The 72,089-nt window shown below is 39.4% G+C and overlaps 1 long non-coding RNA gene across 1 annotated transcript; it reads left to right on the top strand.

Annotated features, from left to right (window-relative positions):
- Positions 1-45,227: 45,227 nt before the first annotated feature.
- LOC122175620 lies at positions 45,228-58,857 on the top strand. The gene is made up of 3 exons (XR_006177455.1): positions 45,228-45,433; positions 57,770-57,893; positions 58,633-58,857. It is a non-coding gene; the product is annotated as an uncharacterized LOC122175620 (long non-coding RNA).
- The last annotated feature ends 13,232 nt before the right edge of the window (positions 58,858-72,089 follow it).

Genomic DNA, 72,089 nt, shown 5'->3' with positions numbered 1-72,089 from the left:
AGTTCAGCAAAGTAACCAAGAAAGTCTCTTTCAAGACTGATAATACTGAACAGAGTTCGGCACTTTGTATACTGTAGCATGAAAAAAGTGTCAAGTGATTTCCTGCTTGTAGAACATAACTGAGGTGTTTTTCTCATCCTGTCCTCTTTGAATTTCTGTGTTTCCAGAAATTACAAGAAACACTTGAAACAAGACAATTTGGTACTTTGGATGGATAGTGAGGAGAAAGCATGAGATGGTGCCATACAAAGAAGAGTCAGTGGATTAACAAACCCAACAACCTAAGCTAATAGAGAAACAGTTCTTCACTGAAAGAACTGTTTTCTTTCTGTAAAACACAAGAAACATTAGTGTTGAAGATAAACCTTTTGTGAATATAGATTAAAAAGAATATGACATACTGAGAGGTCTGTTGGGTGCCTTCCCTGCCATATTCCCCACTTGATGTATCTTTCTCTTCACCCATTTTTCAGTTAGATGAGATCTTCCTTCAACATGACCCTCATTTTATGCTTGGATTGTATGTTCGTAAATGCCACACTCACATTAAACAAAGTTTAATGCTATAAATATTTTCTACTTTGCATTCATTTTTCAAAAGTCTTGTAGCTTAAATATTTTAACTTTCAGATGTTGAAAATTCCTCAGGTAGAAGAGTTGAGCTTTTGTTTGCGTTTCTGTCAAAATGGGCCATCTGTCTCTTTCTCAGCCATCTCCCTGTAGAGAGTAGCATATTAAAGTTCCTATGTCTACACTGGCACAGGAGAAAAATAACATTTTCCTTCCTGTGACTTGGTGTTTTCTAAAAATACTGATGTGGTAGAGAGTAGAACTGGCTTCAGAAGAAACATGTTCTAAATATTTAAGGCTTGTGTTATCCAGAGAAGAACTGGAGTTTAATGTTATCTCACACTATGAAATCATACAGAGGTCCATCCTTGGCTAACAGCCTGTGACCCTGTTCCTGACACATGGTTATGTAATGTCAGTAAAAAGGAATATTCCCCAGGGTTTCTTCAGAATTAGGAACGTTTCCTGCCCCAGAAATCTTTCAATTTCTCTCTGAATCTACATGGGATCTTTTTTGTTAATAAAAAGGAAAAGTACAACCCTAGGAAATGAGCCACCCAGAGCATTTCTTGTATTCTTCCATTTGAAACCACCTGCCATTTTCCTGTTAGAAAATGGGATTCTTGTCTAGTGAATTAATTGATCACAGGCTTTCCAGTCTTGATTACTACCTAGAGACCCACTAAAAATATGTGCAGACCCCCAGGAGTCTATGAGCCCACGGTCGAGAAGCTCTGTCCTAGATTTATTTTTGTGATGGGTGGTCATGTAATCTCTTTCAAAATCTTAAAGCAAGACCTTCCACCTTTCTGGACAGACATTCACCACTTGGATTTAATAAGGCTTTCCATTCATATTTAACTTTTTCTCTCTCCTTGGCATAGTCATCACAGAGGCCTACTGTATCATTCTTGTAAGCTTCAAAATATTTTAAGAGGGTTGTAGTCATCTTTAATCTTCTTTTAAAACTGTGATCTTTTTGTCAATAATCATGCTTCTAATCATCTTGCTATAGACAGTCCCTTTGGACTTCCTCCGCTTGGTTTGCAATTTGATGACAGTGTGGTGCTCTGAAAAGGCTTTTCAAGGTTCCAGTAGAGCAAGTAAATAAGTATCCAGCCTTTCTGTTAGTTCATCACAGCCTGAGCTTTGTCTTCCTTAGTATCTTGTTGTTCCCTTGCATTCATTCTGATAATGGTGCAATTGTGGTATCTTTTTTGCGATCCACAGTCTAGCCTTCAATTGTATTTGAGTATTGGTTTCTCTCCTGAGCATGTTAATCTCTTGAGAGTTTTGCTTGTCTGCTTTATTTAAGTTAAATTCATTGTCTTGCTTCTCTGATCTGTGATTTTGAATTCTGTTCCTCCCCCCAGAGTGTTTACAGTCTATCCCAGCTCAAGCAATCCCTAGGTTTTATGAATATGTTCTGCATTCCAGCAGATTGTTGACAATCTGGAACTGAAGTAAAGCACTACTCAATTTGAAAGGCTCTATGAATGCATCTGAATGATGGTGCTTGTCTTGGAACAGGCTGCCCTCCACTTGAAAAAATGTAACTTGAAAGTAACTTGTGATTGAAGGTTGATTGAAAAGTATTAACTCTGTCCCCAAATAAAGTTGGGCAAATGAGCTGGGGTATAAGTCTCCTTTTGCACGTGAGATTTTGTTATGACACGTAAATAACCAATGTGTGCTGTACTGGTGAGACTGAATCTCACTAACAAATGTGTAAGTGACCAGCAAGCCTTGCTGCCAAAGCTGCATGAAATGCTGAACATCAAACTGCCTGTGCTGCTAGCTGAAACCAGCATATCAAACTACATTTCTTTGCTGCTGTCTACTGTGTGCTGTCAGTGAATCACATAGAAAAGAATGCGTACTTTCTTTTCAACATGTAACAGATTATACCTAAGCTGTTGCAGTTGTTGAAGACAATGGCACTAAATTAATTAACATCAGCTAAAGATTGTAGTTGGATTTTTTGCCTCTGTAGTGATTCATGGAATTGATCTTTCTCTACTGGATCAAACTTTGAACTATCGATTTATACATGGAGTAAGTTATGCTTTCAGCATCTTTTGTTGTCTGGCTTTATCTTCACCATCCGATTTTGGTTTTGTTCAGCCAACTGCGAGTTGACCATTCACAGCCACTGAAATTATTTGGATGGCACAAATTCAGCGCTGCTGTTTGCACACAACCCTCGCAAAGAGGAAAGTAATAGGAGAGTGGTGTGTCTGTGGATGCACTGTGCTGCTTTTTTGCACCTGTGCATTGGGACAAATGTATTCACTGCATCTTCTGTGCCAAGCACAGGTGATCTTCATGGCATACTCAGCAAGTCCGAGATGCATCATGAGAATGGTATTTTTACAAAGGCACAAGATTGATTTTGTGTGAAGTGATACAAAATGAAATGACCAAATAGAAACTCTTTTTGGAAAAGAAAATTACTTGAGAATACTGAATTAGTTCTTGCAGCTATACAATAATGAATTATTTTAGAATTTTATGTGATGTTGTAATCAAAGATATGCTGCATATATTTATATAATTCTACTAGACTGAATCTGTTCTACTATTGTTTACTTCAAAACTCTTCTCACAGATGGTTTTTTGTCTTTAATTACAACACTGTCATATTTTGACATTTCCAAGTAAACACCCATCATTTTGTTTTTACTTCTGTTTACAGTGCACAGTTGTGAAATACTTAATTATATGGTTTGTATTACCCAGTTATAACAGAAAGTTTTTTTTTTTGTCCCATCTCTTGTTCAGTACAAGGATGCAGCTTACACGTATTCAAATAACCCTATTCAGTAGAATGAATATGACTAGCAATGGGATAAGAATCTAATTGTAAGAAATATGCTAATGTTAAATTTGTTTTTACTGAGCCACTTTGTGAGTATAAAAAAGCAATTTAAATGCATTAGTAATTGTAATGATGGATTTATGTTCTAGATGTGTCCAGTGGAGGTGAATTGTGCTTGGAGCAGTATGAATGCTCGTGATGCGTTTTCAGAGGACTTGGTGCCAATTACTGAATAAACATCATGCTCAGATCCTCCAAAATAGCTCTATTCCCTTTACAGACTCACCTTTGTCAGAGTGGTGTTTCTGAACTGCTTTCAGCCAGGCTTCCTTTGTGAACAGTAGCACTAATGTGCTCTGGCCTTGAAGCAGAGGCGAGAGAGCGTGGAGAGGAAAGCAGGAGCAGGAGGGGGAAAGCTGCGAATTTAGGAGTAGAGGGTAGATTTAGACTAGATATTAGGAAGAAATTCTTCATGTGAGGGTGGTGAGACCCTGGAACAAGTTGCCCAGCGAGGTTGTGGATGCCCCATCCCTAGAAGCACTCAAGGCCAGGCTGGATGGAGCTCTGAGTTACCTGGTCTGATGAGCGGTGTCCTTGCCTGTAGCAGGGGGTTGGAACAAGATGATCTGAAAGGTCCCTTCCAACACAAACCTTTCTGTGATTCCATGAGTGAGATCTCAGGCTGAGGAGGCAAAGGCAGGTCTTACGAGAACAGGAGAAAGATATGGGCTGGGTGGATGGGGAGGAAGATGGAATCGTGATGCTCAGGCCCCTCATTTTGAGATGAAAGCACAAAGTGCTACTCCTGTTTCAGCAGGCTCCAACATTAATAATATTTATCAGGGGCACTGTCAAAGGCAGCAATAGAAGCCTTGCACTGAGTCATGCAGTATATTTAGTGTCAGACAGCATGGTACCGCATCAACAGAAGTTTCTATTTATTAGGAAAACAGTAACTGTTGAAGTTAGTCTGATTAAGATGAAAGGAATTACTTGGCCCATAAATCCTCAAAACTATTTTCTCCACTCTCATGTTTTTGGTTTTCTGTTTTAATCTCTCTGTGTAATCCTATACTATTAATTCACATGGCACCTTAAACACTTTATCTTGGTTGTAAACACAGAAGTAAATTACTAGTGTAAGTTTTGTTTTATTGGTTAATTCCTTCCCAGTGCCTCCTACAATGACTGATAGAGCAGATATAAATTAAAAATTTATCCAAGGAAACAGAAAAAAAGCACCATGTCAGATGGTCTCAGAACAGTACTTGTTTGAAAGTCTGAAACTTCCTAGTTTATGTCAGAGGTGTATTTTAATGTATATGAATTGATGCAGCTTCAGGTATTCCTTTTGGTGACGTTGGGTAGAGAAGCTATTAACGTCTCTCTCCCCATCTCATTCAACTCAGTGACACGTGTACACGCACATACATGTGCCATGTTGAAGTAGTTTGCATTCTGTTCCTAAAACCTGTATTTGGAACTGAGGCTGTGTGTGAATACCACAAGAGGGGGAGCATGTGTTCAGGGCTGATGGGTTTCTTCATACCCTGGGAATATCAGCGTGCAGATTCACCATAAGCTGAAAGGAACTGAATAACATGATGGCCTCTCTTGCAGTGTTGAGACCAATTAGCTCCTAATGTCTTTTGAAAATTTTGGATGAGGATTGGTAGGCAGCCAGTGGATCTAAGCAATAAGGATTTGACTTTAACACCTGTTTTTTAACACCTCTCAGAGTGTAAGTGCTTATGGTAGGGGTTGAAGCCTGTTTTTAAAAGTGAAGTTGTAACAACTGTTCAGGTAGAAATTGCCTATTTATTTCTGGAAGCGTGGATTGCACTGGTGGTGCGTCTTGCCCAGAAGACGCACAAGTGTTTCTACCCATTTATTCTCAGAAGGGTTCATAAGAAACACAAGTGTAAGCATTCATGCTTTGGTTGGTGCCTAAATGCAAGAAAGGAAGGAGGCAGAAGCAGACAGAGGTACTCATCACTACCGAAGTCATATTTCACTTGCCGATTACTGTGGATGAAAACCTTCCATATTCCACCTTCTGACTCTGTCACCAATGTTTGTTGGCAGATGATGGTTTAGCAGGTTGTTAGCATTTCTCACATGTCTGTGTTAGCAGGCCTGAGACCTGCCTGGAAACTTTCTTCTTGTTTTATTTTTTGTTTGTTTGTTTGTTTTATTTGTCTGTGTTTTATTTTATTTATTTATTTATTTATTTACGATTGATAGTCTGAATCTCTTGAGAGTTTTCTGGATTTTTTAATGCTTTCAAAACTGCTTTTTTCTTCTTGCTCTGGTTGTTGAGCCTGCCTTGCCTCTCAATTGCCTGACACGAGAGAGGCAGCTCAGGATTTTAATACTAGCTGTCAGCGAGAGGTCTGGAGAGAAGCGTGTCTGGAGCACCAAGAAATGTTGGTTCTTCAAATGTCTTTTCATTACAAATTCTTCAAATAGAGTCTCTGACCTTCAGGGAAAAAATCAGTCCAGGGGAAAACAAGGTCAGCTGCCAGCACAGTAATCTCATGGGTATGGAAACTTGCTGAAGGAGCAGCCAGAAATGACACCTGCGAGTCAACTGCCAACTGGCAGTGATAATTAGGGGCAGAATATATACACAGAAGGAGTGGGCTCAGAGTCAACCTCTTTCTGCAGTGCTTTCACATCTTCAAAGCAATACTGAGACAGAAGCACACACAACAGAAGAATACACTTCATATGTGTTTGAACAGATCTGAAATGTAAGCATAAGTCTATCTGAATTAATTAGTGTTCTTTCATTACTGAAGTGGTCAAAGTTCAGATTTTGAAATAGCTCTCTATGTTAAGCTATCCCCAGGTGCCTAGAAGCTGCTAAAGGTGTTGTTCCTGTTGACTCTGCATATAGATCTTGCTGGCTAGGCCTGGTTTGAGCTGTGTCTCTGAGGCCATCAGTCCCTACCTTCATATTATTGTTGTAAAATATGAGAGTTTTAATTGATGAAGGATTGTAAGGTATACAGTGCTCTTGAGCAAACTGTTAACAAACTAATTCAAAACATTGACAATTATAACTTATTCCAAAATAAGTGCAGGAATGGTATGATTTAAATATAAGCAAAGTCCTTCTCTTTGCTTACAAAGACCAACTGGTTAGGAAAGAAACAGGTTTGCAACAGATGACGCAAGACAAAACCTAACAAAACTGACCTCCATCCAGAAGAAATTAATTCAGTTTGAAGGGGGTGGGGCGAAAAAATGGAAAAGAAAAAAACAAAACAAAACAAAAAAAAACCAACCCAATATATATGTTTAGAATTTCACTCTACATTATCTAGGTGAAGAGATGTCACAAAGCTTGTTCTGATGTTTAGCAGCTGAGAATCCTGTTTTGGCTAATAGGACTTCACTGCATTGCTGTGTGCTGTAGTGGGACTGGGGGCAGGATGGGATTTGCTCTGCCCTACCTTGTCACAGGTCCAAGCCAAAATAGACAACTGTATTGTATCTTAACAATGGGACACAAATGCTGCTCCAAAGTTTCAGAGAGACTATGAGGGGCTATTATCAATTACAGAAGTTAGCTTCAATGAGTGTTGGCTTAAAAAAAAAAAAAATAACAAAAGACCTGATTTGTGATTCTGGTTGTATGAATATTTACGTGAGCCATGTTTCTAGAACTCATTCCTCCTCCTTGTTACACCAAGAAAGTCCTTTCAGCTGGTGCTTTGCATCAATTTAGCACCAGAGTGATGATGTTTGTCTCATATAATACACACACTCCAACAGCAGCAGAGTGCTGGTGAGTAGAGGTGCCATGCTTATGATTTAGTAGCTCTACATGGATCATCGCAGTGTCAACACTGGTGCTTGCTAGCATGACCTCTAGCAGGGGAGGATGGAATTAATCTTTTAAGCAAGTTGAAGATGGGATTAAAGGAAAAAGAAATTGAGATGGTCTGTGATTCTCCCACTTCACAGAGTTATTCCTTGAAAATGTGCATAAATGTAGGAGAAACTAGGCTTAAACAGGTTCAGCTGTTCTTGTGTGTGGCTTAAACTTCCTCAATTTTAGGGTGTGAAATAAGGGAGTAAGAAATGTATCTTACTGCTTTTGTGGGAGAAGGTGAAGAACAGGTTTTTTTTTTTTTTGTATGCATTTATGCCGCCTTTTGAGGGTATTGCATTGGTATCATAAAACTAAGGAGAGTCTGAAAGTTAAATAAATTAAGTTGCCAGGCTCCAATGTGACTTGTTTCACACTTTCTCCGTACTGTGTCTTCTGATCCTTTTCCACAGTGCTATACATTTCCCTGACTTTCATTTGCAATTCCTTATTAATGAAAAATGTACATATGACTTCCTCATCTCAGCTTGGGAGGCAGAGCAGGCAGCACCACCTATTTGTTGTTGCATTTCCTTAGCCAAAGCTTTTGTTCCTCTGCCATCAAAATACTTCAGTAGAGCATGACCACTGGTCAGGAGGCAACTGTAGTTCCTGGAAGAGCAATGGAAGGATTTGGGTCAAAGGTGGAGGAGATCCCTTTTTCAGAGATGTGCAGATGGAGTAAGCAGCCCCCACTCTGTCACTTTGTGTTGCAGCTGTGAGCAGAGAATGATCTTCATCTGTCCTGCAGGGCACGAGGCTGAGAGCTCTTCTGAACTCTGATGAACTGTTGCAAACCTTTCCTAAGGGTGTTTGGCAGTGTAGCACACAGTGATTTCAACACCATTTTGTGCCCTTGTGCATATAAAATGAGGAATACACGTAGCGTGTGCAGATATGGGAGCTTGATCTCATTCTGGTTACCAGAGGAGAACCACATCTTCTTGTAGCAAAGCTGAGCTGTGGCAGGTTCATTCCCCACCACCTCACCCTTACCTCATCCATGTAACAAAGCAGGATTTGGGTCGAGTGTTTTTGAAGTCATTTATCCATATGTATTGAATGTTGGGAGAAACATGAATGTTTAATCAGGCATTTGTTAGCAAGCTAAAGAGGCATCATTTTGTCAAGCGCTCGACTGTCAGAAAATCCCTTGCCTACTATTGCTATGGAAACAGCCAACAAATACCTGCTTGTTTTATGTTAGTATCTGAGCAGAAGGAAAGCCTCCCAGCCATAAACCTTGAACATCTATCAGATGGGCTGGAGGAGCAGGAGATGAGACATATCTAGAAGTTCTCCAGTGTTCTAAACCAGTTTGACTGACTGACTGATTGGTTTCTTCTGTCAATCAGCAACTAGCAGAAATGATAGTACATGATCTAACCAGCTCCATAGAGTGGATTTTAATTGCTACTGCTGGGTAAAAATACTCAGCAGTTCTTAAAAAGCTGGCTCGAACATCTTCATTAAAAACTTAATGAAGCATATATATTATATATTTTAAATAGCTAAATATTGTGAGCTAAGTGCTTAATCTAAGGAATATGCTGTTTTCAGTATTAATTTCACCAGTTTGGCTGCTGCTGAGGATAGTGGCCAGGCTACTTGGTTGCTGGTTATCTACATCTGATGGATTACTTGGAATTTCCCTACAGTTTGCTGCTGTTCTCTGCCATATGTTAGCAGGGATGGGTACAGAATCACACTAGACACTTCTCAAGCAGCACCCTGCCTCAGAGCACTTTTTACATCAGCCTTCTGCCACCTCCCAGCTTAAAATCACCCACCTAACTCTAACCATATCCTTGATGCTGCACTTGCATTTCAAGTCAGCTCTGTATTCTTTACAGCAAGCCTTTTTTACTTTCTCTCATCCTTTGTCATCTGTGAAATAGAGTAACTCTTCAGAAGAATCTCAGTATCTTTCAGAAGAGGAATTAACTGAGGAAGATGATTCCCAGTGGCTTATCTATCCTTTTTTTTTTTTTTTTTTTTTTTTTTTCTTCACAAAGGCTGTATGCTAGGTAAGAAGCTACAACACAGTGAAAGTTTATTTCTCTCCGTGCTGCCTCAGTCTGTTCTCTGGCTTTGTCCTTAGGAATATCCTAAGAGAATAGGAGGCTGTCTTTGGGAGCCTTATCTGGCTCGAGGGGATCTGGGATTGAGGATGAGCTGAAGATGCTGCCAAATGGGTAAACCTGGCTGCATCTAATGTAAAATATGCAGGTGAGACACTTGTATGGCCCAGGGAGTGGGGGGGGTTGATGGAGGCCTGTGACTCTTTTATTCTGAACTGTAAGCTTAGCCTATGGAGAAAAGATGTCTGTGTCTGCAGCCAGGCTGCTGTCTGTCACAAAAACACCTTGGCTTGGTGGTGTTGGTCTGATTCACATCAGTTAGAGCGCCACCAAGTGTAGCCGTTGTTGCTGGAAGCTTCTTTTCAGATGTGTGTGGTCTCTGATTAATGAGATGGAAATTTTGTTGAAATACCCAAAGAATGTTAAGTACCCTGTCTTAAACATCTTGAAAGTTTTCCTTCTCTCTGGTCATAGTTTAGTGCATGTCATTCTGTCCCTGGAAGGAACTTCATGGGTTGTGTTTTACTGCTAGGTGCATTGTTTTGAACAATTCTCCATTGTAACCTGCTCTGGCAAGATTCTAAAGTTAAGTGGGGAGTTTCTGTATTACTAGAGGGATACATAGTCACAATTCTTACTGCAATGTTAGAGAAAGGAAAGTGGTGAGAGACTTCCAGAAAGCGTCAGACATTTTACCTTCTCTGTTGGCCAACTTTTGTTTTGCTGAACATTAGCTTTTTTCTTGGGCTGCATGAAACTCTGATTCTTTTTATCAGAACTCCTTCATAGATTTGGGCAGTACTGGACAGTTGGCAAAAGATGAAAATACATGATATTGTGTTTGTTTCAAATTTGCTTGTTTTGAATGCTCTTTTTTTAATTTGTTATGAGGTTGTAGGAAAACTGTAAGGGGATGGCCTGAACTGCTGATTGAGCACCTGGTGAAGGGATGAGGCTGCTCCAGAGAGAACAGGCAGATTACTTACACCTGTGCTCCCCAGGTGACCAGAAGGGAACACACACTCCTCCCCCACTCCCCAGGGCTCATATAAGGGCCAACCACAAAAAGAGAGCATCTCTTGCACCTGTGTTGTTTGCTGAGGAGGAGTAGCTAGAAAGTGCTTTATGGCATCACAAGTGGGGTGAAATCAACTCTTCTTTTTGTGTATGGTTTTTGGCCTATCTGTGAATGCTTCACCTGGTATTGCCAAGAAAATGTCAGAAGTGGTTTGGCTTTTTTGTGAGCAGTATAGAGGTAATGTGTCACTGAGAGAAGATCATATGCTTATTGTGATGCTTATGGGCTGTGTGTAGTGCTATAATCTTGGTGCTTTTAAATGGTCAAGAGGTAGGTGTGGTCTTTGCTTGATTTTAGGCCACTGCATTTGGACTTAAGGTGGTAAATGCATGAGGGGATCTGTGCAGGAATGCTGTGGCTGCTCAGGGAAGAGGTACAGAGGTATGTCAGGAGCATGTAAGTCGTTTTGATACAAGTCAACTGGAAATGTCTGTGCTTAAATTTCTGTATTAAGCAAGTTAAAATGGTCATGATAGAGTATTGCTAATTGGGTAGGTAACACAGCTGCAAAAATAACTGCTTGCATTTTAAAACGCCTATTGAAAAACTGCATTTTATGGAAAATATATTAGAGTTTCAAGAAGGCATTTTCTTAAGTGTTTTCTTTTTTTTCCCATTTCTTTTTTAACATAGCATTCAGATGCCTAAATGCAGGTACCTAACTGAAGGCCTATTGTGTTTCCCTGGAAGTAAACTTGCATTCTTTCACTGATCTGACCTCAAAGGACTACAGTTTTCAAAAAGTAACTTCAGAATGAGCTTTTGAAAAATCAGGCTGATTATTTGATTGCTTGGACTTTGAACACCCATATTGAACACCTCCACTGTATTATTCTAACCATTAAAGACAATCATTCTCAAAGGGCAGTTCTGGAGACTGTTCAGAAGATTGAAAGGCAGTCCACAGAGAAAGCCAATTTCTTGTGCTTTTCATTAAAAGCTTGATGATGAGGGGAGCAAATGGCTTATGAAAAGCGGTCATGAAAAATAGTTCACAGTGCTCCCTCCAAAATTTGGATAATATATCAAGTTTGTACTTCTGTTTGATACGGCAATATGGATTCTCAGGAGAATTTTCCCACTGTCTTTTTTTGTAAGTAGAACTTATTATGTTTGTATCTGCATGTTTATGTGAAATTTTGCATGCTCATAAAGGCAAAACTGAGTCCAGAGTTATGTTTTTGAATATATAACTTATAATTATTTTGTGTTTTTTCAAACAGACAAGGCTTATGTCAGCATGTGACATGAGGCTATTACTCTTTCCTTGCATATAAACAGAAGTGTGTTATTTTTTGCTTATTTTCAGTTTAACACGCCAGTTTGGTTATGAAGGAAAGGTTCTCCAAACCAACAAGAGGTTTTGGGTTGGATGGTTGTGGTTTCAAGAAACTGAGAAAACAACAAAAAAAAAATTTAGAAACCTCTCCCTTTCGAAGTGTCTTGGAAGATTTGAAGCTCTTAGGTGAACTTCTGATCTGCTTGTTGAAAGACTATTCTACTCATTCTCGTGTTAATGGAGCGCACCAGTCAGTGCATGGCCACTGTGTGATTCATTCTGCATTCCACGGTAATGGAATAGGGAGGTTCCTTAGACATTGCAAAGAACTTTGCTTTTAAGGGAAGTTCTTGTAGCTGAAGGCTGGCCATCTTGGCACCCAGAAAGCCTATTTGAAGAGAGAGATGCATTGTCCAATTAAGTCTGACTGAAGGTGTGAAGTATTCAAGGACACTGAAGAGCTGACCCCTTGCAGAAGGGCAGGGGAGTTTTTTGTGTGTGTTTTGCACTCTGGTCATAGACTTCTTCAGCCCAAGTTAAACCTTTAAGGCATCCTGGCTGAGCTGATTTCTTTCAGGCACAGTGCCTTAAAGGAATCTTTGCATTAGCATGTTAGTCAGTCATCACGTGGCCCCTTCTTTGTTCTTCTAGGTCTTCCTATCTCTGTTTCATGACAGCTTGACTACCAGAGCTATTGTTCTCTTTCCAAAGGCGAGGTTGGTTGGATTTATTTCTTTTTATGCCAGGTGTGCTTACTGTTTTCCTATATGGAAGGATGATAATGGCCACATGCAGTAAAATTTTATGCTTATAGACTCATGAGAGCTTCCGAATGTGAAGGAATCATAGTGAAAAGAGAATAGGTGTAGGCAATAAAAGTAATTGTAAATGTGCTTTTCATAAACATGTGAAATGTACATATACCCAATTCATACATGGAAAATACATTTGGTTGTTTGTCTGGAAATGTGCCACCTGTCCATTCTACTGCATGTGACTGATATTTAAGGGCAAGTCCATTAGCTGTTATGCTGTGTCACTGTTGGCAGTGGCTGCATTATTATTCAAAGCCAGAAGATGCATCTGGTTTTGAACTCTTAATTCAACTATTGAGTAAGGAGGGGAAAAAAAGTTGTCTTTTTCTCTGCAGCAAAGTTCTGCTGTGTTTCTCTTTATTGTTCTGCTTCTGTGCTGTGATTCAGCTTGGTATTCCTTCCTGGCTGTGACACATTCTTGAATTGTGTCTCCACTGATTCACTCTTTGCCATACTGCTAATCCAGCAGTCTTGTGGTTGCTTTGCTACTGTCTTAGTGCTTCTGCTTGAGAGGCTGGTTGAGAGGGGGAAAAAACTCATTAGTTGTACAAATAGTCAAGTGAGAACATTTTATGACAGAGACAAAAGATGGAGATGCAACAATCTGTCCAGGGAACAAGTTGTATCACTCCTATTGGGGAGCTGAAAAGCTTACAGAGAAATTTAACCTGAACTTTGTAGAGGGAGGAAGCAAATCAACTACAGTTTTTATTTAAGACTAAAACTTCCAAGGCTGTATGTATTGCATACCTAGGTGTCTGAAATTAAATGTGGTTGTAAATGGAAAATAAGTTGACTAAATAACTGTGACTAGCATAGTTACGGTGTTTTATGGCTCTTGCTCCACTTAAAATGGAAATTTTCAAAGATGTAGCTTTTGTATAAATTATGAGTTCTGCTTTGTAACAGAAGTTAAACATGGTCAAAGTAGAGAGTTGAAGCATGTGTTAAACACGTTTTTACATGCTGTATTTGTCATACTTTGTGATTCCAAATTATTCCTGGCAATATGTAGCATGCAGTTTGCCTTTTCATTCATTAAGCTCTCATTATAACCCACATGGCTGTTGATACTTCTGTTTTACATCTTGCTGCACAGTTAATAGTGATGATTGGAGAGCATTTACAGCTTTTTGTATTTCATCATATTGTTAATCGATTGTATTCAGCTGGCTGACCACTCTATCACAAAAGAACAGTGACATATTCAAAATCCTGTTTAAATCCTAAGTTAAATAGAATTGATTAGTGAAAGACAAGATGCAAATGGTTCTTAATTTTTTTTTTTAGCATGTAGTATGTTGTCTGGCTGACTGCAGTAAGAACAAAACTTCAGGCCATGACTTGAGTCCACTGTTAAGTATTGTGTTAATTATTAACAACAGCTTTCTTGTTTTATGTAGTAGATGTCTTTTGGTTTGTTCCATCTTCTGTGTTTTATAGAACCATTCTCATACCTAGTCATCTACATGACACTCACCAGTAAATGGTTTTTGTCCTTGAGAAGCCTAAGAAGGAGGAATAGAGATTGCTGTTCATTTAAGAAGCAAAAGTAGTGTCTGTGTCCAGTTACTTCCCCGTGGAGTCAGCCCTGGATGATTTTGCTGAAATGCCAAGTGTTTGAGTCTGCGCTTGCAGCAGGGCTGTGCTGAAGGGATGAGAGGGAAAGTTGGGATAGCTGCTATGTCTATCCGAGGTGCCCATGCACTGTCATCCCTGCAGCAGAGCTGTTTCTGCCCAGGGTTGAACAGAACAGCGTCTTTGGAACAGAAATGAAGTCCTGACCTCCTGCAGCTTCCACTGCAGGAATTCCACTTTTTTTATTTTTCACCTGTCAGTTACCCTGTTTTTCATGTTTTGTTCCACTTCTGGTATTTAATTTTTTTTTTTTTAAATACTCCTAAATCTCATTTGTAATATTTAAAAACAAAACAAAACAGTTTACTCCAGTGCATCATTTAAGTGACAGTTGTTGGGGTAGCTGTGAGAATCATCCTATCCTTCAGGGAAGATAATTGAGGAAATTGTGATGAATGATGAGAGGTTGGAGTTGTTTTTTTCCCAGCTGCTGTCTTTTCATTGCAAATATGTGCAATAGAAGATTCGCGTTGGGTTTTTGTTTGATTTTTATTTCTCAGACAAAAATGAAGTTCTTTTGTAGGATGATCTGCAGCTTGGTTTTAGAAATGGCATGTTCTCCCTAGTTCAGACCTTTGGGTATGCATGCATGTGGTTTGTTATTTTCCTTTGCACCACTGAAGTCAGTTGAATTTACTCTAGTTTCCCTTTTTTTTTTTTTTTTAATTTACCAAGTGCTTCTTTTTAGTGAGCTTTCTGTACAGTCCTTGAACCTCCCTTTCCATCGGGTAATTGTTGATTGCAGGGACTTTCTCTGTACTCATGTAACTGTGCACAAAGAAAGTTACTGAGCCAGTGATGTTGTGTTTATTTTACTCGTCCTTTTACACCACTTCACTGGAAGATTCCCAAACTAGTTCCTTAGATCAGACACATGTTTTGCTTGAACTTAGAGTCAGCTAAAATCGCTTATCAACTACTGCACGTGGACGTATCTTTACTTACCTCACTGGCATGCTTTTTGTTGTGTTTGACTGTGATGGAATGCAGTAGAATGGAGCACTCTGGATGTGTTGACCAAGGGACTGCAAGCCAGCCTCGCTTTTATGTGGTTTTATGGGTTTCAGTACTGTTGGTGCTGATGTTTTGGCAGCTGGAAGGTGTTGCTTTGTTACAGGAATCAGCCAAATAATTCTGTTTACCTCTTCTTTAGATGTGTAAAAGGCTGTAGGAAACAATTAAACTGTCAGAAAAGGACTATTTCCTGCAGTGCTGTACACAGTGGCACTTGCAAATGACCTGACTCGGTAAAGCTCCTTGTTTTGATAGTTTTTCAGTAATAAGAATGGTTATTGAGTGAGTGTGCAATAGGCATTTCTAAGTGAAGTCCAATTCTCCCACTTTCAGTCAACATCTAGTATGACTAATTCTTCCTGCTACCTACCATTTCCTAGAGTTCTTCTGCTGTGACCATGTCTCCAGCCAGAAAGCCCGTTAGGCAGTTGGAAGGAGATGGACAAGTTTGCAAGCCTCCCTTTTTCAGAGTACAGCATGCACTGCCTGGGGATGGCCCAGTTTCTGAGTGCATTGCCCATGGGCAGGCTTCCACCTAGACTGGCATCACTTATGCCTCCTGAGCAACTGCTGAGGCATGCTGTTCCACTGCTCGTTCAGGAATTAAGTAGGGGTTTCATCTACACAGTTGCTTGCACGGCCTACTTGTCCGTGGGTTTTCCGACCATTTAAGATGGGATCAAATTTTAAGCCTTCCTTTTGGATAATGCTTCTGGGAATGCTAATGGGAAAAGAAAAACCTTCCTGGGACAGGGAGGGTTTCTCAGAACAGTTGCCTGGAACTCAGGTACAGGATAATGTAAGCAAAGCCATCAACATTTCCATGCATCAGGTATTGTGACATAGCCTGTGGTGTAAAATATATTTTAAAAGACACTTTGAATTTGTAGACCAAACCTTGTTTTTGTTTGCAGAACCTGCCTGCGTGACAGGAGAGCACAGGGTCATGAAGGAATCCAGGTTGTGATCTGGGGTAGCCTGACTAGTAGTTGGATGAAACCATGCCTACGTTTAAGAGCAATATTCCTGTGTATTGTTTTTATAGAGGTTGTGTGTGGATTTATTTCTCTGTAGTGCTGACTGCAAGTACTCCTGAAGATAAGCTGAGGTTCAGGATCCTTATTTCGTAAATTGTCTTAAAATGCTGAGACAGGTTGAGACCATTCTAGGTATCAGTATACAGTTCTTGATCCTCAAAGCATGGAGAAATTAAAGGTTTCTTTTCATGTCATGATCAGAACACTAATGCAGCACAGTGAATTTATGTTTGGCTGTCAGGATAACAAACTTTGAGAGATTTTAATCCGTAGAGGATCAATAATTACTGTAATAATGATTTTTCTTGCAATAGTTCATAAATCTTTGCTATGAAAGAAGAGCAAGTGTCTTTTAAGTAGGTAAATTCAAGTCTTTCATTTCAAGTTACCATAATAACCCCATAACTGATCCATATGGTTGATAAAAGGCATGGTACGTTGTAGAGTTAACTTGTTAGTTCAATGAGTGTTCTGAAGGTATTTTGTATAGTTTTCCAAAGTGCTGTTTGGAAGGATTTGTTTTACTGCAGCCAACCTAACAAGACAGTGATTTAGGTTAAATTTTGAGTTAAGCAGAAAGCAGAGTGGTACAGTGACTCTGTTATTAATACCAGTCTTTTCTGCTTTCATGTTAATGGCATTTAGAGAAACAGGTGGTAACTGACTTTAAATGACAGTGAACTACTCCTACGTTCTGTTGATCGATGTAAAAATCTGAGGCCATAGAGATGATTCACCTTACAAGGTTGACAGGTTAAAAATAACAAAAACCACTTTCTGTTTATATTCACTGGCTCTGAATATTTCTTCAGAAGGCTGAGACCGATGTAGTTCTCTATACTGGATTAGTCTAAAATTAAATGAGAAGATGAACATCACCAGTCGTCTGTTTTGCTGCTTTCCTGAGCAGAATCTTCCATTTCCTGCTTGTAGCCATTTCAGCCCCTTGTGTATCTGGTATGTTATGCTGCAGGTTTTTCACATATGGTTTTGATACTCTTTACTGTCAGATAAAATTGTTTTGTTCTTAAAAGAACAAAAGGAATAGAAATACATAACATAATGAATTTTTACCATGGATAAGTAGTGGCAAGTAAGATGAAAATTATTTCATGTTCCTGAAGGTTAGCCAACCTCTAATTATTGGAGCTTAAGAAGCAGCATCCTTGAGAAGAAGGTTATTTCAAAAGAGCAGGGTTTCCTGGCTTTTTTTATTGGTACCAGCTACATTTGGAGGTAAGATATCGCCTGAGCAACATGAAAAATTTCTATGAAAATTAAACATTTTTATAACTTTGGAGTGCTATTCAAGACTGAATTCATGCAATTATTTGCAGGAAGTAAGTGTAAAGCCTGTGGTAGCTTATGATTAGTTTTTGTTTTTGCTGTTTATGAACTCCTCATGTAGTGTTTAACTGTATGTCAGTACTGTGGCTTGCATTTCTATGCAAGTATGCTGGTAAGAGATTATCTAAGCCTATGGAATCGATGGTAATGCTTGGTTTTACACCTATTTCTAGGGATTCCTCTTGATGAAATTACTTGGACACTTTTCATTGCTTCCACTAGGTTTCTGTCTTCAGTATGTGTTCAGGTATAAATAAAATAGTTGTATGATCAGTCCTTTTGAAGTATGCTTATTTTGCGTGTATGACTTTTCTCATGCCCTGAAAGCACCAGCCTCTCTGCAGTAAACTCCTGGGCTCTCTGGAGCTTCACTCTCCTGTGATTCATAGTCGACAGGTAATCTAACTGATGCTATGAAAGGGTGAGAAGAGTTGCTTGTAGTGACTGCAGAAAGATGCCTTTGACCTTTGGAGAGATATTAACTCCTTACTGAGGCTAGAGGGGCACTAACAGAAAATCATGACTTTTTTTTCCTCCCACTTGCTGACTGTAGAGGCAGCTTCTGTTTCACAGTTCTGACCTTTCTGTGCTGATGGTCACTATCCATTTAAATTCAGTCAGCAGCATCTGCTGAAGACCTGGGAAGTAGCAACCCTAGCATTAAGCGAATCTGTAGCAGAACAGTGTTTATTAAATGCTTTGTCAGCACTTCTGTAAACAGCCACAGGGGGATTTCTGCACCTTGCCTCAGCCAACGTGAATAGGGTCTGAACTCTCTCGCTGGTTGGATGATTTTTGATTTAGGTTGGCTGTGAAAGCCACCTCAAGGTGACTTAAAGATTTCTCAGTTAAATTCTTCACTGGCTCACTCCAGGCTTCGTAGAATGGATGAGAAGGGCCTCTTAGCAGGTAAAGTCTGACTGTCCCTACAGCAGCTGCAGCCCCAGGAAGTCAATATTTACACCAAAACCATGGGCAGCCCTGTGGATGTTCTTTCTGTATGCTCTGTGAAGTTGAATGATTTATGAACCCTCCTTTCTGTGCACACAGTTCAGTACAACTCCATCTAGGGATTCTAGGTGAGTTTATATCTATATGTTTATATATAGAGATATATATGTGAAGCAACATCTTTTCTCAGAAAGATGGTCCAATGTCATTGTTTTGATTTAGAAACAACATTTGTTTGCCAGGTCTTTTTTTTTTTTTTTAAATTTCCAGTTATTCTTTCAGTAAATCCAGCCTTTATGCTGAAATTTTCCTGCTGTCAAACAAAGGTAGGAAGTCTTGTTAGAGGTCTTAGATGTTAACAGAACATGCTTTGCTTTACTTCTCATAAAACAATTTTATGCTGAGTGCTGTTTGGATGGAATTTGCTTTTATTGGTAGATGAGAAGTGGTAAATATGTCTTGTTTGGAAAGTAATTTTATTGTTTCTTCATTTCAGTGGTAAATTCCCATTTACTTGTGTCACAACATTGTTTTGATTTTTTTAAATTCCTTTTCATCATTTTCTAGATGTACTTTATTTATCCTAAGGATTTCAAAGATTACTTCAGTTCATTTCACACACAGTGCATGTTTTGCATTCATTATTTGGAAGAGCCACTTACACAAATCTTTTTGAAGATTCTCACCAAGGCAGTGTGGTCTGTTATTTTGGTTGCCTTGTGAAAAAATCTTCTATGTTACTTCTGGAGCTTGCCTTTCTTAATGAAGTTGTTAAAGAGCCTATCAGTCATACTTCTATTACTTTCACCTTCCTCTAGCCCTACTCCATGCAGTCGTTTAAGCTCTTTGTGCGTTTTTTGCCTTGATTTCCACTTCTGTAACTTGCAGTGCTTATGAGCCTCTTTTGCTGCATGAAGATATAACTGGCAAGGAGGAAACAGATTTAGCAAGAACAGAAGTGCAGACTGTTTCAGCAATGGAATTAGTATTAAAAAAATTAGGACCATCTTGTCTGGTATATCTGGTGCTCAGTATGAGACTCCTTCTTAATGCCTTGGGACAACGGCTGTGTTGTACCCGAAACATAGGGATTAATATCCCTTACAAACCTTTTATGTTTTCAGAAGTAACTATGGGCATTCTTAGTGCTTAGATAAAATGGCTAATCCTCCTTTTAAGCCTTGCTAAGCTGTTGACCTTACAGATCCTTTCGGTTGGTGAGCTTCTCAGGTTAATAATAAATTAAAAACAACAACATCAACAAAACCAACAAAAAACATGCTTATCTTCCATGCTGTTTCAATTTTTTTGCTTTAGTCTTCAATATCATGCTTCTAATGTAATATGCGTAGGAGTGTTTCCTTCTATTACCATCTTCCTTGAGGACAAGCTGACAATAACAGCATGTGGTTTATGCACTAGAAAATCCTTTGTTGTATTCTTACAGCCTCATAAGGCTCGTAGCTTTTTCACAAAACTCTTAGCATGTAGAAGGTGAGGGAGAAAGAGATGCCACTGAGTTGTTTCATCCCTTAAAAATAGCGTTCCAGGTGTTCCTGATAAATACATTGTTACATAGCATCTACATCAGTGCCAGCTCTGTTCTGGAAATATCTGGGGTCTTGCTGCTGTAGTTTGGCCTTGTATAGAGCTTCAGAGTGCTGGGCTCACAGAAAAAATAGCTTCAAGCAGAAGTTGCAAATGCTGTGAGTGAGAGTGGAAGTGACTCTGCTGGGAGCCACTCTTGAGCAACATGTGTAGCTCCTTTTAGATGATAGTAGAAAGTTAGCATCTTACAGGTTCGATTCATTTGGAATCTGGCAAGTCCTTAATGTAACTGAGACTTGGACCAGTTGTGTTTTCAGGATCTCTTACTCTTTTCATCTTGATGTCTCATGCTTATAAAGACATTTTACTGCTAAGTGAGTAGTTGTCATTGATTGAGCACTGAAGTAATTGATCATCTTTTCTGATTCAATTGCATGCACTGAAGTAGAAGTTGCAGAATATGTAATTTCTTTGTATTTCTATCTGTATGTAATGTCATTGGTTCACTTCCTAATCAACCTTGTGTGTTTTAATAAAGCTATCTATTGGTATTTATTGCAATAACTTTCACTTGTGCAGGAGAAGTGGAGAGTTAGAGTAATCTATTGAAACGACACTTTTGTTCTTAGAACAGAAATGGCACATAGACACTGAGAGGCATTTCTTTGTCATGGGCATGAGAGAGAAGATGAAGGATAGAGAGACAGAAAGGTGAGGCTTATAAACCTCATGCTGATTTGGGAAGAAGCAGGTAATGTGTTTAGAAGAAAGGAGTTGGCTCACTCTAATGCAACCTGAAACAACTGGATAGAAAACATAGGGGCTAGCCCTCCATCAGTGCCAGAATTACTCTCTGACCTGAGTGAAATGCTGAGACTTTCACGAGGATTGTGAAGTCTTTCGCTCATAGCAGAACTAAATTCAAAGGTGGACTAAGTTGCTCCAGGCTTTGTCCAGCCCTATTCTGAGTATTTCCAAAGCTGGACACGCTACCATGGCTCCTGGGTAAACCAGTCGAAGCGCATCAAGGATGTTTTTTTTTTTTTTTTTTTTTTTTTCCTCTTCTGTTTAAGCTACAATTTTCCTTTGTGCAATTTGTAGAAATTCTCTGCTGGTAAGAGTCTAACTCATTCATCTCAACTGGGTGGCTGAAAACAGCAATTGGAGATTCTCCTTGCTGTCCCTAAGTTACTCCAAATATTTAAGACTGTTCATTTCTGTCACCTGCAATTTGTTGTATTTATCTGGAAAGGCACTTAGTTATTTGTTTGATTGCTTGCAGCAGGGCAATGTGATCTGGTGCCTCATGCTTGCAAAAATGGACACAAGATAAAAATGTATTTGTGATAGAGCATGAGCTAAACAATAGGAAAGCTGTAATGAGCGCCTATCCAGTGATACAGTGTAGCTTGGAGTTTGAGAGTGTATATTTATGAGTTGTCTGTTGGTTTTTAATCAATTCTTTCTTCTCTACTTCATTTATTCTTTATTTTTTCCATCCCCCTCTGCTTTTCCTTTGAATGCAATCCCAGAAGGGAAATGATTCACAAAACAAATGCATGGAAGCTCACAGCCTTAACAAGGAATTCCTCTCAGATTTTTACATTTTTACTTCACTTTTATGAGAATGGGCTGTGGCTCAATTAGGCTGATGCAGGAGTTTTCACAGACTTGACTGGAGGGGGCAGTTGGGAGGTAGATTTGGTTGTTGCTTTAGGCTCACTGTAAGGGAAGGAGATGATCTTTCCCTTTAGAGGATTTGTTCCAGTTGAGGATGATTCCTTAAGGTCAAGAAAGTTGCAGAATGGAGGCTTGTTTGTTTTCTTACTAGATAAATGGTAATGTGATGGAGACACCTTGGAAGGGAAAATACAAATGCATATGAAGATACAGGCAGAAGGCCCAATTGTTTTTCATGGGAAGGCTTTCATAGCTTCAGAAAACATTCCTCCAGTTTTTCTGAGACCCAGAAGCCCACTTGTGAGAGGCAGGGCTGCCTACGTTGAAGGAAGTGGCGCTTTAGAAGGGTATTCTCCCTGTGAAGCATCGTTAGGAGAGGAAATCTGTGTCTACTCTATTCCTGGAACATCCTATGCATCCAGTTTGATTTAATAGCTTGATGCAAGTATATTTGCATGGAAAAGTCTATCAGCTGGGAAATGATTCCCTGTGAACCTTTATGAACAGCAAAAGCAGATAATTTTGTATAACGTGAGCACGTAGTTTACATGAATTCACTGATGAGCTCCAATTCAGCTGATTTTCCCACAAAAAAAAAGCAAACTACAAGCTGTCTTATATTGAGCCCTGATATCTGAAGAAGGCTGTTTAAATGTTTGCTTGTGTTTCCACATTATTTAGACAAATGTTTCTGTCATAAAGTGCTTTAGAAATCTGTTCTCTTGGTATTTTGAGTAATTATAGCCAATCTGCTTGCAGGTTTATTTTGGTTTATTTTCTAGTAAATTCCTCAGCTTCTTCCCTCAAAGTCCCATATCAACTTTCTAGATCTAATGTTCTACAGCTTTAAAATTATCACCCATGTGTATATTCCAAAATTGCAGTTCTGCTATGAAGTCATCCTGTAGGGAGCTCTTGAGGCTTTCATGACCTCATTTACTCACCACTAAATTCCCAAATCTCATTCAGCCAGTGAATTCTCTCTGACTAAATATTTCAGTCACCCCCCATAGAAGCTAATTTTACAAAGTTGAAGTGTTATGGGAAAATCTGTTACAATTAAAGGGATAATAAACTATTAAACCTGAACAAATGAACTGACAGTCTTGGAGGGGGGGGAGGAAAATAAACTTGTAAAACCTATTGTTCCCAATTACATTAATGAATGTTTCCCCAGTTTGGTCTGTGTGGCTGTTCTGCACAGCCCTCATTTCTGTGGCTGATCTTGGAATGGTGGCCTCCTCCTTGTTAATTTATGGATTTCATTAAGGGAAAGCTATGTTCTGAATGTAGTGTACGAAAGCTCAATTTTCTTGCAGAGTGAAAAAGTATTTTTTCACCAAACATTCTTCATGTAAAATGGGAATTTCAATGTAAATTTCTCTTTCCAAAATAAGAGCCTTTGCACTCCTTTCTCCTTTCTTTTTGTTTGAATTTCACTGGCAGTGTATCACCGTATTAATTCAACAGTGTGCATGCAGGTGCAGATAAATAAGCAGGTGATACTGAAGGCAGAATTTATTTGTCACAATCCCAAGTCTACTAAGAAAAGCTTCCTGTTTGCAAGGGAGAGAGAGATCACATACGTGTTGGTAGCAGGGTTCCTCACTGAAGTTAGCTGCCAGTGCAGCTGGTTTCTTCTATGAGAACTGGTAATTAGAAACCACAAGTTTAAAAAAAAAAAAAAAAAAAAAAAAAAAATTTCCTTCCAGAAGAGTTTAAACCAAGTGCAATGGCTGTAGCTTCTAAATCAAACCCATAAAAAATGATACAAGCACACTTAAAAGCTTGTGTAACTGCTTCAGTCGCTCTCTTATCCCTCTTGGGTGTTTAGTAAATGCTTCCCCTTGGAAGGCAGCTCTTCCTGTACGTTCATGCTTGATACCATCTTTCTTAGTATCAGTTCAATATTACAAGTAAAGTAAACATATACAGCTCCTCTGGGTTTCCACGAAGATAGAAGTTCAATCTGCAAGCAAAAGATACTGCTTTCATTTTCCAGCCCAAGTGTTTTTTCCATTTATTGGACATTACAAAAATCCGTAGGTCCAATGCCATGTCTTGGACAAAATTATGATTTAACTTTTGCAGGAAAATATTCTAAAACTTTTCCATTTCTCTTTTTTTTTTTTTTTTTTTTTGTCTATTTATTTAGTGTGCAAGTTGAATTATTTTTTTAAGCTACTCATATCAATTCTGTTCTTTCAAGTACTGTGATGACCGAGAGTCCCTAGTGTGAGCAAAGAGAAAGAGGGAGGAAAGAAAAGCAATTTTTGCATGATACTCTCTTGATCATTCATTAAGTGTTTAGATAATTAAGCTGGGGTTAAAAATCAGCAATTGTTTCTATTTCCACAGTTGCTGTGCTGTGCCAATGCAGGCTTTGACAGGGAATTAACTGTGTTTTTAGAGCCAGTTCAACATCTGTTGGGGATCCTGTGCTCATCACAGCACTTCAACTAAGAAATATTTTCTGTCAGTATTACTTCTGCTCCTTCCCTGGCTGTGGGAAGCTGGCTGGAAAGTGTAGGACTTAGCAGAATGTATAGTGTAGAAAGAAGTGGTGACTTGCTCTTTTCCTGGAGTATAAAGTTGGCTTGTTTTGACTGTGCATAATATTAGCTATCTGCCATGGTTTTAAGAGGGATTAGGCAGCTGAGGAAGTTTTTTTTTTTTTTTTTAAAAAAAAAAAAAGTAATCAAGTTACAAGTATTTAAAATTGGAAATAATTAAGAAATTACGCAATCTTTATGTTAGCTTTATGCTATGGTAGTACACAGGGTTGAGGCCATATGGCAATCTTGATTGAAATCCCTCTTCTCAATTTCTTGAAATCTGCAGAATTTTTGGGGTTGACTTCTTTACAAGTGGGCTGTTTTTACTGGGGGGAATTGGAGCATACTGGAGGGAAATAGAGTTTGTGTAACAGAGGAGTATGCGTTGCAGGGAAGGAAATAAAATGTAGCATTAAATCAATCCATTCTAAAAAGTAGCACAGAAAATTATCTTTATTGCTGGAGCCCTTCAGAGTTAAGGTACATGTATGAGAAGGTTTTCATTTTCCACTGATAGAAATGTAGAAAGCAGATCCCTCCATCAGATCACTGTTCATTTACTGAACTTCATGCAACCATCTTAGACCAAATCGAGTTCATTCATTTTCACCCCCCCTTATTCTAAAGAAGGCAATAAGAAAACAATTACAGACACTAAGAGGGGAAAAAAATCAAATTGATTTTGCTGTCTTTCTAAATGTTTCTTCTTATCTCCCTTGGACTTTCTTGAAATGTAAGGGAATATTTACATGAGAACAGGTAGCTTGGGGGAACAGATAATAAGCAGAGATCAAGCGAGACATTTAAACACAGAAGGAGGGTGTTTGGTTTTTTGGTTCCCCTTTAAAGAGAATGGCAAATGTGAATAGGCAAAAAGTTACAAGGAAGTTATTAAAGCATAATATTTAAGTGGCAAAGATGTGAACTTGATTAGAATTAGTAAGTACTGACCTGAAAACCAAATGCATTGTTTGGGGAGGAAAAAAGTGAGTTAGAGAATTCCATGGCTTCCTTAAGAAGAGCTTTTCTTAAAGAACTTTGGTTGGTAAGCTGGGGAAGAATCACTCCTATAAGAACATTAGTTCCTCAGACATTTGGGATTGTGACAGAGGTTGACACGTTTCTTAGAGGAAAATAATTATTTCAGACCTTCTGATGCATGTTTGCAGTTCATATGCTATTTCCTGAGCTGTGTTTATTTGATTTGTAATAAGACAAATGTTGAGCATAAAAGATTCATCAGCAGGTTACTACTTCAGCTGGTACTCTTAAAGAAATCCTAGATTGACCAAGGTTAGAAAACCCCACTGAGATCATCCAGTCCAAGTGCTCACCTACCACCAATATTTCCCTATGAAATCATAATCCTGTTGTATGTTGAATGGGGGCAAGTCTCTGTTTTCCAAAACTGGGGGGGAGGGGGAGTGCAATACTGTACTTCATTTACGTTATTTAATTTTTAGAATTCAAAGCTATTTAATGTGGAGGTTAGTGTTTAGCATCATGTTTGTAATAATCATTTCTTTGATTACTAGTACAACAGTTTGACGATTCAAGTGTCCTTGTTCATCTTAAGCATTTATTAGTCCTTCAAATCTTCTTGTCAGTAGTCTGTCTTGGAGCCTTTCCGAGTTGTCTCCTCTGTTTAAACTCGCTGCATTGCTGGAATCCTAACATCATATTTTACAGAGCAGTCACAGTGCTCTAAAATACTGGTCTGAGTATGGCGTGCTGCCTCAGTACATATCTAAATTCCTTCTTTGTGGATGACATTGATGCTAGATGATATTATCCAGGGTATGTTGTTCTGGGGGGCAAGGGGACATTGAGTTAGTGATTTATTTCATTTCTTCTTCGTTTTCACTATTGAAATATCCATCTAAACTGCATGCAGTTCTGTCATTAACCAGCTCAGGGTAGTGAGCTGAATCTCCTGACTGTCAATCAGATGTTGTCTCTTTGGCTTTGACTGGCATTTTATGAAGCCCCTAATAAGTTTCATGCCTGGTTCTGTCAAAGCAGAATTGTCTATCTCTGTATAGTGAGGCATAGATTAAATTGTTGTTAGTATAACTGCACAGAGGAAGTAATCTTGGGCAATAACACTTCACCTTGTTCCCCAGGGCTTAATCAAGATCTTTACACAATTGTAAAGCTCATTATTTTGGTTGACAGCAATTGTGGCAGAAAATGGCTTGCTGTTCATCTCTGCTTATGTAATTTTTGGTCAGTGTTTACGTTTCCCTTTTCTTGAGACACGTTATTGCATTAAAAGTGTTTAAAGACTTTTGTGCCTTTGAATTGTTTTTCCTTAAAGAAAAAATGATCACCGAAGAGTGTGTTACTTTGAGTTCTTTTCTTACACAGCCTTGGGGTAATTGTGAGCTTTGCGCTGAGCAAGACTCAGCAGCAAGACAGTAATGGCTGCTTGGGAATAGGGAAATGATATTTGCTCACTCTGCCCTTGTGACTAACTCCCCACATGAAGTCTAGCATTTTCCATTCTTCGACTTAAACTTGAGGGATTTGAAAAACTTTTCTGAGAACTGTAAGGGCTACTGTCTCCCTCTGCTAGGAAGCAGCCTTTTAATAGCAACAACAACAGAAAAACTGACTATGAAATACTTAATTTCTGTGTATATAATTGATGCTAATGGCATCCTTATGTTGATGATAGATGTTGACATAAAGGAATAAATGCATCTTCCCTCGAATGATGATGGCATATTGGAGAGGTACTGTCTTGCAGCCTAATGTGGTTGAAATGCTAATCCAGATGGCTTGCACAGTAGACCCTTTTAAAATATAATATGATGCTTGCTGGCGTATTTCTTCTCTCAAGAATGTTAAAAGGAAATGAAAGTAGCAGAGAGTTGGAACTCTCTGTTTTCAGGTTTCAGGTTGCTTTGTGTGAGACTGTGAAAGTCACATCTCAAAGTTAGGCCTCAGGAAAAATAAATCTCTGAAGTTCGAGAAGACTGAAGAATGTAAACACCCTCCTAGAAAAATGAGGAAAAATCAAGTGGAGAGAAGTGTACCACAGTGGTCAACAGCAGCCAGCATGGATCTGTCAAAAGAATTCTTGTCCTAATGTTCTTATTTCCTTCTATGACAGATTAATAGACCTTGTGAAAGAGAGAGACAGTAAATGCAGGGTGCTTCAGCTGCGCTTCACTGAAGGCTTGCATGCTGTTTGCTATGGCATTCTTTAAGACAAGCTGAGTAAATGTGTTTGTAAAAGCAGTGTGAGGTAGAGGCAGAACGTGTTTAGCAGTTATTCACAAGGAGTTGGGTGCAGAGTAGTCAGGCAGATTTAGAAACCAGGCACTTTCCAGTAAGGCTGATGAAGTCTGGGAATTGGCTGCCTGGGACAGTTCTCATACATCCATCTCCTGGGGTGTTAAGAATAGGCTAGATAAACATACATCACCAGGTACTGGCAAAAAGGTTTCTGCTTTTGTTCTGAGCTTTGAAAATTAACTTGATGTTCTGAACTGAGTCCTTCATGGGCTGCTGGTCTATGTGCTTGTGTTTCCATTGTTCTAACTAGAAACCAGAATAGTGCTGGCTCCAGGGAGCAGAACTTCAGTGTTCTGGAGCAAACATAACATAAAAAATTACTTGGCTTTCGTAAGCCAATGTAAGCAAACATAAAAACAAACAACAACCTAAAGGTTATTCCATCATGTGACATTGAACTTGATTGCATAAAAGCATCCTAAACAGAACAAAGATATTGATGAAGAACCGTGGTTATTCATGTATGGCTTGAAAAGATCCAACTCAATTTCCTGATTAGGTGAATGCATTTCCTTGATCTTACACTTGCTTAATTTATGCCCATTTCATTCTTTGAGACTCCTTACAGGTTTGGTAATGAACCAAATGAGTGTATTCTTTTTGAATATATCTGTTTACTGAGTAACATACCAGGTAGCTTAGTTATGATTGAGTTCCTGCCATGTCAAATGCACTATTCACATACTATTACAGTTTGTTGCTTTTCAACACCATCGATTACAGTGCATACTGTATTGCAGTACTGTACAAGGGGACAAACAGCAACTCAATCCACTTTTCTTTCTCCTTAATATTGTCCTTGTAGTATTATTTGTTGTCATGTCAGTCATCACAAACCTATAGATTCTATCCATTGTAGGAACAGGGGAAGGGTAGGAAATACATCTGTTTCCTGTGCTGTCTTTACACCAAACAGTAAAAGTTAGTTGTTATTGTACCATGAGAATGAAAAAATGCAGTAGCTATTCAGTACCATTATGTAGCTGCTTGTCTATTTTTTATTTCCACTTTTACTATCAAGTTTGAGCGCTTTGGAATGAATGCACGTAGAGATAGTCCCAACATGTTACGTAAAACTAAAACTAGTTACACAACAAAGAATATTAATTAAATTTCCTTTTGGAAAACAGTAGAAATGATATTGAGTTTCATTTACCTCAGATCTCCTGATGTTTACACTTGAACAAAGATCACTGTATTTTCAATTTCTGAATGCAGACTACTGTTTTGTTATTTCAATATCTCGGGCTAAAGTTCTCTAACAGTTATCTTTGTTTCTTTCTTATAATTTGAGAAAATCTTGCAGGAAGTTTCTTTTCAATCCACTTAGTGTTTGTTTGGCTGTGTTGAAATAATTACCAGAGATGGATCTGAAGTAAATTAATGCATATCTCTGTCAGTAATGTTTAACAAATTAGATGGACTAAACAGTTTGGAAAATATTGCCACTGGGTACAAGAGACTACCATCTGAAATCAAAACTATAAATACCGTAATTCCTCAGAATAAGAGATAAGGCAGATGAGGCAGGAAACCAGTACAGCTGAGCAAGGACCTGCTGACCAGTCTGTGGGGAAAAAAGGTAAAATAAAAGCAGTGGAAGCAGGGATGGCTGGCCTGGAGAGAATGAAGGGGTATTGTCTAGATGTGCAGGGGTGGAGTCAGGAAAGCCAAGGCACAGATAGAACTGAACTTGATGAGGGGTATGGAGAAACAAGAAGGGTTTCTTGAGGTACATTTACAGGCAGAAGAGACAAAGGAGAGTGTACCCTCTCTGATGAATAAAAAGGCTGGAGAAGTTTTGTGGAAAAAGGGAAGAGTTTTGTTCAGAGCTATCCATCCACTGTCCTTTGAGATAGCTCATGCTGGCTGCCTTTGTGATTTGTGTGCCCCAGATCATGCTTGATTGCTTTTCTTAACTGTGGTGAGGAAGTTAGACCTACCTCTGTCCTTTTGTTTTGTGGTGTCACCTGGATGTAGCTGGTGGATAACCTAACAGTAGAACTGCTGTGCTTAAAGGGTTAGCATTATTCAGTGCACAGAGGACATAGAGCTGCAGCTGCTGCATGGACTACCAGCAATCAGAGGGAGGCAGAGCAGTAACAGCTGCACTGAGGAAGAAACTTCCTTGTGCTGTAGAGGGACCTATGAGCTAAACTGAAGTACTTATTCTAACTGGGGCTTGTCCCTGTCTGCTGTGCCTGGGCCACGTTTTGTTCTTCCCCAGAGCAACTTGTTAAATGTTTTATCATAAGATTCAGCACTTCTGGTTGCCTCCTGCTGAGAAGTTGCTGATGACACCTATTGATCAGAAATCTGTGTCGTCTCATCCTTCCTTTGTTACAGCCCCATTGAACTTAATAAGAATCCAGCACTCCCACTTGTTTGAAGTGGTATTCTGCCTGTAAATGACATCTTCTATTACTATAGTCAGAGATAAGAGTTCCCCCCACCCCCCAGTCATTCTTCAAGTTATCTTAAGATCTTGCATCTGTTTTAATAGACACTTGTGTGCTACTTTTACTACTGTTCTATCGCTGTGGGTTTTTTTTTTTTTTTCCAGTTTCCAAAGAGCACTTGTCAATATAATGCTGCACGCAGTTTTCCTACACAGTTATGCAAGCCACCTTGAAAGGATTTTGCAAGAATCGGGCTATAAATCCCTTGAATAGGTGCTATTGATTTCTGAATAGGTCTTGCTGGAAAAGGAATATGCTGCCCAGGCCTCCAGAGGTGTTGCAAAACTCACTAAAAGGACAATAACACAGCAGAAGCAACAGCAGGAGAAAATCAATTCCATGGCTATTTTTTGTTTGCTTGTTCTCTGCTAGATTATATAGGAGAGTGTGTATGGATTAAGCAATATTATTTCAACCAGGGCTGAAAGTTGCTTGCTTTTTATATTGAGCTATTTGATGTGCCTGTAATAAGGGTGAGCTGAGGCATATTATGGGGCAGATGTGGCACACAGGCGGTACTTTGTCAGGTCCTTCAGTGTGTGAACAGCTTATACAGCAAATAGATATTATCTTTAAGAACAGAGTAAGCCAGTCGCAGTGCCGGTTAGTTTAATGAGGAAGGTGTTTGTCTTGTATAAGAGCAGGACTCTGTTCTGTCAGTTCATTCAGTTGCTGTCAGAAATATTTTTTTTTTCAAAATGAAGGCACAGGAAAGGCAGCATGTTTGTACGAAGTATTTGTGTTATCTAAAGCTGTGCTTTTATCATGCCTGTAAGTCATGTTTGATGCTTGCATTGGTTCTAGCATGCTGGGAGATTAGAATAGGAGAGGAAGAAGAAGAAATGGCTGGAAAAACAAAGTGAAAGGGGGTCCCAGGCAGAAGAATAAGTTATAACTCTCCCATACTTTACTTAAGCCTTTCTTCTACGTGGGTCTTGGATGTGCTCTTGACTTGAGCTGTTGTGAGAAGCCATAATTGGGAATTGCTATTTCTCTATGCTAGAAACAGCAAAGGTGGAACACTGTTTTGTTGGCTGGTATTTTTTTTACAGAAACTTAAGCTAAGTTTTCCTTTCATTTAACTTTTCTCTGTCATTCCCCAGCTCAGTGGGTACTGTACCTTTTTCCTTCATCTGCGGAGGACCTGTGCTAAGCTGAAGGAACGTGTTTAATGAAAGACTGGCTTCAGCCTTTTTCCTTCTGAGCTCTGCAAAGAGTTTTAGACCTCTGTCTAGGTGGCAGCTTTTGGACAAATTAAGTCTGTTAGCTTTCAATATTAGATCATAGAATCACAGAATGGCCTGGGCTGAAAAGAACCACAATGACCATCTGGTTCCAACCCCCTGCTATGTGCAGGGTCACCAGTCAGCAGACCAGGCTGCCCAGAGCCACATCCAGCCTGGCCTTGAATGCCTCCAGGGATGGGGCATCCACAACCTCCTTGGGCAACCTGTTCCAGTGCCTCACCATCCTCTGAGAGTGGGGAAGGACTTCATTTTCTCATTTTCATTACTAATTTTGGAGAAGTTAATGAGAAAGAGAATGTGCATTTTATACCTTGTGTAGACCCCTGACAGAGCAATGCTTGAAATAATCTTGTACTGGTTTTCTGCCGTGGTTATGTCAGTGTCAGCTGTCTGTGGTTGTTCTTTCTGTGGCTCCAAGTCACCTGATTCACTTGTCTCTGACATATTTGGTAGTAGTTTGGTGTGCATCTACTCTCATCAGTCCACTCTCATTAGTTTTTTACTGAGTTCTGTTTCCTCAAGTGTTTTCTCTCCATTTCTGCCCTCTGATTTCACTTCATTGGGAACTGCATTCTTGTGATTTGGAATACACAACTTGTAATAAAACAGAATCATTTTGATTAGTTTGTCTTAATTAGTAGTCACTGCTGCTTTGCTGAAACACCGCAGCAGGTTACCCTTTACATTTGTTTCAAATGCTGTTAGGAGTTGGGTGTTTCACTTCATTAGAGGTCAGAGGCTTGTAAAGGAATTTGAATACACACAGAACATTGTTGAAGCAGGAAAATGGTTTCCCTCTTGAGACACAGAGTTGTTACTGTATTGATACTCACTTAACCAAGTATTTATGTGAGGAAAACTTTTCTCCTTGGTGTCAACTGTAGATGTCAGTAGCCACGGGCACGGTGTTACCTGGACAAAATGCTATGGATTGATAACCCAATGCTTTTTTGAGTGCACAACAGCATTGGTAACTCTGCTGATTTTTGTCTAATACATTTGGGAAGTGGAATTGTTTGTAAGTACTGTAACAATTAAGAATTATAACAGAACTCCCAGCTTTCATACATGCGCTCATATGCAAGACTATAAAATCCTACAGTTCTCTGGCCTTTATCCTGGCAACAAATTCTGTGCTCTGTTAGAGGTTGCCACATGACATTCTACATACTGTTTGGCTGAATGTGATCAGGATTACGTAAGTTGTGAAGTCTAAATTGAATGACAACATCATCATTTTGTCAGTGTTTAATTTCATTTTTTTTTTACTCATTGGAAGTTTTCTGTAGCCTTGATCATACCTTTGCAGTAGCTTTCAATGGTGCTACTATGCTGCTTTTTAAGCAAAAGCTTCTTGTAGTGACAGTCAACATCAAGTGTGAGCCAAGTGTGCATTTCAGATGTTCTTTACTTAGAACACATCAGCTTTCATTTTTTCATTTTGAAAAACTGTATGTAAGATGTGCAGAAATGAACCTTAGGTAATCCTGCAGAAGGCCAAGGGGTGTGAGAGATGATTGAATCAGAGATCCATTGGTGTACTGCCTCAGCTAATATTTCTGTTACAGATCTCTACCGTTTCAATCTATCTGAAGAATGGATGGTGAACTGTTCTTGAAGTCTGCAACCACAGCTGGTAACAGAGCTTTGACTGTTGTATTGTTTCTGAGAACAAAGTTTCCCTAAGAGTTTGTCCTCTGTCTGCCATTTGCTGGAAATTTGCTGGGAAGCTTGCTGAAATTTGCTCATATTACCTCTTCTGATTGCTGGCTGGTGTGTGATAGCAATGTGTCTGTCTTGGCAAATCAAATCCTGCATCAACCTTCAGCAGGTATCATCACTGTAGCTGTGCTGTCATTACATTTGACAGCATGAAAAGCATTGATTGCATCAAAAATGATCTAAATTGTCCCCAAGGTCAGTGACAGAGGAGACATGATCACTAATTCAAGGGGCCTGGGAGATTTTTTAGTTGTCGATCTAGACTAACATTGAGATAAAAACCTCACTCAGGAAAATAGATTCCTAATCCATTTAGTTTTCAGTGGTCTTGCTTGTCTCCAAGAAATGCAGGAGAAAATATGTAGGAAAACAGCATGATGAAGGCCAGAACTAAAAGTAGTTTTAGTTTTGTGTACTGTGTTGCTTCTGAGAAGAGGTTATATTGTTGGTGGATGTCATTATACAGCAACTTTTCTTCAAATGCCAGGCTTGAGTACAGTCCAACACAAGTGAACAAACATTGTGTTTGCAAAAACTAAACTAGTGGGGGTTTAATTGCTGCAGTGTATCCAGTGGGTGGGAGCAAACATGTTTGGGTGGGAACTGAAATAGGCGGCAATGGGATCTGGCAGGAGAGTGAGCAATCGGTGATTCCACTATGTCTGTTTACATGAGAGAGCCTGAGACTTGTGGAGAAATAGGGTATTTGTGGGTTTGACTTCAAAAATCAATAGGGCTCACTTCTTATGCTGAATGGAGTTACATGCTAGCTGGAGGATGTTCCTGAGGGGATGGACAACAATTGTAGAAGGTGAATGAGGGGAAATAGCGCTGACTCGTAACAAACTGCATTTGTATCTCAAATTCCGTCATACTACATGCCAGTGAAAGTCCCCATTGATCAGAAAGCACTGCTGAAATCGGACCTACTCAATACCAGATTAATTATAGAGAATTAAAATAATGGTTTTAGTTACAAAAAAAGCTGATTTCCATTTCTGGTTGTAAGTTCATCTTTGACTAAATATTTCTTGTGAGAGATATTTAGTGAAAACAAGCAAAAAATATGCACAGAGAACTTAAACCAAGCAATACCCTTTTGCTGAGCTGCTTTTATTCCCAATGTTAAGATTGGAAATTATGTCTGTCTTACAGCTATTTCTCTACATGCAGCCTCCAGCATATGCTGCTGTCTTACAGGAGCTGCTGCTGATGACCTGTGATCTGACAACATTGCAGGAGGAAATATCCTCATGCTGTATTTCTTTGACAGCAACAGAAGCAAGTGAGGAGATATCTGCTTCTGTATTGGCCTCTGGCAGTTAACTTGTTGACCATGTTATGCCAGAGCTATAAACTGAATCAGATGTGAAAACTAACTGTTGATCCCTGCATGGCAGAGCAAATATGCAGGAAATCTGTGAGGAGTCACTGAAGTTGGAGGGATGAGGATTTGGCAGGGACTGTGAGCTTCAGCTCTTGATATCACTGAACATTTTTCCAGGCTAGGGATTAATCTAACTGCATGGCTTTTAATATCAAACGGATGAATTGCTTCTAGCCATGCACTGTAATATTCCTGAATTGCTTTTGCTCTGAATGACTGTCATGCTGCTTTCCAATGGGTTAGGGATATGCCTCCCTTGCAGTAGGGAAGTTAACAACAGAGTAATTATGTAGAGTTCTAAATAAATAAATATAACGCATAAGCACTGTAAAATATGTAGATATATTTTATATATTGTTGCTCATAGCTGCTGCACCATTTACATAAATGGTGGAAAAATGAGGAAATGGAATCAATTGGTGATTGCTGAGTTGTTTTGATCTGCAAATGCTCTCTTTCACCTTATAGGGGAGCTGTTAGGTGATGGCTTGAACTGGTGATTGAGCACCTGGTGAAGAGGAGAGGCTGGCCCAGGGAGAACAGGCAGATTGCTTGCTCCTGTGCACTCCCAGAAGGAGTGGGCCCAGGTTGGAGTCCCCCAGGACTCATGTAAGAGCTGATCACTGAGGGGAGGGTATCTCTTGGGCCTGGGCTGCTTGCTGAGAAGGAGTGCTGCATGGCTAGAGAAGCCCTTTCACCAGTTGGGTGAGTTCAGATCTTTCTGTATGTGACTACTGGTCTACCTGTGAATGCTTTGCCCTGTATTGCCAAGACTCTGTCAGAAGCAGTTTGGCTTCTTTGTGAGCAGAGCTCACCTTCTCCCCCAAGAGCATTCCTTTACATGCTGCAAGTCATCTGTCTGGTACCTTGTATGCAGGAGATACTTAACAGGTCTATTTTCATACTGCATGTTTAATATACTCGATTTTGATTATACTTGTCCATTTCCATTGCTTCACTGACTGCAGTAAAGAGGATATCTCTGTATTTCTCTGATTTCAGAGCTGGGCTTTATTACTGGCTGTATCACGAAAATGAAAATACCATTAGGATCTAACTCTCAAGAAATGACAGAGTCTGTATTTGAAAATCGAACAAACTTATTCAGCAGCTTCTTCAGCAGTGAAAGCAGGAATGAGTGGAAAGCACAAGAAGTGAAAGCAGCAGTGAGAGATGTGGCATCCTTCTGTAAGCAGGCACCCAGAGTTCAAAAATGGGTAGTGACACTTGTGACACTGAGTCACCATTTTCTGAGACATGTCTGGATCTTTAAAGCCAGGCATAAGCTAAAATATATGTTTTGGAAAAGTGCTCATCTTCTACCCTATCCTTATATCTTCTCTTGTCGTATTTCTGGGCACTGGCTGTCAGCAACAGAATGAGGTTGGGCGTCCAGACATCCCCATTAAACTTGTTCAGTTCAGCTCTCCAGCAAAACTAATCAGGCTGGTTGTTAGTCTAGAAGTGCTCACAGGGGTGGCCTTTCTGATTACACTTGGCACGCAGCAGCTGAAGCCTGTTTCAGACTTAGGGTAATCATATTGGTTTGAGCTAATCTAGAAACCTTTCTGGTGCCACTGAGTTAATTTACCGTGTGCCTGCACACTTCAATCAGCTTGGCAAGCCAGGTTTATACTGTAACAACATATAAAACAGGGCAACAGTACAAGTGCAGAATGGTGGGCATAGTAGCACACACCACTGTTTCTCAATTTGTAATGCTTTTTTTTGGTGCTCTTTCACTTACTGCTCCCCCCACTGCACTAGTGCTCGTCTGTGATTTGGGATTGCTCAGAAATGCCAGCTAGCAGGGCCTGATTTAAGCTATCATTCTTGTGCAGTAAACCTGCTTTGTTTTTTGCTTTTTTTTTTTTTTTTTTTTTTTTTTTTTAGCAATATCTTGTTCCTTCCCACCACCCACTGCTCTAGCTAACTATACCGACCTTGCTAACAGCTTTTCTTATTTCTGCTCCTGGCAAGAAGGCAGGTGACACTGAGTGCTAACACTGTCTCCTAGCATGTCAATGACCCTCTAACAGCTTCTCCCTGCTCATACCTTTGAGCAGTCACTTACCTGCTCTCTTGGTTATTTAAATGTTCTTAGCTTTTGTAGCCCAACTGCCTTTGGTTGGGATGAGCCTTCATCCCCATAGCATACATGATAATGAATGGCAAGCTCGTTATTACTGTGATAACCATATCACTGTCTGAAAGAAATATCTCTAGCTAAGTAGAATGACTGAAAATTGACATATTTAAGCCCTGCCAGATGGTCCTTTTTATTTATCAACCTTTCTTTTATGTAGATAATAACAGAGCGCTCGTCTATATCTTGGCTCCACTATATTCTCAAAGTTGTGGTTGTAAGGTGCTGAGCAGACTGTGCTTTATGTACCAGGCTTCTGTACATTTTATATGAATGTATTTAAGTGAGTAAAACTTTACCAGCATGGAGAGGGAGAGAGAAGCATGGGTTGTCAGATTTGGTTACTTGAGCAGCATACATAAGAGAGTTCTCCTCAGACCCTGGGCAAAAACTGAATGAGGCCTTCTCTTCCTATTATGTGGGTATGACTGCAGGAGCAACCACAGCCCGCTTGCTTTTTGTGCTCTTGTTTGATTGTTCTTCGTAGTGTGGCAATCAGCCTCTCAGTAGCTCAATCCATGGGTAGATCACTCTCCTCCTTCAAGAAGGGGCTTGGAGTTTCCTCTTGGGTTTAGACCGTGGCCGTTTAGGGAACAGCGCAGGTTTCTGAAGTACCTATTTTCGTGTTGTTTTGCATCTGTTTTACTTAGAATTTTTCACCTTAGCTGGATCCAGCAATGGTTGGGATACTAATGAATGATGAATTCTTTCAATTGGAGTAGTAGGTTTTCAGCTGACCACTAACAGCTGTGTGCCTCATGATTATGCAATGGCGGTGTTTCTGTTGTGTTTGTACTGCTGTGACATTCCAAGGTGCTGGTGAAGATATAAGTCTCTTTAAGCTGGGTACAATGCATAAACAAATGGAAAAAACACTGTATCCCAGACAGCTTTAATTCTTATGCATTGATTTGAAATCTCATTAGGGCTTATGAGGCATGCTATTGAGATGTGAGAGAGAATTTGTCTAGTTTCCTTGAAAGGGGGGAAAAAAAACCCTACAATAATCGACCTGCTTGTAGGTTAGGTAATGACTAATGTGACTGGGCTCTTGTTTTCTTCATCTCCCATTGAGCTTCAGAATTTTGCAAAAATAATGAGGCTATTTCCTGCAATGCCACAGCTACACTCAAACGCAGATACAGCTAACTATGCAATAATATGGACAACTGCATGTAACTCAGAGGACTGGTACACTGTGGAACTACTTCATTTCATGTGCTATGGATGGATGTTTTTCACTGTTATTTCTTTTTCTTCTATAATGCTTCTAGCATATTGCTGAGTGCACAGCACGAGAAGTGGCCAGCATTACTATATCTCTGAAAGCACTGTCATTAGCCAAGACTGGGCTCCAACTAATCTATTCCATCACTACTTACTATTTTCTGAGATGACTATAGATGTTTGCAGATTAGTGTGTGTGTGTATGTATATATTTCCACTATATATATATATATACATATATATATATATTAGAAAAAAGGAATGTAAGTGCTTCCTTAATTTGGAGGTTGAATATGTAGTGCACAAAGGAAAATTATTAATACAGTAGAACCTCCAGGATACTTTAAAGAAAGAGAATTACTCCTTTTCTTGAGATATTCAAGACCTGCCTGGTGCTTTCCTGGTCATCCTCTGCTGTAGGGTATCTGCTTGAGCAGTGGGGTTGTACTCCATAGCCTCTAGAGGACCCTTCCATTCCCTGTGATTCTATGATTCAGTAATTCCTTTAAACCACAGAAGCATTGACTCAGTTGTGTGGCAGCCAACTTTTGTTTTCAGCACTGTATAACTACAGACTTGGTAACGCTCAGTGAAAAGATTCATTTGTGAAAGGCTCTCTGAATCTTTTCCTGCTGTTTTTTTTTCCTTCAACAACTGCCTTTAGAGCAAGACATCATTTACCTTCTAGCCTCATCTCCCTCCTTCAGTACACACATGTAACAAGGCAGGATGGTTTTGTACAGGTAGACAACGCTGTAATTTGAAGTAGGTATCCCTCAAAGCAGAGTGTGTTCTGTGCTTTTGTAGGCAGCGTCTTAGCCAAAGATCTTCTTCAGAGGGGAAAAAGAAGTGCCTGTGTCTGCACACAGCTGTGTTTTTCAAATGACTGTGCTATTGAACCTTACACAAAAAGAGCTCTTTTAATACTTGATTAATTTATATAACTGATAGAAATATAAAGGCCAATATCCAGACACATTACATCAAAGAATGAGGTAAAAATGTATCTACTGAGCAGATAGCTGTACATCAAGGCATGCAGCATGTTTACAGAGTACACAATTACTATTACAATACAGAGCAGGAGTGTTTGCTGAAACCAGTGACAACTGTAGGTAGATATTTGCCTTTTTGTGTAGTCTGCAGGACTTCAGATTGTAGCCATGCTGAAGGATTGACCTGTTCACTGGAATTCCCTATCAGAAGCAATGCCATAGATGTGCAAGGGTGAATGTAAACTTTTAGGTTCTTAAAGACCCTCCCCTTGCTATGGACTTCATTAGATGCACCCATATGGACTAGCTGGGGAATGGATTGCCTACGTTACTCCATTTCCAGCTGAAACTGAAGCATTTTTCTTACCTATTTTGTTTCTTTCCCTCAGGGTTTGCATTTTAATTTGCCTTCATGCAGGAAATAAATTCTGCGGAAGGGAAACTTTTTTTTTAAAAAAAAAAAGTCTGTAGTGAAGAGTATGACGTGACTTGTGTAACTCAGTAAATTAAATAAAATTCAAACCAAGCTCAGGAAATTAAGTTCATCATAATAAAGGGAAATTCTCATTTTCCTTGCTGCTGTAGCCTGCACACTTTAATTGTTGCCTGGAACAACTAAGACCTCGGAAAAAGAAAAAGAGAAAAGCAAACCTCCCCCTTGCTTAAGACATTCCTCTTTTAATTTTTTTCTAGGGATACCTGGCTGTGTATTTACTGGTACTCTGGATTTTATCAGTGAAAGCACAGCCTTGTGTAATTCAGGAGATGCCAGTGATCTGTTCAGTAATGACAGCTCAGGAGTCATTCCTAACCCTTTTCTAATGTCTTGAGCAGTGTAAAACGTCCTGTGACTTACTCCAATGAAATGATGCTGTTATATCTAGCTGTTTTTCAGACTGGCCCATTTTATAGTTTACTTACCTTGGTACGTTATGTTCATCTCAAATTAACATGAGTGAAATACTTGTAGCAGAAGAACAAGAAGCTGTGTGCTTAGATACTGGAGATGTCAGGCTTGAGTACAGCACAATAACTAAACAGGAACAGACGATTTTGCCCTGCATCATTTATTGATCAGTTCAATTATTTTGCTTTCTCCAGTTTTGTGAATTAGGCATATTCAGATTCACTTAATAGGGTAGTGGATGTGTATGTTAAATTATACAGAGCAATGTTATTCTTAGGTCCTTTTAATTTCCCCATGCAGACTAATCTTATTAATATTTATCTTCTAATCTTCATACAAATTCCGAGTGGTATTTCTGTCTAAATGAAGCTACAATTCACACAAGCTTTCTTCAAAGAGAAAGAAATCATTGCAACATTTAACATTAGGAAAAGCTGATACCAGAGAAAAATAGTAATTAAATGTGAAGTATCATTAACAATTCCATTGTCCAAAATGTTTATGTTGTCAGAACAGCTGGCAGGGAGAATGATAGGATCTGGAAGGTTGAGGCCTCATTTTCAGCAACACTTCTGCATGTTGTATCTCAGCCTTGCTGTTAAGTTTTAGATACAGATCCCATCTTGGATGACAATACTTTCCCTGCCATGGTCTCAAGTGGTCTGATATCTGCCTGCATTTCACATGCACTATTTCCATTCAGTGGTAGCAGAGATGGAGGGGATTTCTAAAAATACGGAGTATGAACTTAAGGCCATACCTTCTTCCAGCTCTCTGATTTGAGTTTGGATCTTGAAACATGAAGAAATGCATCTGTAGAGCCATTCTGACTTTTGTTCTTTGATCAACTTGATGTACTGCCTCAATGTTTCTATATGCACGCTTAAAGGCCTGTATTTGTTCCTTACGCCATTTCCAGTCCCTGTCAATGGTGACAAATGCTTTGTAGAGCACTTAGCCACAAGCGCAGGTCTGCCCAAGGAGCACTCGCTAAAGCACTTTAGAAAGCTCTTAAGCCACTTGACTTCAGCTCCTGGTTTTAACAGGAGGAGGTTTTCTCGAAGGCAAGAGGCTCTTCCTGGCTTACAAATGGTGTAAGCTGTCATATGGCAGAATAGTCCTCAAAAACTCTTCATTATATAAAACGTTGATTTTTCTTTCCTTTCTTCAGCTGCAATATTGAATGACCTTGAAGTTATTTCTGTTTTACCTTTGCTTTTGGGAAACACTGCCCTGGTTCTAATGATTTTGCATCTGCTGCTCCCTCCCTTAAGATAGCAATGAAAATGCTCTCCATTTTCCTCAGGTTGAAGCATTTGCAGCTTAGTGCATCTATGCCAGTCATTAACTCTGTTTTCACACTTCTGCATCACCTTAGGAAACCACTTCTGGATGTGCGCAAAAGCAAGAAAGGTCAAACAAAGATGTTCACAGTATCGCTTCCAAACACTTTGTCCAGAAAGATAGTGAGATTGCTAATTCTTGTAAATGGAGACTATTTTTACTCTCTGTGCCTAAAAGCTGGGCAAATTTTAGGGTGGAAACAATATATGCCATAAGCTAGTTTCCCTGCTGACTGCTGGAGATTGATGCTGTGGAGTTTTGATGTTCAGGCATTATTAGTCATCTTTCCAAATGTCCTTTACTGCATTGGCTGCAGTGCCTTATCTGGAAACACTGTTCTGAATTATCTCTAGATACACCCTTTCTTGATGTAGAAACTAGAAAACATTATGTATCCCTGTGTAAGGTGTGCAGGCATCTTCTCCCATGGCATAAAAATGTGTACTCCCAAGTCATTTAATCTGCTTTTCCACATCTTAATGTGTTTTCTGCCAGATGAAAGCACAGTGACCAGGGAGGGATAACAAGAAAGTTCAGAGACATAGAAACTTTGTTCTGAAATAATGGGAAGATTGATATGGTTTGCAATGGAGAAGCAGTAAATGAGAGTAGATATGAAAAAGGCCCAATCATTGTGAAGACAGGAGGGGGCTTTGCACTTGCTTGTTCACTCAAGACATCAGGAGATGGGGATATTAATTTAAATGAGCCCTAACATAAGTTTGAAAGGAAGTGACTTACTTTTCCCAAGCACATATTGTTACCTGTTTGAATATGCTGTTAAACCAAGAGATTAATGGGACTAATTCATGAAGTTAGAATATCTCGTTGTATATCAGTGTGACAATACTACAAAGGAAAAACAGACCCTGATCTGCTGAAGGCATTTGAAAGAATCATAGCGTTTCGGTGCAATAGATTGTTAGTAAAACTCCTGTATTCCCAGGCATTTGCCCACACATAACATAAAATGATGAGAAGAGTCTGAGGGATAAGAAAAAGAGAAGCCTTTATGGGAATAATATCTCTGGGTAATGTTCCACTTGTATTGCCTTCATAAATATATAACCCACATTTAGTATATAAAACGGTATAGGAAGTTTTATATCATCTTTGGGCCAGTCTTTCTTCAACGTATTTCTTTTTTTAGTATGAATAATTTAGCTCTTTGAGTTGTACTGAGAACAGGCAGGGCTTTTCTCTGTGAACTGAAAAACCCAAGGTATTTTAAACTAGGGATAAATGGTGAGTAGGTATTTAGTTAAGACACCAGTAGCTTTGATCTCTAACTTAAAAAACATTTGAGGTTTAGTGTATTTTTTGTAGAGAACTTGTCTGATGTTTTCATTTTCTTCCATCTTTTGGCTTAGCAGGAGAGATGATGTGATACTGAAACTCTTATCTACCGCTATGCAGGTAATCCAGAAACTTGTCAAAGAACAATGCAAGAGTATGAATTGAACATCTAAGTGAACCGTAAATTAGAAGTGTATCTGGTAGGCTTAGTAATGTGACTTTCTCCTGTCCCGTCCCCCCCCCCCCAACACAAAAAAAAAAAAAGAGAGCTTATAGAAAAGACTTGTCAGTCTGAAAAGACCTGCAGCAGCCATGTCAGCGGGTATTTTATCCTCCACATTTATGAGTAGGGCCACAAAGTACTGACCGATTACTCAATTGCTCAGCTGGGTTCTGGTGTTGTTTCCTTTTAGGTCCTTGATTCAGTAGGGTAGTTGCACTCATTTGTTTTCGTTTAATTTAGCAATAGTATTCTTGACTCATAACCCTAGGATATAAAGGGCTTAGCTTGCAGTAATTGAATCCAGTGTCTGTCAGTGCTTCAGGCAGCTCTGCAATTTGTTTGTTTTTCCCACCTCATGTTGTACTCAGTTCCTAAATGGATTCCTACCTGGGGATAGTGGTGGTAGTAAGAGAAGAGCATTACAAAAAGAAGGAAAGCACAGAAGTTGTGTGCTTTCTATTCACTCAAACACCCGCTTTGCTGTTGATTGGGGTTCTCAGGTGAATCCTTTGCGGTGATGGAACTGCTGGTCTCACAGTGCTGTCCTGGGGCTCTTTCCTGAGAGTCAGCACGCCTGTAGATGGATCATTAGGAAGAGCAAGAGAAGGAATCAGGCTGGCAGTGACAGCTTGTCTTGGTTGGACGGGCAGCAGTACCCATGTTCACAAGCATTAGCTGTGGTGCTGGCACTGATCTGCAGCTGGAGGAACATCTGACAGCATCTGCTCCCCACAAATAGTGTTATTGAAAAGACCAGAGGGCTATTCATAGTTAACATTTTCCACATATCCATATAGCAGCTAATAAAACCAAAATGTAGGATGTTACCTGTGCATATTTACGTTTGAAAAAGGAGATTGATTGTCGTTGTTGTTGTTGTTGTTAATCTCACAACTCTTTAAAACTTCAATTATTTCACGTTCTCTTTGAGCTGAAGTTCGGCCCATAGCAGTAGTTCTGGTGCTTTGTAAGACATTGCTGTGTTTTCTAGGACCCTTTTTGTATCTACAGAGTACTGGGATACAAGTCATCACTTAAAGCTTTTAATTAGAAAATGTAATTGGAGTTTTCGCACACAGGACACAAATCTCTGCAACTAACAGACGCATCTTTTGAAACCTCTCATAAAATAAACTGTAAAAGTTAAATCTAAAAGAAAATTGCAAAGGCTGCGTTTCCTCATACAAACATGGGTAAGGCAATATCCATTGATGTTACAGCTTCTCCTTGGGTGACAGGAAATAAATTTTATTTAATACACCCTAAACGTTTCAATTACTAGAAGGGGCAGCCTGTAACTTGAGCAGATATTTTCTAATCATCTTACATAGGTTGAAACTTCAGCAAGAAACAGAAAGATCACAGTAGAATAAAACCATGATGTACTAATTACTTTTGCCTGAGGGTTGACTTCTTTGTTGCCTGGTATGCTGAGTTTATTAATTCACTCGCTATCTTTGTGTAGACTTTGCTGTGGTAGCAAGCAGGTAAACCAGGTGTCCTAACTCAATTCTTGGTTGCAGGTAGATGGTAACTCTTAGGTGAAGGAAGTTGTAAGAGATAAATGACTGTTAGCAAAATTTTCAACAGCAGTTTAAAAAAAATAAACCTACATATTAGGTAAATCTTGTGAGAAAGGTTTTGTTTTTCCTTCAAAAGATGGCATGTGTGTTATCATAGGAGGGAGGGAGCACTAAAGCAGAATGGTTTCTGCAGGAAAACAATCGAAGACAGAGACAAGGAAAAAAAGAATTGTAAATGCTGTGCTGTGTATTGCTGTGCTGGTCTCTTTGGAGAAAGGGTGTTCCCATAGACATGCTTGTTGATATACCTACTGCATACTTTATTCTTAGTCTCCAGAGTACGACTTTGAATCATTTGACTGTGAATTTTGAATCATAACAGTGAAAATCCTCTGGGAGAGAACAGCATCACAGCAAAGGAGCCCTGGGGTCTGGGAGGAAAAAAGGCAAACTTGCTTTCTTGTTACTTAAGTCAGGAGTTCAGGTATGACTTCTTCAACTTGGTAGCAGACCAGGCTGTGGTTCATGTTCGAAAGTGGAGGCTTAAAGCCATGTGTGTGACATTTCTGTACCTAGCAGGTAATTGTGCAAATAATTGCTCTTTAATGCTATTGTGTTTCTTGTGTCTTCTTTGCTTCTGGTCATAGCTGTTGGCAAGGTTCTTGTCTCTTATGTTCCTTTTTGCTGCATTTCTAGTGATTCTGTAGTTTGTATTATAGATTGTTTCTCCAACAGCTCCTAACACACAGCCAGATGAAGCATTCCAGTTCCCTAGGTAGTCTAATTCCTGACCTCGTGCTTGTGTTGCAACTCATTCCTAATGTGCTTTGGATGCATTACAGACATTTTTAGTCCACATTCTTAGTTGGCATGTCAAATGAAGTACCAAGGAGATTAAAATTCAAAATTTGGTATGTCCTAGGAAATGCTATTGACCTGTGTGAATAGGAAACTGACACCAAGTAAGCCTTCAGCAGAATGAATGAGAAGTTATGAGTATTAATCCTGAGAAAGTTCCTGTCTTAGACTTTTCTAGCAAGTAGGTCTGAATTTGTGAAGTTAAAACGTTTTCATGTGCCTTCCTTCTCTTGTTTGTTTTCTATTAATAAATCAAACTCTTTTTGTTCTCTTGAAGTTAATATTTAGGATGTTCTGAAGACTTTGTAAACAATCTTTCCAGTGGCATACTGGACAACTGACAGCAGCAGCACAGTTGGACATGAAAGTTTTTGAAGATTATATGCCCACGTCTGTTTGAAAATGTCCTTCGGGTTGTGCTCTCCCATAAACTGAATCAGCATATAAATCTGCATGCTGTGCAATGGATGTATGTAATGGAGGAACTGGGATTGAATCCAGGATAATGGTGGTGAGTCTTAAAAATATATAATTTGTTTTCTTCCTTATTGTTTCTTTAACATGCACTTCCATTATTTGTTTAATCAATTCCTGCCTTTTAACACCTACTCTAATCTTTAGGAATATTGCATGTTGAACTCTATTTCAGTTGAGACGGCTGGTAAGCGCTCATGAAAAAGTGAGAGAAAGCTACTGTATTTTATACAGAGAGGGAGGAGCTGCTCAGCACTTAAGCAAGCACTGCAGCAGGAGTTGCTAGGGTTGCTTGGTGGAGTTGTACAGTGTAGTTTTGTTCCTTGGTTATTTTGGTGTGACTTTGATTTTTGAAGGAAAGCTTTGTGGATAAACTTCCCTATGTATGAAGAGTACAAACATGAAATGCTGCAAGGAATAGCTTCGGTGGAGAGTTAGTGGAAGTTATGAGAGATGATTAAGGCCTTAGTGTTTACTATCTTGTGCTGGTGCCTTAATACTCTAATAACAGACCTGTTATTTTGCATGTGTGAATTCCTGAATATCTGGGCACTTCTTTTGCGACCCTAATGAGAAATCACATCAATCCAACCTCTCACAGTGGAGGTTGCATGTAGAAGGGGATGCCAATTTGGTAAAGATACTAAGGTTTTGTACAGCTGAGAGATGCTTTCCCCAGGAATGCAAGTAACAGACCTTGCTAACTGAACGGTCATTGAACAAACACTGCCTTTGCCAAGCTTGCTTAGAAATCCAAATGAACTCTCACTTAAGCTTTTTGTGTAGTTTGCTCAGTACTGATGTTTATCTTACCAGAGACTTCATTAACTTTAGTTTTGACAATGCTGTGTGAGGTTTGTTTTTTTTCACTGACAATCTCAACCTGAAGCTTAAACTTCGTGAGAAAATTAATATAAATACTATATCTGTTGAAGAACTTTAAAATTGACACAATGAGAAGATGATAAGCTCTCCATCTCCCCACAGAAGGCCTGGTGCAAATGACCTTCTCACTTACCTATACACACAGATACCCCCAGACAGAGACTACAGCAGAAAGTTCATCTTGTGATTTGGTCCAGATGTCAAAAGACTGTGTGAACTGGGATATGGGTCTCTTGAGTTGTCTTGCATTTGCTCAGATTTCAATGGAACCCTTGTTGTCATATACCTGGGAGTAGCTTTACCAACATATACTAGAAAAGGAGTGTTCAATGTCTACAGTGCTGTAAGGAAATATAGGGTATAGGTGGTAAATTCTTAACTAAGCCATTCATAATATAATGAAGTTTAATAGGTTGCATAGAAATATCTGTGCAGTAAAAAAAGATGTTTGGACAAAGAAAAATGAACTAGAATTTCAGGGAGGGATTCTTCTATTCTCACACATTTTGGCTTCATGAGTTTAAGTAGAAACATCCTTTAGAGTGTACTTAACACTCAACAGGTATCCAATAAATCATCAAGCTGGAATACATAAAATATAGCCCATTCATTTCACTGCAAAATAACTCTGCTCAATGTTTTACATCTTTTTGTAGGTTTTGTAGCTGTTGATGACCTACCATAGTTCATCTCTTGGATTTGTTTGTCATAATGTTTCAAAGATATTATCTTTACACTGCAAGGCTGGTGATATTTAAGGATGTTCCACTCATTCTCAGACTCTCAGACCATTGTTTCAATTAGCCTAATAGTAATTTTTGATTTTAATAGCCTGCTGTTGTTGGAACTTAAGCAATGGAACTTAAGGCTTTACTTTTGCTTACTGTTTTTTGGGTTTAGTTTTTTTTTTTTTTGCCTGCTTGTGTACTGAGTACAGATAGTTAAAATTTGCAGATGGGACAGATATTTGTCATTGCCTAGGCAATTTCTACTCTCAAAATTTCTCTCAGGTGTAGCTTACATATCCTGCAACAATGGAAATTCAGAGAAGTAATAAACATTAAAAAAAAATTAAAAGGGTAGTCAGTTACAGAAAGCATTCAGATACTAATGGAAACATGTTGACTAGATATCTTAGCTGGTGATGTACTGTTTGGTTTATATTTCTTCTTTCATGTGTTGTCTTAGAAAGCTTTATGCTCTGCATAATTCAGACTTCTGCAGGAAGTAATCTTGGCAATTTTATTAAATGCTGTAAACACAGTCCAACTTTGACCTAACTCTTATTATATACCACTGCTGCACCATTTCCAGTAAATGGTATGTATGCCAACACTTAAGTGGTTCAGAGGGACAAGGTGACCTGAGAGCTACCTCTGAACCACATATCTAACCCGAGCGGAGTATCAGAGAGCCCAAGGAGAGAGTTCAGTGTGATTAGTGGTTGTTTTCTAAGTGTACAATGTTGACCTCTACCAAAATCAATAAGAAAGCTTGATGATTAATGTAGGCTTCCTAATGCAGGCATTAAGAATGGATTCCACTTAACCTGTTTAGTCTTAATCACAGTTTTCTTCCATTTAAAGGACAGAAAAAGCAGAGAGAGGAAACTTAGACTTTACTAAGGTTGTACTTTTGATTAAAGTACATCAGTCCTCATCCACTGGCTTGAGTGTCACACAGTTTACACAGGTTATGTTTGGATTTCTTTCCTCCCTGAAGACCTTGGGAGGCTTTAATGGTAGTAAAGTGTGTCCTTGAATAATAAGAATCAGTTTTTTCAAAGTTTTTTTGTAGGTGGCTGAGAGTTCTCAGTTTAATAATTCTCTCGGGAGAGGAACTCCCAGCAAGACTACTGCTTCTGTCAGGAAAGCGTTTTTTCTTAATGATCACTTTTCACAGATAAATGTGAGAGAATTTTGGCTTGGGTCTTTTAAAACACAATTCCAGTATTTCACTTCGGAGTCTGCAAAACATTTCCTTTCCTATCAGTTCAGCAACATTTCTCTATGAGTACTTTGTTAGAGCACTTCAGTTCTTGCCCATTCTCTCTGCCAAGCCAAGTTTTCTGAAAATCTCACTCTCACAGAATCACAGAATGGCCCGGGTTGGAAGGAACTTCAAGGATCATGAAGCTCCAACCCCTCTGCCACATGTAGGGCCACCAATCTTCCCATTTAATACCAGACCAGGCTGCCCAGGGCCCCATCCAACCTGGCCTTGAACACCTCCAAGGACAGGGCATCCACAGTCTCTCTGGGCAGCTGTTCCAGCACCTCACCACTCAATCTGTGAAGAACTTCCCCCTGACGTCCAACCTAAATCTTCCCTCCTTCAACTTCAAACCATTTTATCTTATCCAGCTGTTATCAACCCTTTCAAAGAGTTGATTCCCCTCCTGTTTGTAGGCTCCCTTTAGGTACTGAAAGGCTGCAATGAGGTCACCCCACAGCCTTCTTTTCTCCAGGCTCAACAAGCCCAGCTCCCTCAGCCTGTCTTCATAGGGGAGGTACTCCAGTCCCCTTATCATTTTTGTGGCCCTTCTCTGGACCCTCTCCAACAGCTCCGTCTTTCTTGTACTGGGGGCTCCAAAACCTGGACACAGAACTCCAAAACCCTCATCATATCAGTACTTTCCTGATATGGCTTTCTCCTCAAATGGAGCTGCACCTTGCAGTTGCTCTGCAATGCCTGGTCTGACTGAGGTGTGTTTTAGTGTGGTACTAAACCCCAAGAGTAGGCCTAACCTAATTAGCTGCTCATCTCAGCAAATCTGGAAAATAAAATAACTGGAATATAAACTCAAATTTTTAGTAAGCTCTACTATGAAGGCACTGAATGATGAAGCTCGATGCCTAATGCCTCTCTGAGTGTCAGATGCTAAAGCCCCATTGCACTGTAGCTTGCCTTGAAGATCATTTGGACTCCCACAAGACATGTATGTAACATTAACTAGCTGAATGCTCAAGAAACTTCAATCCTGGATCCTTCCTCTCATATAATTGTATTCTCTTCTGGTTCACTGCAAAGAAGCAGTAAGGAAGGTGGGAGGGAGCTGCTTCTTGCTGGGGTGATGTGTGCAGGGATGATTTCTTTGTAAAATAATCTAGTAAATCAGCTGCTAATCTAGCCATCTAACACAGTAGTAGAGAACATAGACTGAGCTTTCTTTGAGGGTTTGAATGGAGACAAGGCAGAATCCAGCTCTCTGAAGAGGGTCTCTGAGCCAGCTGTGTGGCAGTCTATCGGCAACAATTACCTGGCAGCTTTTCTGCCATGCAGTGTGAACTTGGGGGCAGAACGCTGCCTGTGCACACAGTCACAGAGGGGGCTGCAGCATCTGGCTCTGCTCTGGCTTCAGTTTTTACGCTTTTTTTTTTTTTTTTTTCTGGCCCGCAGGGGCGGGGAGGGGGGTGCTTCTTTTCAGGCTTGCTGTTACTGAAACTTACACTGTGTTAGCAGCAAGTATTTGGGATCATCTTTCATTGCCAGCCAGTTAAATGTAATTGTCACATCCTTCTGGTATGCCCACCTGTTCATTTCCATTAAGAGAGAATACTACCTTTATAAGAGTGTTAGACATCTCATTGTTGAGGGAAGGATTGCGCCATGCGTTAGCATAATAGTGCTAAAAGTCAGGGCTGAAAAAAGGAAGATAACTAATAAAAGGGAAATTGAAGTCAAAAGGGTGAAATTAATACTCAGTCTGCTTTGAAAAGTGGGCTAACGGATGGGAATGCTGCACATCATTGGCGCTCAGGTGAGCCTGAGAATGAGAGCAGTGAACTCCACAGTGGCATGAAAAATGATTATTAAGAGGGAAATTAAAGAAGGTATATTATTCACTAAGTGAAAGATCTGATGAAGATATTGATTCTGTTTAAATCAGTCTTCTCCACCAATTTAGTTACTAGTCTTCAGATTTCAATAGTGGCTGCCTCAGGAAGCCGTTGAGGAGACTCACAGGTACAGAACAGAGAGAAAGCATTACATGGATTGGGAAGTGCCAAGGAGACAGAAATGATAGAAGCTTCTAAGCTTGGAGAAGTTGGGGTGTTCCAGCTTAGAGCTGATGATTTAGTGAGGAGTAATGATCAGTTCACATTTATTAGCTGATGAAGCCAGAGGTGTGTGGGAGGTATTGGCTCAGCGGTGCAGGCAGATGAGCAGCCCAATGGGCAGTGAGCAGTGTTCCAGGGCTGGCAGATGGTGAGTCCTGGGAGAAAGAGGGAAAACGGGTCTTTGGGGTCATGCAGAAGTATGCGTGCTCAGAAAAAATGTTTGGAAGTTGTTCAAATTCCCTCTGTAACTGAATGTGACAGACTACGGGATATTAGATGTTCCAAAAAAAAAAAAAAAGAAACCCCCAAAAAAACCAAAAAACAGTGTAGTTCTCGACTGTTTGATGAAAGAGATTGAAATGGAATGACAAAACTTCATGGACTTGTTTTTTCTATTTTCTGTAACTGATTTAATATGGAATTGTGGAGTCACAGAATCATGGGTTTGGTTGAACCATGAAGCCCATTCCCTTACAGTCCCCACTGTGGGCAGGGACACCTCCCATCAGATCAGGCTCCCAAGGGCCCCATTTTCTTTTTAGTACATTTTACTAACAAAGCAATTCGCAAAATACAGTTAATAATTATGATTTCTGGCCTAAGAGTACACTGCTTCAGAAACACAGAATGGCAGGGGTTGGAAGGGACCTCTGGAGGCCATCTGGTCCATTCCCTTGCTAAGGCAGGTTCTCTAAAGCAAGTTCCAGAATCAGTGTCTGCTGCTGTGAATAACTGTCTGGAAGTTCTCCACATACCTGGAGGGGCATAGCATGCAGTGCTCTGCTGTTGCTGCTTTGCTCTGTGCCATACATGCCTGTATCACACGCATATCCTACTTAAATGATTGCACATCAGTCTAATGCATTTCTTTGCAGAGGAAGTAAAATGTCACCTTGAGCTCTTAAAATCACCAACTATGCAAAAAGCCATTTAAAAAAAAATCTTTAACAGTCTGTACTTTTTACAAAGCATGTGCACAAATTGATAATGAGAACATGCCTATACGGTAATGTAATGATTGCTGATGTGTTAATATAAGTAAAAACAGAGGTGGTACGTTAGATACTGAGGCTTCATGCTGTTTCACATAATGAACAACTTGGAGGAGTTTGTTTTTCTAGACCAAAGACTTGGGGTTTTTTCTCTTAATAGTTGCTATAAAATGGATGTTTTGTTATGAAAAGAAGAAACCTTACCAAGCAGTCCCCCAATAATTCAAGCAATCCCCCAATAATTCAAGCAACTGACAGAAGGCAATGCTTTCTGCTCTGAAGAGAGAAAGAATGCGTACATTTCTTTCCGTGTCATCCACTTTGTTAGCTTTGGAGAGTGGTTTTATCTTAAAATATGAATCAGACGCTGTTGCCAAGACAACCTCTACTCAAGCATGTCACTTCACTCACAGTATGTGCTGAACCTCAACCAAGTCTTCTTCCGGAGTGATCGGTCACTTATTTTTTCAAGTGGGATTTGATTTGATGAGGCAAAATACTCAATGTGCTTGATTTTCTTGGCTTCTCAGTGAATTATTCTAGCTAGCTTCACTTGGCTCTGTCTGTAGGGCTGGAGGAAGCTAATCATACTGACAGTTGGATTCCAGCTTATGAAGCAGACTGAAACTAGAGCTCTGCAGTTGATGGCTGCTTGCCTGGCCAAGGCTTAGAGCTCTGGGCAGGGGAAGAAACACGCAGGCAGTGACAGAACACCTCTTGTGCGGGGTGTTTTTGCACTATTTCCTCTAGAGCATTAATTCTCAGGGTGGCGATTCTGTATTTTTAGGCTATTAGAGTTATGTCTGCTTTGTATTCCCTGTAGATGTTGTCTTGTTGCAAAGTATATTTGTTAAACCAGAACGACTCTGTTGCTTGGCAGGAACTGGAGGAGTTGGTACAGATTGGCTGCCATGCTGCTGATAGAAAGCCAGTGGGATGTGGATTTTAGCTGCTTGTCATGATTGGTTCATGCCTTCCAAATTTTTAGAAAATGATTTCTATATTGGGAAGGTGACAGACTTGAGTCATATTCAAATAAGTGTGGACCACTATTGTTGTAGTGTGATATTTAAGTCCTTAGAACATCAATGCATTTTTCACAACTTTTGCTCTTCTTTCTCACTACTTTATCAATAGACTCTCTTTTCTGAGGTTATAGTATGGTTTGGGTTGGAAGGGATGTTTAAGATCACCTTGTTCCAGCACCTGTCACTAGGTGAGGTTACTCAGAGCCCCATCCAGCCTGGCCTTGAATGCTTCCAGGGAGGGGGCATATGCCACCTCTCTGGGCAACCTGTTCCAGTATCTCACTATCTTCACTTCCTAGTATCTAGTCTAAATCAACTCTCTTCAAATTTAAAGCCATTTCCCATCATATTGTTACTACATATCCTTATAAAAAGTCCCTCCTAGCTTTCCTGTAGTTCCTCTTTAGATACTGGAAGGTTGTTGTAAGCCTCCCCCCCACAAAGCCTTCTCTTCTCCAGGCTGAAGAACCTCAAGTTCTCTCTTCCCTGTAGGGTTGATGCTCTAGCCCTCTGATCATCTTTGTGGCCCCTCTCTGGACCTGCTCCAATAGCTCAATATCAGTCGTACATTGTGGGCCCCAGAACTGGATGTGGTATTCAAGGTGGGGTCTCACAAGTCTTTATTAAATAATGATGGTATTGTCTTGTCACTTTCAACAAAGCAGACCTATGCATTGCATTGTGATGTTATAATGAAGCACAGCAGTAGGAATGGCTCTGCTTCTGTTACTGTGGAAGGAAGGAATCTTGAGCAAAAGGCTTTTTGGTTTTCATTGCCACAGCCAACTCAGTTTCAACAAGAAAGGTTGGGACTAGAGAGACTGCTGCAGCAGCAGCAGGTGCCTGGTCTGCAGCAGAGGTGAGGGCTCAGCAGGGATCTAAAGAGCTGTCCCCAGTGCCTTCTGCTTTGGCATTCGGCTGCTGGAATCTCAGATTGTTTACCAAGAGCAGCTGAAAGATGAGAGAGACGGGAATTCATCATTCTGAGATGAGAGTTCATTCAGTGACAGGCTTTATATGATCGCTGGTGCCTCAAACAGTTCGTTTTTCAGTGAGAGAAAAACAATTTCCCCATGAAGGATTTTTTTAACCAACATTCCCAGTGTTTCAATGATTTTAATATAGTCTTTCCCTTCTTTCTAGTTGGGAGAGGGGTCTAAATCTGTGGCGCATATAATTCATTTCCATTTTCTGAAAGGTTTGTTGTAGTTGTGGCTGGTGAGCAGCTTTAATGTAGCCTTCCTGTTATATTTACAAATGTGGAGTCTGTTGATGTTTAATACAATCTGTATTGAAACCACAGCATAAGTATAGATATTATTTATTCTATGCAAACGGTGATTTTTTTTCCATACTGGCTCCATATCTCATGGTTATTTGTGTGTGAGAAAGAGAGGGCTATGGAAAACCTATCAGAAGTGGCCTGTGTACAGAATAAAGAAAATGCAGATCATATTGTGGGCTGCAAGATAATACAGGGAAGGGATTGTGATTGTTTTAAATGCAATACATGGGAAGTTATTTCAAGCCAGGATGTAAATGACATTTCAGATTCTGAAAAGAATAATTATGTGATCTGTTGCTTGAAAGACAAAATCTTTTTTCATTTTATTTTATGCTTCAACCTGTGAAAGACATCTCTGGGATTTATTCTTAGCATTAGATGAACTTGATGGAATCAAGTGGAATCACTAATAACCTTGGTCTGTCAGACAGTCATTCACTGTTTGTCCCAGAGTTGGTTAGCCCACGTACATCTTCCTGACACAGTGTTCTTAATATTTGTCTAGGTCTCAAATCTGTTATATTATTTTTGTGCCTTGCAAAATACAGCCTGAGTCAACAAGTGACTTCTTCAGCTCATTGAATCCCAGTTTCCCCAGGAGGTAAGCCTGTGCTGTGATTCACTCCTGCTGTGTTTGTCAGTGCATCAGAGCTCTGTACCTGTAGGTGTGCATGCAGCTAACAGGAACTTGGGCACCTAGGAGCTTTTGAGCTGAGCCATATCATCTTACTGATGGAAGTTTATTCAGTGTTCATAAAGCACGTACGTAGACTGTTCTGCTGATTGCTTATTGAGGTACCAGCAGACCCATGCAGAACAGTCTCTGGACTTTGTCTGCACAAGCTGGCTCTTCCACAGCAGATTAAGTGGATTTCCTCCACTTTGACAGCTTCGGATTTCAGTGTCTAACACGTTTCAGTTCTCTGCAAAACACGGGCACCAGCAACTTGACTACAAGGAACCTCTCAGTTTTACAGCACAGCTGGGCTCCACTGTTTTTACCTGCACTCCCATCGTCTCTCTTACACTTGTGTTTTTTCTTTTAGTGAGAAATAGAATTTGGAACCTATTAAAAGTGCAGAGACATGATAACAAACTATCTTAATAAAAAATTGCCACAAAAGGGGTGAACAGTATAGAGATGTAGCGATAGTGTGATAATAATATTAAGCTTAGGAATTGGTTAAAGCAATTTGAGAAAGACATGACGTTTCATTTTTATAGACGGTAACCAGCCGTTCACAGTTGACTACGTGTTAAAAGAGTAAAAAATTTGTATCAAATACAATAGGTACATAAACTAAACAGTCTGAATGTTCTGTGCAAGGGAGTTTACAGAAAACTGTAGTAATCTCTGTCATAAATGGACGACACAAGAAAAATGTGTATTTACTGAAAGAGACTGTGACCACAAGAGATTACCTCTGGATATTTGCTAGTAATTATTCTCCTCTTAGCTTTGTGATTTAACCTAACTACTAGCAAAAATTGATGAAGAATTTGCCTTTTCTTTCTTTGCTTTAAAAGCAACGCTGACAGATTGCATTATTGTGGGGTTTTTTTATTTGTACCAGGGTGACATTGTGACTAACACACTTCACCCCAGTAGTTCACTATAGCCTAGTAGGCAGCAACTGCCCAGGAAATCAGAAATCATAGCTGCAAATTATCTCAGGTGGGGGATAGGAGGGAATGTTTTTTTTTCAGCTACCTCAGCAAGTGGCTTAGCAAAGAATCTATAAGGGAGAGCTGCACATCTATTGCTAAAGAACTCGGGCTGCCTAGTGACATATTGGTAAGAGACAGCAGAAGAGACATCCAGTGTAGAAAACTGCAGAGAGGATGCAAAAAATGCATCCTAGTTAGCGTGGGAGGTCGAAACAGAGGGAGACACTTGGCATTCAGGCTCACCCTGTGCCTTCTTGTATCTCCCTTTCCAAAGCACTGAGGTTAGTGTTATAGAGAAACCTGTGAAAAGGAACATAAGCTCTCACTTCTGTCAAAAATATCTTTGGAAGTGTAAACAAGAGGGAACTGATTGTTTCCACTGTGTGAGGGCGGGTGAAAGCAGAGAAATAGCCCAGTTACGCACCTTCTTGAGAGTCCCAGGAGCTGCACTCCCCACAGCTTAGTTACAGAGAACAAAGGAGAAAAGAAATTATATCTGCTGAAATCAAATCCCTCCCTGATCTTTTCCTAATCAACCTGACAGCTTCTAATTGCTGTGTTTGCAGGTCCTGCTGGACCTGATTATGCTTTCCTTCTAACATCCACTGTCATCTGAAATATTCCCCTGAATTTCCTAAGATAAATATTAACTTGGTTTATAAGAGTTTCTGGAAGGTGATGAGATTTAAGTATTTATTTAATTGGCTAATGTTATGAAGAACATTCCTCAGTGGTAGTAATGCTGTGTTATCTGGAGTTTCATTGCCTAATGTCTGACACCACGAGGGTGTCCCAGTTACATGGGTGCCACCTCCTAATAGGTAGTCCTTGTGAAATTTGTGGGATAGGCTCCTGCTTCTTGATCTGAGAGGTGAATTCTGCCCATTGGTAACTCATTCCTATTATATTATTGTACTTTGTTCAAATTAGCCTACACCATAAAATCATTTTGCACATAATTCATCCCAAAAACTGCTTCGTGATATATTGTAACCAAGACAAATTAACTTCATTTAGCTATTTGTGAACTTTACAGGGAGTCAGAGACTCCTCTGGCACCTGGCCATTGAGCTGATATGTGGGAATCCTGTAATAATCCTTACGTGCCTTTGAAGGGTTATTTCTTTTAGCACTACCAACTGTAATAGCCAGATGGTGTCACTGTGCCTTAGATGTCAGAAGGGTCAAATAGCTATTATCTATGGACTACAGAAACGGATGCTTTGTAGTTCTGTGTACTCTGTATCTCATTTCCATGAACACAGAAGTACAATTATATTGAAAGATGAGAGAAGAGGTCAATTATTAGATGCTTGGTTCACCGGAGGTAGGGGTATATATCACTGTTGAAGGCAACCATATGATGCAGTCAGCGTTTACTTTTAGGGGACAGCAAACACAACAAATGAACTGTGGTTCAGATCAAGAGCAAATATCTTTCACATTCTTCTCCTTTTGCTTAGCTGTCTTAAAAGAAAAAAGTCATCCTTTGCTTTCAGAAGGAGCAAAGGTAATAATGTGGTATGTATCAGATGTCTGCATCATTTATTACGGTTGCATGTGGAAGCCACACTTGATTTAAATAGATTATATTTCCCTATAGTCTCCTTTATTTTGCCGATGTGCGTAGGCCATCGAGTAAGCACTGTGTTTTCTTGTTCAATTCACCCGCAGGCCTGGCAGCTACAAAGCTGTATAAAATGATTTTCCAAGTCTATGGAACAAACTTACTATCTTGCTCAGTCTTGCTATTTATTGTTGACAGAAAAACTAGAATTCAAAAAACGTTAACTTTTTATATCTTGCTCTGGCACTAGCTTTCTTTCAGACCGTGTAAAAATGAAGTTCATGTGGTTTGCTAATGAAGATGTGGTCTATTTTGGCTTTCCAACATACGCAAAATTTCTCACTGTGAAATCTTAGGGAAAATAAAGCTTTTTGATGGTATTTCTTGGTTTAGTACGAGGAATAAAGACATTTTCATAGCATTTTCATCATTTCTTAATCAATTACACCTGTTTCCCTATGTAAGGTGTTCGGTCCAGACAGGATGCTTCGATGATGATATACGGTGCACGACTGCATTTACCCATTACTGTAGACATGCTTTTTTCTTGTGAATCTTTGTTTTTATATTTGCCTCACCTACTGTTTTACCCTCAAATTCAGTTTATATATTTTTTTTTGTTTCTGGAAACGATGCTATGGGCATAACAAGCTCCTCTGAACTGTCACAGTTCATATGTAAAAAACAGCCTTTTAAAGTTGTCTTTGTGGCTGTTGTAAATCTCTTAATTCTTGCTCATGCTGCAGAACTGAGTGTTTCCGAGTATGGTTAGTTTAGGTTGCTTTTTGCAGGACTTCTACAGTACTGAGAAGGGTGTTGGGGAAAAGATTCTGAAAAGAAGGCAAACTTGACAACTTGTAGTTGATGAGAATTCATTTGTATGATAGGTTACGCCTGGAGGTCATTGTGGTGTTTGGGCTGGATTGCATGAAAGGCAATGAAGGGCAATGAAATGCAAGCAGTCTATGGAAGGACAATGTAAACATTTGAGAGAAGACAGAGGCGAAGAAGGTAAGGAGGCAGAATCTGAATTTCTTCAGAGTTAGCAAAATGATCCAAATGTCAGTAAACATCAGTAGCTAAGAAATATGTTGGTAATGCCTTCCTGAGATGCTGCTGCTTTGACCTCTGACTATCTATCTCTGTAGGTGACGCTTAACAACCTTTCTTATCACTCTTGCTCCCAGTGCAGTTATTTTTCCCCTTTTTTCTCTCTTAATTATATGTGTAGGAGAATGTGGGAATATTACTGTGCTGAAATTAAACAATCTTCCTTCATCAAAACTCAGCTGAGTTTTCGACTTCTTATACTTCAACTTTTATAATGTTTTTAACACAATCTTATTTCCTGTACATGTGCTTATCTTAAGTTTGATCCTTCTTTAGCTTTTGTCTTCTTTCTTGAGACATCAGTTTCCCTTTACTCAAATGCTGTCTTTTTAAAGCTTGTTTTTCAGCTGTAGATCACCTTCGAATTCACAGGATCTGCTATTCCTCTGCCACCTCTAAATCTTTTGTACTTCCTTCCATGTCAGTCCTCAAGCACATGGGGAAAACCATTCTCATGCAAATGTGGAACCACTTCTGTCCTCAGTGTGACTTCCCCTGACTTCCCTGAAAGTTAACTGTGGGGATGAGATGCTTTGTCCTTTGCTTTGCTTCTTGAATGTTTCTTTCCACTTTACCTTCCTTGTGAAAACTTATGTAGGTAAATAAGCCACCTTAACTATGCTTGTCTTTCATCTTGTAGGCTGCCAATAAATTTAAGCCTGGTTCCTGTGATTAATGTCCATAATTCCCTGACTGTGATTAGTGAAAGCTTATTTTCTATCCGCGTGCTGAGCTCCTTGCTTTTTATGAGATGGTGATCTTTAGACACCAGGTTGGTTGAGTGGAAATGTTTTTCTATTATTTCTTTTGAAGAATGAACGTGCTGACAGTAGTAGCATAATAATATCTTAGTCTTTTAAATTTGAGTAGCTTAGAAACTAAATCCTAATGCAATATTTGCATAACTCATTCAGTACATAGAATTATGTTTAAGCTTTTTAAGACATTAAGAATACTTTAAGCTGCAAAGTGCAGTAAATCAATAATGTATATTAATCTTGAATTCTAAGTAGATATGCACACTGAATTTAACCTTTTTTTTCTTCAGAAAAATTAACAATATAGAAAATAAAAAACCTTAAAAAGAAATCCAGGGGGACACAATTTTGGTAATGTAAGACATTCAGAAGATAATTTTTCCTTGCAAGTTTTGTAATACCCAAACTGAATTGATAATTCTGTACCAATATCATGTATATCCACTTTTGGGGCCTTGTTCAAAGTAATTATCTTCCCTGTTCTTTTCGAGCTGTTGAAATTTTCAGTGTGCAATTTATGATGTGAATTGATGTTTGCTCTGTAGGAAATTCTGATCATTTTAAAACTTCAAAAACATTATTTGTATTTATAAGTGTATATATTTAAAAATGTTCTCTTAATTTTACTTTGTATTTTATTATATAATTGACCAGAACTGGGTGGGTAGGGGAGCTAATATTTATGAAGTATGTAATTTGCCTTAGAAACAGTTATCTTTCTCATTTAGCACTTTGTGACGAGGTCTTGGAGTGTCCTTTAACATTCTTTTGGACCCCCTTATTTCCCACATTTCCCTTGCAGATAGAAAGTAGTGTGAGAAAAGCATTAATATTAGAAAAAGGTGACTATAGTGAACTAGGTATCGATAGTTGGTTTGGGATCACATCTTACATCATGTGCCAGAAAGCTTTCAGCTCAAGATCCATGAAAGAAGTTAGGTTAGTTGCTGCCTGTTCTTTTCCATGCTGAGTATATATTTCTACTGATGTAACTGCTAATGAAAATCTGTACAAATCCAGTGTTGCCTATCATAAATGCAGAGCCCAATAACATTCATCAATAAAATCTCTGAAAGGTGGGGAAGAAATGCAGGTTTTAGAAGTTAAGCATGAAAATGCAGTTCTCAGAGTTTGGTTCAATCTGCAAAGAGCATCTCACATAGGAAGGCACGCTTTAATATATTCATAGCATGTGGGACATTTGGTCTTTTTCCTTTGAAGCATAATAAGGAATAGCTTCAAATGTCTGTTCATTCTTTTAGATGTTTTGAAACATTCCAGATACTCTTCCCCCAGGTGGTTAATGGGCATTATGCAAAGTTCTGTTTGTCCTTAGGTCTGTGTGTAATTTAATTATTGGATAAGTTATTAGCAAAATGACAAAATTACAGCCCCATTTTTTTTTCACTGTAGGAAAATAAGTATTAATTTACAGGAGATGTAAATGGAACTTCGGGCATCCTAAGAAATTGTGGCCTAAACTTTTAGTGTTCTTTCTTCCTTTAAAACAGTGTTCTAATAATAATAAATGATGCTATGAATCTATCCCCGTAGGGTTTGATAATAAAAAATTAAAAACTGCTCAGTGCTTCTGAGGTCAGCTGAGCCTATCTGGCAGCTGTAATACATGCTTGTAATGTCACAGGGCTGTGGTCCATGTCATGCAGTTCTTCCACTGCTGAACTTCAGTGCTGCAGAAAAGGGAAGAAAAAGTAAATTCTACATAGTGTATAAGAGAAGAGGCTTCCAGGCTCATGTCAGTGGTGTGATCATTCCCTAAAGCTTTCTGCTGGTGGAAATGCTCAGAGTGCATTGAGAATAACAGAGACTTCTGCCTTCTCAACGGTCTGTGAAAGCAGAAGCTTTATAGCTGTCTAGGTTGTCACTTGGAAAGATGAGGTATTGTGAACCGTAGGCAGATAATTTCTCTTAGGATGTTGACTTTAGGAATACTTCTATGGCATGAGATGTCCCAGGGTGAGACATCAGCGTGCGACTTGCAGGTGTGAGCCAGGACTTATGGGAGCCCAATGATCCCCAGAGTCTTAGAAATGGTGCTAGATGCCTGTATTTCAGCAAAATCCCATCCCAATAATTTTTTTACAGCTTTTTGGTCATGGGAAGTCTGATGGCTTTTCTTGGCAAATTGTTCCAGCATTTCCGTATTCTCTTTGCTAAGTGCTTAACACTTTGTAGTTCAGCTTGCCAGACTTGGCCTCTGATTTCATCAGCCGGGTTAAAAGGACTTCCCTTACAGTGCACTTCTTGGCATGGTGTTCAGCTTTGTGATTACAGCAGTAGCGCCAGCTATGTGGTGCCCAATGCCATTTGGCTGTGGTCTTGCTTTGGTCTGCCTGCACTATGGGTATGTTCTGCTTTTTCTGTTATTCGTCAAAACCTGATTCTTGTTCTTCTGTTGTCTGCCTGGTCACTCGGGGACCTTGTCTTTGCAGCACCAGTCCTGTTCTTGAAATGTCCTTGCAAACCAGCCAAAACGGTTCATGTCCTTTCACTGACCAGCAGGTTTTTGTAGGGGAGGCTGTTACCTTGGGAACTCTCAATCTCTGCAATAATGAGAGGAAGATCTAGAACAGATACTTGTCAGCTTGTGTTTATGCAAGAATTTGGGTTCTAGAGAGCTTCAGTTTATGTAGCACTTCCCCTGCCTGCTTTATCCCCACCTGCCTTGCAGTAGGCAGCTTTCCAAGCAGACGCTCCTACTTTGTCTGCTTTTCTTCAACATCTGCATGTTTCACCTCTTTTTCTACTTCCTGGACAAAACAAAAACCCACAAGCTTTTGCTGATCCCCATTAATACAAAGCTCTGACCATTCCCTGACCTTGACGAGGGCTTTACAAGCCCTCACTGACAAGGCCCAGCAGATGGGTGTCATTGGGACCTGCTTGTGAGACTACTTTGAAATACATTTCTATTCCAAACCTGTTTGCCTTCACCTCTCGCGAGCTGAAGCTGAATGTCACATCGAACCAGCTGCTTCACTGTGCAGGTGGCCTGACCTGTTGACTTCTCTTATCTGCACATTTTTAACACTCTTTTTGTGCAGGTGTTACTGCCTGTGACCCCGTGTCTGCAAGGTTAATATTAATTCTACTTCAAGTCACCATTTCTTTGAGGGCAATTCTGAATTAGCCACTGGTTTTTACAGCTTTTGAGCTGTGAGAGCAGCTCTCAGATATTTCTGATAATTCAGCAATGAGACAGCTTCTGTTAGTATCAAGGCTGCGGAAGGAGGTGTGAAATGTGGAAGGGAGATAAGTGGCTTAGTCACTGTTCAGAAGTCCAGGACTGGGCACTACTTTATAGCATTCAGGATGAGTGAGATCAAATACTGTTAATTCAGGTGTGCTGATTTTCCTGGTGTATAAGGAAAAATTTCACAAAAGAACTCGAAGTGTGAAATATGCTTCACCAAAATCCTTTTCTTTGTCTAACAATTGTGTGGCAGCTCTCTCTTTTCTTTAATCCCCATTTTTAAAGTTCATTTTATTAAGCTTTAGTTTACTACTTCCTTTGGAAACAAAGCAAAGATAAGAAAAGAATTGGCGAGTTTACTATTCTGTGAGCTATCCACACATTTGCAAAACGTGCAGAGTTTTTTTCTGTACTAACAGCTCTGAGAATTGCCAACTTCATGAATTTTGCAATAGAGAATATCTATGAATAGTGTTTTAAACTTTTCATATTGTTTTTCTGTGTTGGTAGAGTTGTCCCTATGGCTAAGCATAAGGCAGCCTTTTGTGGGAGATAGAGCTTAGAAGAAAGCTATGGAAGATCTTCCATTGCACCAGGTTATAAAAAGAGGAGGGAACACGTAAAGCTGCGCACAGTTTCTCAGCTGTCTAGGTCAGATGCATGTGAGCGTACGTATGGAGAGCTGGAGCTCCCTTCTCTGAGAGTTATCAGAGTGTTTGCCTTAGGCTGTTCCACCCATGGTGGAACAAGTAAGGAGGTTCTCCTTTGTCTCTAGATGTTTCAAATGGAGCTCTGTTACTTGCCTCCCTGATTGTTTATGGATTTTTCTCATTATTTATACTTTATTTTATATCTCTTCCCTTTTTGTCCTCGGAGAACACATTAGAATAGAAGTGGTTGTCTTCTCTGTCTCAGTTTAACATGCTGTGAATTTAACTTTAAAGGTAGATTTTAACTGAGGTATTGAAAAGACCAATTTCTGTATGCCAGGCATAACTGTCTGAGTTAGCAGAATCACAGAATGATTTTGTCAGGAGGGATCATTAAGATGACGTCATTCTAATCCTCTGCTCCATTAGAAGGGTGATGCCTACTGCAGCTTATGCAGAGCACCTGGGAAGTGGAGTACAGCGCAGCTGCTCTCTCAGTTGGTATACAAGCTGCTTGCATAGCTGGGGCAATGCTGCAGAACCTCTGGGAATCTCTGAGCCCTTTGCTTTTGCTGTGACTCCCAAGGAGCTGTACCTACTCCTGGGAAAACGATACCCTGACTGATTTTGGACAGAACAGGCATTGTTCCTGAACACAGTTGTCCACCCACCCTACCTACGCTCTGCCTATGGAGGAACATGATACGTTTTCTAAACGCCAAACACTCAAATATAACCCAAGTTTACATTTGTTGTCTTAAAATGTGAAAGTTGTCCCCTTTGTCTGCAAACCTCTGGAAAAGGCAGAAGTACTTCCCACAAAGAAGATTTTAGGTATGGTGGACTACACACAAGCCAAGATGAATGCTGACAGTTTGGCTGAGGCGTGGAAAGGATGAAACTTGTTCTATGGAGGAGTTAGCTGGTAACTTAAGAGAACAGAAAAATAAAATTATAAAACAGAAAAAACTAAGAGGAGAAAAGCCAGCTGTGCTTGCTTTGGTAGCTCTGTGGCTTTCTTCTTGTGCTTAATAGTTTTCCAAGGTTTTACAAACAAACGCATGCCACATGTGCAAAAGCTTGTAGTTCTCGTGGTGTGACTGTGTGGTATAATGACATTGACGAGGGGCTGTGGGGAGAAAAGTGCTTTCTGAGTTTCTCCCTGGCATGTTTCTGGCTAAGCAACAGAAGGGTGGCTCCACTAGGCAGAATGGAGGCTGGCTCAGCGGAACTCCTGCGATTCAGTGAGTCTCATTTCAAAAATAAATCTCTCTTCTATTCCTGATTCTGCGTTGGATAGACTACAGATACCTTGTTCACTTTTAGCAGGGACTTTTGCACTTACAATAAATTTGTCTGCAGGAACATTTCATATTTTAGGTCAACGTATCAGAAAACTCTGTGTCTTTCTTGCATGAGTTTCACCTCCCAAGATGAAAATTTTGTATTGCCCAAGGGCTATAACTGTGTCTGGATCATTGTCATCAGGAGGCAGGCAGCCTCTTGGGTATCTGCCAGCAGTTCCATTGTGCTCTGTGTGCACAATGAGGCTTCAGTCATTGTAGCTTTTAAACAAAGCCTGTAAATGTTAGTGAGTAGTAAACAGCATGTAGACCTGGTCTTCTTGAGAGACTAAATTTATATTGTTTCACTGGTAATATATCACGTGTACTAGTTCTTAAGGATTGTGTAGATGTGACTATTTAGATGAAAATTCCTCATTTTTTCACTTCAGTCTTAAAGATGCAATTCCAAACTGGTAACATCTCCAAGTTCTGTTTCAGTTAATTCAATTCAACCGAGGTAGCACGTGTGTTTGTGTACACCCATGCAGATGTGTCTGAATGACAGCAATGTTAGCATTACCTTGTCTTTTTGGGGAAAGCAGTTCAAAAGGGGCTAAGTCAATTTTTATGCTCTATTTTGTCATTCCATTAAATAAGATGTATGTATCTTTAGGTGGTCTGATTATTCTGTCCTTGGGGGAAAGCACTGCTGTCATGCTGTGGCTCGCTTCTCCTTTTGAAATCTCAGCTACCGCACAGTACAGTTTGTTAAATCCATTGACAGCCTTACATTATGAGCAGGAAACATGAGCCAGCTTGATTACCAACTGGGTTGGTACGTGCATGTTTAAAATACACAAAAACATAGTATATAATATGTACAGTCTTTTTACTTGCCACCTGTCAAAGCTGTGAATGTACATTCATGCTCTACATGCATTATTACTGAAATGGACGGTTATTATGCTGAATGATATTTTCTGCATTAAATGGTTGGGGTTATTAGTGATTTAGTTTTTATACTGTTGTTGTTAGTTGAGCTAAAAAAAAGTGGATGGGTTTTGTTTATTTTTAACAATGTGCTTCAAGCAATACAGTTCTTATTTTAGCTAAAAATACTTGTCTGTAAAATGTCATGTCTATAATATCACGTCTGTTACTAACCTCTAAGGAAGCTTGAACTTGTTTTTCAAGAAATGAGCCGAATCACTACAAAAACCTTTTCTTTGTCCCATTACCTGAGAGCTGGAAGTATTCCCAAAGAACCCTCGGACTTGTGTAGTCTAGCAGTTCATTCTCCAAATGAACAAAGCCAGTGCAGTAAGGGCAATTTGCTGCCCAGCCACTGGATACTCCAGTGAAACATGTCAGAGATTCCACTTCGTGTCATCAGTTTTTTCCCTGTCGTTATCCCAACCTTTCTGGCATGATGTATTTTCAGTAGAGCTTGCTTTGGTTTTCAGTGGCTCGCTATTTGGCAGGTACCTAACAATTAATATTCATTTGTTTTTATCAAGGTGAACACAGATTCTGTGCTTTTTATCCCCTCTTGATGTCTGGAGAACATACAGATCTTCTAGATGCTTTCCTGTTGCCTGTAGTCATGAAATAAAGTGTAATAGTTTAGAAACTGCTCTGGCTGGGGTCTCAGGAAGAGGAGATGCTTTACTTTTCAAGTCTAATGTGAGTTTTGTGGTTATGTTCATAAATATAGATTTATTTTCTCTTTAATCCATCTGCTGGGAAACAAAGCTAGAAGAATCAATGTCATTTTGTTTTCCCTTGAACTGTATTAGTGTGAGTAGGTTGGTTTTTTTTTTTTGATAGAAGGAGGGAGCAGTGGAGGGGAGGAGGGAGAAAAGAAACAGAAATTGATTTGCTCTAAAGTAACGCTGACGCTTCTTTCAAACTGAACTCAATACTGAGAGAATACATTCCCCTCATTAGCATGACTGGGAGCCCAAATGAAGATTTGATGCTGCAGAGCAGCAGACCACTTTGTGTATTTTTTAACATCACAATCACTAGAAATATGAACTTACTGCAGAACATAGCCCTAATATATATATTTTTTACACTATCGCTGGTGTCTATTGTCTCATACCATTAGATGACTTCAGTTGGTTCTCATGGTACCAAACTGACAGCCCATCCTTCTTTCATGAATTTGTATCTCTCACTGAGAAACCTGGGTATATCAGTGAAAAGCTGTTTGTATTGTCATGTAATTTGTACATCATTAGTTTAGGGAACAGTTCCAATACGTCCCGTTCAGTTTCAATTAGGGATCAATAATCTTCGTGAGCAGCTAGGCTCCATCAAGATAAAAAAAAAAAAAAAAAAAAAAAAGCCTTCATATTTTGAAATTAGGTTATGATATTTTCTTTGTCATTTAATCACAAGGGTTTTATTGCTGTTGTGGAAGAATGATAATGAAATTATATTATTTTTCAACTTTTTTCATGTGTGCAATGCAGGAAATAATTGTCTTGTTCTCAGATGGACTGTTTCAATAGATGTTTTCCATTTTTAAAAGACAGAGTTCAGTACTTTCCTATCCAGACAGTAACTTGCTCTGTGCAAAGCTTAATACAATACAGAAGCAAGTATTCGAGAACAAGATTAAAAATAGTTTCTAAGATTTCCAGATATCACAGGGATGTCCCCTGTGTAATAAAAAGCCTCTTCCCTGATTGCCATTGTTGTAGATTCAATTGAGACTTTCAACTACAGTTGCTACAAGTCCAAGAAGGCCTTTAAATAATTAGTCAACATCCCTAAATATATCTTCTCCATGATTACGAAGCATTTCTGCATCAATCTCATATCCATGTAGTATGCAGTCAACCTGCTCCAGTTGTAGTTGAGATAGTTACACGTTTCTAATGACGTCCATGAGATTATTGCTAGGTCAAGATATGTTTGTTCTACGGGCTGTCCACTTAATGGTCAATGAAATTCAATGGAGAATTGTTCTGTATATTTTTGCATTCGAAGGTTTCAATGGGAAGATTAAAGGCTGCCTTATCTTAGTCTGTTTTCTCACAAGAGGAGGAAAACCCAAGTGGATGAATGATGCTCTTTGACAAGATATAAGGAGATATAACTCCATTTACTGTGTGAGACTTGGCTGCATGAGTGTGTGTATTAATATACACGTGAAATCTCAGTAATTAAGAAAGCAACTGATAACTTGGTGATAAAATTTTATGATGACAATACATTAAGCTAAAGGAGCTACTGGAAAAAAATCTTTCTACTTATTTACTATCTTAATTACCTGATATTTGGCAGGTTTTTGTAAACTCATCAGGGTCTTTTTATAATCGTAATATCACAAGTGCAGCTCAACTACAAACAGCTGAATTTGACCAATACTCACAAGAAAAATAATGGAATATGTATGTGGTATTGATGTAATACCCACTTACTGTTAGTAGCTGATTTCTCAGACTTAACATTTAGATGTCTAAGTATAGAAACCAAGGAATGGGTCATTTTGGTAATTGCCCTGAGTAGATATTCATTTTTTTGTTGTTCAAGAGCTGGTTTAAAAAAAAAAAAAAAAAAAAAAAAAAAAGGATTATTGTTATAGGCAGAGCACTAGTTCTACTGTTGTTAAGACTGCAAACTTCTTTCTGTTTAAAGGTGTCCGTGTTTGACATGCCTAAGAATACATGTCCTTATACAGATTGCTTTGCAACTGAGTGCATCTCACAGCTGTGTAGAACCCAGTTACTCAGGTTACTTGGTCATTTGAACTAGTTTTTCTTCTTTTTTTTTTTCTTTTTTTTTTTTTCATCCTGATAAGAAAGATAAGGAAGTTTCTGTTAAGGAAAAAAACATCTTTTTCTCACTGGGAAGACTGGAAAGTCTCCAGTGGCTCACATCTATTTGGTATTATTTCAGTCTGCACAAGTGTAATGCTGGTATTGCTGGCATGAAATGAATGTTTGTTTTCACCTGCAGTGCATGCATATCGAAAGCTTTTGCTGCAGAGAAGCTCCCAGAGGCCACATGCTGATCCAAACAAGGTTGGAAATTGTACAGATTTTCCTTGGAGAGTGAAATTAATTTCTTTGCCTAGACAGAAATGACATAAGGAGCTTTTCTGGTGGGGCCCTGGCATTGCTGCTTCTGCTAGAACCTGGTGCTCAACAGTGTCCTGCATTTCAGAACTTCTAGAGTTGATTTCTGAATATTATCAATTCTCAGTGCTGCCACTGACAAAAACTACAGGAAGAATCTCAGCCCTGTGAGAGCTGCCCCCAGAAAACAGATGTGGGTTTCTATTCTAAGCAGCACAACTTTCCTGTTGTGTATGAGAAGTTTCTGTTCCTTTATTCCATAACAACCATGCTATCCTACATCAGCAGTGGATTGCTATTTCGTTCTCATCACACTGTCAGCAGATTAGCATGGATATAGTCACTAGATAAATGCTGGAGTTCCCCTGCTGTTCTTAGGAAATAGAAGTTACATCCTCAAATCTGATTATTTATTGAACTAGCTCTGCTGGAGCTGAAACTCTGGAAAAATCTTGTCAGGCCTCTTTGGTTTTCACGTCTGTTATCAGCAAACATAACATTTTCCAAGGTAGCCAACATTTTTTGAACAATTGATTTGTTTCTTTCTGTAGCAGAAATCTGGTACTTTTGGATAATGCTCATCTCTTTGCAATAGATAATTGTCATTCCTCTTCTGTCTTCTGTTCTTGGGTCAGTCATCCTAGGTGATACATCCCATGTTCCAGGAGGTCTTCTCCATGTAGGCTCCAGGCAACTGGAGGCTCCATGTAGGCTCTGGCATGCACCAGACTCCTGTCTCATGTATTTCTGCTGATGCCAGCGGCTTCATTAGAAGCTTTTAAAAGCATTAGTGGCTTTTAGCATTTGATGGAGAAACGGTAGATATAGTAAGTAATCTGGAATTGTAATCTTGTTTCATTAAATAAAGGAAGGACATCCTCTGATGCAGTCATATCCTGCTTCAAATTAACTTCAAGGACAAGAACTAAAACATATCTGTTTCTTCTGGCATAAATAGAGTTGCAGTAGGTGGGAAACTGAGGAAATATCCATAAAGATAAAAACAAAAACCTGCCAGTCAACCAAAAAACACTTGGTGGCTAATGTAAGAGAAGTGCAACAGCACAAATCTCGTGCATCCATATGCACAGCTGTTGGAAGCGTCTTACAACCTTTGAAATGAAGCACACAGGTGATTAGTTGCATTCAGGTCTGAAAAGTCTGGCACTGAACTTTCAAGAATATTGGTTTCATTCTCTGTGCCCTGCCAGTGTTTGTAGAGCCTGGTTTGACAAACTAGTCCCAGCCTATGTGCCAATAAAAATAGTGGAAAGCAGGGCTCCAGCACACATTTGCTATGAAGATATATCAAGACTGTCAAGATCCAAGGTACTGTTAGGAACTATTAGTAAATGAACCCTACTCAAGAACTTGAAAATAGATAAGACCTAAGTTGCCGCAGCCAGCTTACAGGCTGCTCAGTTGCTTGCTGTTCAAGAAGTGCAGTAGCATGCAGGCACAGCTTGTTGTCATTTGTACAGGCACTGGGCAGTCAGATCTGATTTATTTATTTCACTAATGTCACATTGATCAATAACTGAATTCTAACCATCTCCACTGTTTGCTGGTTGAAAACAGATGTTAAAATGTTATTTTGGAGTGCTTGGGGAATTATTAATCCTTCTCCTAACATATTCTTTGTATGACTTCTAAAAACATCCTTGAGACATCTAGCACAAACACAGAAATAATGTGAATCTGATGATATTCTCACATTAGGAGTGCAAATTGGTGTAAGAGGTTACGTTCCTCTAAACTGTCTCTGGTTTACTTTGGTTCACCTCTTCAGGCCAATGTAGGTCAAAAGGGAGAGCTCAAAGCTGAAATCAGTCACATCACAATGAGATAATGGATTTATTTTGAGGGAGAATTGACAAAAAGCTAATAGTGAGTGTGCTTCTTGTCAAAACATAGTAGCAAGTTTTAGCTTTTATGAAACAAATTATTCAAGGTACATCAATGGAAGAATGCATTTTGAATACAAATTTGACAAATACTGGCAACTCTGTTGTTACTTGTTAGATTAGTTTATGCAAAATAATATCAGAGCTTGCCAAACAGCAACTTTGTGCATCTAATTGTACACAGAAAATAGTGCTGGGGTTTTCTACATGCCTGACAAACAGAGAGAGATGCAATTGTAGAAATTGGAAATAATGACAAATTCAGTGATGAAGGAAGCTGCAAACTGCTACACTGAGGATGAAGAAAACCTTCATTTCCAGGGCTGGTGATCCTACTACTATTTGGATAACACAATTAGTTATCATTCTGAAATCAGTTTTTATTCTAGATTTTAGAGGCTTTTTGCAGTCTTACTTTGTAGGTGTCTACAGTAGTTCTTGCTGAGCTTGGAGCATCTTAATTAAAGCAAATTGTCATTATAATGACCTATTAGGAGCTTGGGGGGGGGGGGCGCCGGGCCCCAAGCGGGCAAGCAGAATTGCTTCTCTGGCCCTTGAGTAATCCCTATGTGCTTTGAGGCAATTAAGATGCCCCAGCACTGTGCCTAATGGATTTCATTGTCTTTTGTAGGATCTCTGGTGATTACTTTTCTTTGTGTCTAATTAGAACAGTGTGTTGGGTATTGTGAGATACTTTGGGGGCTGTTTTTAAAAATATATATGCAGATTTTGCCTATTTTGATGTTGCTAAAGCAATAGTAATTTCCTTTATCTGTTGAGAAAATATGCATTTCGTTAGACTGGCAAACTGAAGTGCTATGAGAAGACCTCAGTAATTGCCAGATTGGATGGAAGTTGGACTGAAAAGAGCTACAGTAATGCTTCGGAGGTGTAGAAATAATCTGAAGAAAAAAATTCCACAGATAAGGGCTATTTCAAAATTTCTAGTAGCATCTAATAAACTGGAGGGGAGAAAAGCAGAACAAAGCTCCCGTTCTCACCTTTCTGGAGTAGAGTCTAGAATTCATCTTGTGCATTGGCTTCAAGAGTGCCATTGTGAACACTAAAAAAAAAAAAAAAATAGTAAAATATTACGGTTTTTTATTTACTATTAAAAAAGGAGAAATCCTGTTCCCTATGGATTTATAACTTGCAAACTGGAGTATTTGAATTTAGGTTGAATCTGACGTAATGTTTTTTTTTATGGACCCTTGATTGCAAAATCAGATGAGTGACATTATCTGGATTTCAGAATGTAATTTCATGTGAATCCATGATTTTTCAAAGAATATTTCGAGAACTTTGGTAGAAGCTAAAGGTGGCTATATTTTTTCATTTGTTCTTCTTTTCCCTCACAATAAGTTGGCAAAAACACAGCCAAGCAGCCTCTCCCTTCCCTTCTGCACTGATCACAGCTTGGCTCCATATGACCAACCCTAGGCTAAGGATTTAGACTTCTGGTGTCCTAAAATCTATTTTGATTGTGTGCATCCAAAGAACTTATTTGCAAGGGCCAGGTTTGTCATCTCAGCATGTTCTAAGTGTGTTCGTCAACATTAAGTTTTCTATTGGTTGCCAGGTGGCAGTGACATCAGTTATGCAGAAAACTCTTTTACACTTTTCTACTCCTATCAAAAGAATATGTAATTTTTAGCAAGGGGTTCTTTCAATCTAAAATACTACATAGGTCCTTGAAAATAGGCACAATTTTTATAGTATCGGATTTCTAAGAGAAAATCTGTCTAATTTGTACTAATTGAGAACCTGCCATCTCTTCAGCCAGAGGCTATCAGCTCTTATTGTGAAGGCTTTGGGAATACATGTAGAGCTGTTACTTTATGCAGACATCCTATGGCCTGCCTTTCTGGATAATGCTATTGTGACTAATGACTCTTAACTTAACATCTGGTCAATACAATCAGATTAATCCCGTTAATTAATTCCTAGATGGTTTGATCACTGTCAGTATCAAAATGGTTCTGCAATGCTAGAGAAGAAATCTCACCCAAACTAATCACATCATTCATACTTTATATCTCAACAAAAGGTGGTGTTTACAAGGATGCTCATTAACTGTCATGGAAGAATCATACTGGTCTGTGGAATCTCAAAAAAGTTATTGCAGAATTACTGAAATAACTGCAAATTTGAGAGGAGATAAATTGTCAGCTGTCATTGAATATATTTCAGCGAATCA

The sequence above is a fragment of the Lagopus leucura genome, unplaced genomic scaffold, assembly GCF_019238085.1.
Source record: "Lagopus leucura isolate 7727_CA_CO unplaced genomic scaffold, USGS_WTPT01 Super-Scaffold_739, whole genome shotgun sequence".
Taxonomy (NCBI): Eukaryota; Metazoa; Chordata; class Aves; order Galliformes; family Phasianidae; genus Lagopus; species Lagopus leucura.
Note: the sequence above shows the minus strand (reverse complement) of the source record. Positions and strands in the feature narration are given on the sequence as shown.